Source organism: Dipodomys merriami, unplaced genomic scaffold, assembly GCF_024711535.1.
Source record: "Dipodomys merriami isolate MVZ:Mamm:240054 unplaced genomic scaffold, mDipMer1.0.p SCAF_12, whole genome shotgun sequence".
Taxonomy (NCBI): Eukaryota; Metazoa; Chordata; class Mammalia; order Rodentia; family Heteromyidae; genus Dipodomys; species Dipodomys merriami.
Genome location: NW_027202493.1, coordinates 14718394 through 14790482, shown reverse-complemented (window position 1 = coordinate 14790482; position 72089 = coordinate 14718394). Strand labels below are relative to the sequence as shown.

At 40.3% G+C, this 72089-nt stretch overlaps 1 protein-coding gene across 4 annotated transcripts; it reads right to left on the bottom strand.

Annotated features, from left to right (window-relative positions):
* Positions 1-13684: 13684 nt before the first annotated feature.
* Trmt9b (tRNA methyltransferase 9B (putative)) lies at positions 13685-62303 on the bottom strand. 4 transcript variants are annotated; one of them, XM_070016279.1, is made up of 5 exons: positions 62230-62303; positions 42117-42309; positions 34370-34524; positions 25998-26171; positions 13685-21558 (listed from the first exon to the last, which is right to left on the bottom strand). In XM_070016279.1, exons 3-5 carry the CDS (start codon positions 34521-34523, stop codon positions 20537-20539), a joined length of 1350 nt encoding a protein of 449 aa, XP_069872380.1. In that variant the 5' UTR covers position 34524; positions 42117-42309; positions 62230-62303; the 3' UTR covers positions 13685-20536. The 4 variants fall into 4 exon arrangements, with proteins under 4 accessions (XP_069872380.1, XP_069872379.1, XP_069872381.1 ...); XM_070016278.1 differs by lacking the exon at positions 62230-62303 and adding an exon at positions 61325-61631; XM_070016280.1 differs by lacking the exons at positions 34370-34524; positions 62230-62303 and adding an exon at positions 61325-61631.
* Positions 62304-72089: the final 9786 nt, after the last annotated feature.

Below are 72089 nucleotides of genomic sequence, written 5' to 3'. Positions count from 1 at the left end.
ATGACTCAAGTAGTAGAGTGCTAGTCATGAGCAAAATACTAGCACACACATACAAAGAGAAATATTAATAGAGAGGTGACTATAAGTACATTGTATGCATGTTCGGAAATGTCATAATGAAACCTTTCATTTTGTAAAATTAACATATGGCAAACTTTTTTTAAAAGAGGTCTATTAAGAATTTCTATGCTGAAAAACATTTACTTAGGAAATCCTATTTCCTGATTTACTGATTCCTACCATTTTTGTAACATTTTTATATGTCCAGTACTACCCTAACTCAATTAATTTTTCCCAGAAATCCTATAAAAACAGGTGCATGTGGCAGCTTCATTTTATATGTGAAGATCTTAGCTAGTAGTTTAGCAAGCCTCTTTTCTATAGTGCAAATTCCAGAGTCTTCTGAGATCTCATGTTTCCTCTCAGTAAACGGTGATTGCCTGCAGGAGAACTGTTTCTCAGAGCTTCAGCTGATCCTGACTCAGCCAGCTGGCTGACCCAGAATCCTTCTTTTTATTGGTAATCTTGCATCACCACCCCAAGCATCTCTCCCTGGATTAGGTGCTTGTGTCAGATCCTAAGAGGGCCATAGTAAGACATAAAGGAGCTGGGTGCTGGTAGCTCACGCCTGTAATCCTAGCTACTGTGGAGGCTGAGATCTGAGGATTGCAGTTCAAAGCCAGCCCAGCCAGAAAAGTCTGTGAGACTCTTTTCTCCAATCAACCACCAGAAAACCACAAGTGGAACTGTGGCTTAAAGTGGTAGAGTGCTAGCCTTAAATAAAAGAGCTCAGGGACAACAACCAGGCCCTGAGTTCAAGCCCATGAGGGAAAGGACAACTTCTGTGTACACTTGGACTTATAAGCCATGCATAGAAAAGAAGGCTAGAAGGAAAGGTAGAGGGTGAGGAGATTACATTGGAGTTGTAGGATCACATGTTTTTCTTCAGTTTTCTACTTGTTTGCTTTTCTGTGATATGATTATATTAGTTTTCAAAAGAGGTAGATTTTCCTTTTTAAATATTAAAAGTTCTTTTCCCAAATGGAAATATGCCAATCTACTCAGCATTATCCTCAATCTCACTACCTTTTCAATGGTTATCACTTATCAGTTGTTTTATAATTGAATCACAGATGGTGAAGCAGGACTGTAATCCAGATACTGGGATGATAGGGACAGGAGGTCAGAAATTGGAGGACAATCTAGGCAAAGGTAGCCAGACCCTATCACATAAACAAAATTTTAAGAAAGGGAGTGAGCTAGGGACAGCACTCAAGTGGTACAGCTCTGGCTTAGCAAGAGGTCTCACACACACACATTCGAAAATAAACTGCATGTTGGAAATGAACTTGGGGGGTTGGGAGGAAGGGATGTGGGAGGAAAATGAGGACAGGTAACAAGTTGGACAAGAAACGTACTCACTACCTTACATACTTAACTGTAACCCTTCTGTATATCACCTTCACAACTGAAAAAAGAAAAAAAAATAAATGGTACTGCTGGGTAGTTTTCTCTCGCTTCATCTTCATTTTAGTACCAGTCCTGGGGCTTGGTCTCAGGGCCTTATCTTCATGGGTAGCTTTTTTGCTCATGGCTGGAGCTCTATTGCTTGAGCCACACCTCTACTTCCAGCTTTTATTTTTATTTTTTTGCTGGTAAGAGATAAGAGTCTCTTCGATTTCAACTAGGATCCTCAGATCTTAGCCTCCTGAATAGCCAAGATTTATAGGCATGAACATCTGGAGCCCGGCTAGGTACATCTTGTACATAAATACGAACACATAAATAAAAATATACATGTATTTATACATTATATAGCATGTCTTATAAGCAGTATCTATATGTATTTACAGTTGAATCGCCATAAACACTACAGCAGCTATTCTTATGCTGTTTTCAAAGTTGAGGAACCCAAGGCTTAGAGAAACCTAGTGATTTATCCAAGACCATATTGAGTGGGGAACGCATGTGATTTCACATTGCCCTCTCTGTTCAATTGATAATGCCTTAATTTCTGTGGAATGCTTTCACCAAAATCCTGTCAGTTTATCAACTGACTACGATCATTCAATCATCACACCTCCATTTCTATTTTTGGGATACTCAGAAATTTTGCTGCTCTAGGAAGAGCCTACAAAGAATGGCAGAAATAGCTGACTGAATCTACAGTCTCTGCTGCTGCTCCTGGGACCGTCTTCTAACCTGAGTTAATTAGCACACTCTCAGATGGCCTGTACTGAGTGCTGACTCCTGGATTTGAGCCCTTGAATTCCACCTTGTAATATGTGACCCATAGAAAACAGCAAAGATGATAACATTCATTTCTGAGCCTAGCACTTGAAAAGCTTCATGGTTCCCATCCTGCCTGCTGGCTTTTGGATGACCTTCTCTGAAGGAAACCAACTACTTTGTCATCAGAACCTTTCAGCTGTTGCATACGGAGATCAGCACAAGGAACCAAGGCCATCAGTCTTGCTGATGAATCAATTTTAGAAGCAGATCCTCTAGCCCCAGTCAGGCCCTCAGATGACAGGAGTCTCATGACATGTTGACTGCACCCTCATGGAGACAGTGAGTCAGATTCACCCAGCAGAACCGCAGCATTCCTAACCCAAAGAAACACAAAGAACAAAGAGGTGAGCCTGTTTAAAAAAGAAATGTATATATTACCTGACTAACAGAACTGCAGTCCCTCTGTACATTACCTTTACAAGAAAAATTTTTTTAAAAGTAAAAAATAAATTTAAGTAGAGTTTAAGTAAATTTTAAGTAATAGAAACTGAAATGACAAATGCTTGCTTCTTTAGCCATAGGTTTGTGGGAGTAGTTACACGGTGACAGAAAACCTGAGGACCATTTTAGATAACTAGTTCACAGGACTTCAGACAGACAGGAATTCAGCTTGCTGGTCTACCTGAAGAACGACATGAGAGAAGGTTCATCTGCATTGGGTTTATCTTAGATTATGACCTGCCAGACTTGACATTGATACTTCAGGGGGTTGAAACATGGGGAGACTTTGAGAAGGATGAGAGAATTTTACATGTGGTAGGAATGTATAAGTACTTGTGGCTAGAAGTAGAGATTGTAATGGTTTAAAATATCCACAGATAAACTAGGATTTGGTGGCTTCTGCCTGCAATCCTAGTTACTCAGGAGACTGAGATCTGAGGATCCCAGTTTGAAGCCTGCCCCAGCAGGTAAGTTCATGAGACTCATAGCCAGAAGTGGAGCTGTGGCTCACATGGTAGAGTTCTGGCCTTGAGCAAAAGAAGCTCAGGGACCATGCCCAGGCTCTGAGTTCAAGCCCCAGGAATGGCATGCACACACACACACACACACACACACACACACACACACACACACACACATATGTATGCATGTGTGTGTATACATATCCATAGATGAATAACATTCTTGTCAAAAGATGGAGTCTAAATCTCCTCCTCTTGAGTGTGGGTTGGACTTTGTGGCTTACTTCTAATGAACAGAATAAAGAAGGGACAGGGTGGGTGAGTTTGGGGCTTGCTCTTCTCCTTAAATTGCTGCTGTAGGAGCATCATGAGCTGTCTCATGCCTCTCAAAGAGACTCATATGGTGAGGAACTGAGGCCTTCTAACAGTGACCAAGCGCCAGGCTCAACCAGCCTTCAGAGGATCTAAGCCCCAACAACTTGACTAACCCTCCCCCACCCCCAGGCCTAGAGCGAGAAGCTCCCAGCTAAACTACTTTCAGATGGGTGATTCTCAGAAACTGTCAGAAAATAAATATTTTTGGTAGCAATAGATTATGAACATGGCACTGCAGAAAAATTACCTGGTAATATTGTTATATTTGGATTTGCCTTTATTTTTCCTCCTATATATCCAACATTAGCCCAGAAATTCCTTTTCTCTTATTCATTCAAATAACAAGTTTCTGGATAGCCATTCTATGACTTAGACTGTTCTGGGTGTTCAGATAATGTAAATATGGATGAAGTGCATATAGCTCTTGTCATGTGAGGTTTGTTTATGGAGTATAAAATAACCCGAAAATAGTAATATTCTATATATTACAATACCAACTAATTAATGTCCATGTAAATTAAACTGTTATTCTTTTGCTTTTGTCTTTTCAATTTAACCCTTTCCCCTGGATGTTTTTCTAAGTTTTAAGTACATTTCACCAAAGTGTACACAAAAGTAGATGCATGAAGTTGACTCCTGAACTCACAATGGTATGCCTACATGACCATCATCAGTTTGAGAGGTAGTACAATTTTCAAGAAGCCAATATTCTGACTTTTATCACTGTCTGCTATATTTGCCACTTTCTAAAATTTGTGAATGTGAAGGCTGGGATGTAGCTTAGTGGCAAAGCACTTGCCTAGCAAGTGCAACATCATAGATTTGATTCCTAGTACCAAAAAAAAAAATGACAAAAAGAAAACACAGTAAAGCATTTGAATGTGAACATAATTCAATGAGCTTAGGCTGGCTACTTTCACCCAAAGAATGTTTGTGAGTTTATTTTTTAAAAAATTATCTTTAAGTAGTTGTACAAAGGAGTTGCTGTTTAACAAAGCACTATGAATACAATATATTTTGATCAATGTCACTCCCCCCTTTTTTTCGGTCGGTTGTGGGGCTTGAACTCTGGGCCTGGGCGCTGTCCCTCAGCTCTTTAGCTCAGGGTGAGCACTCTACCACTTGAGCCACAGCGCCACTTCTGGTTTTCTGGTAGTTATTGAAGAGAAGAGTTTCATGGACTTTCCTGCCTGGACTGGCTTTGAACCCCAATCCTCAGATCTCAGCCTCCTGAGTAGCTGGGATTACAAGCGTCACCACTTCTGGTTTTCTGGTAGTTAATTGGAGAGAAGAGTTTCATGGACTTTCCTGCCTGGACCGGCTTTGAACTATGATCCTCAGATCTTAGCCTCCTGAGTAGCTGGGATTACAAGCGTGAGCCACCAGCGCCCAACAATGTCACCCTTTCAACATTCTTGCCCGTCCCTCCTCTATTCGTGCCTTTCCTCACTCTTCTTAGTATTCAGTGTGACAGTAAATTATTGAAGCTCTTCTACATTAAACTATATGAATAGACTTAAGTTCTTTGTCCTTGCAACTACTGATAGCTAACGTCGATTATTTCCAGGCATGGGCTGGCTATAATAACAGTGCCACTGAGAACACTCACGTCCATATCTTCTGGTCACATGACTCTCTTTATCTGTTCCAGCACCTGGTAGTGGAATTCCCCGTTATAGGTGCTGTTGGGGGAGTAATTGAGCCAGAGCACTTTGTCCTTTTCTGTGTCTTTTGCCAGGTGCCTACAGTACATCCTATGAAAGCTTGTCACCTCTGCGACATTTGATATGCTTTTACTTGACAATCCTGAGTATTTCAGATTTAATGTTTACCTCAGCTTTCTCTGTGTTTACAAACCCTCGAAAGAGAGAGATGTGAAGGATGAAATCAGTGACAAAGTAGCCAAGCTGGCTTATGAATAGACCATGCTCACACAACATAAATGTTTGTATTGACATTGGGAGGGGGGCACATACAAATGATAAAACTCCAAGTACACACTCCAGATGGACAAAATACTCCTCAGCTTTCAGTTCAAGTTTTACACTCCTTCCTCAAAATGTCATGGGTCATCCGCATTTAAACATGGGTCCTCTGTACAATCAAGTCCTTTGTCTTTAGCTCCTTGGGGGAGAAGGAAGTAGAGAAAGAGTGGAGGGAGGGGTGGGAGCTGTCTTCTGTACTGGATTGTTTTTCTCCTTATGATGGAAACGGACTCCCCTAAAGCCCATTCTTCCTTGTCCACCACTCCCTGGACCTTCCTGTTTTCACTGTGTTTCCCCTCTCCTCTTGCCTCCAGCTCCAGTTTCATTCTTTGAGTTCTGTTGTTTGGGTGATCTGTGTGGGAGTCTATGCCATGTATTTGGGGTTGGGCGGTGATGGTGTTTGGGGCCATGTTGAACCCTGCAGAAGGAGGGAAAGAATATAAAACAGATGTTTTTCCTTGATGTGGCCTTAGTGGGGACCTATGACAAGACAGTTGCTTGCTTCTTCCTCCTGATATTTACCAAGCTTTTATGATACAGGCTACAAAGATGCCTTCTCATGCAGATTACTTTCTGAAGTGTCCCTTATATTGTAAGGGACAAGGCACGATGTGGATACATGGTTGTGGATGTGTGTGTTTGTTTGTATATGTGTGTGTGTATGTGTGTGTGTGTGTGTGTGTGTGTGAGAGAGAGAGAGAGAGAGAGAGAGAGAGAGAGAGAGAGAGAAAGAGAGAGAGGAAGAGGGGAGAGGGACAAATGGTAGTGAATAATCACAATATTCTCTGTTGAGTTTGACTGTGTACTGCCTAAGAATTGTGTTATTTGAATGAAGCTGAATTTATTGATTTTCTGTAACCAGAAGGAGACCATAACTTCTAAGTAGTGTCTCAAAAATAATAGCTTGGCTGAGTGCAATCAGAGTCTCAATATTACCCTGGATGCAAGTGATAAGTCTTGATGACTGTTTCTTTGGTTCATGGTTGGCTTTTCCTTAGGATCATGTATTTCCTGGAGCTGGCAATCGGGTTATTTTTGTTTAGTTCTATTATTACTTAACAAAGGCACAGGGAAGTACATTGGCTGCAATTGTCAAGCAAAAGAGAAAGAATTCATTCCTTCAAGGAAAAGGTTATGTGGAAGTTGTCAAGTAAATGACAAAAAATATATGCATGATGCCAGGAATTTGTGAAGGAAGAGCTAGTTAGAGTAAGCAAGTAGCCAAATAATAGCGTCAAAGGGAGTGGGTCTCCACTGTCTATATCGGATATACTCCAAATGGAACAAGCATTCTCTGATTATTATTAACAAATGCCCTCCCAAAGAGGCCCCAACCGATTACCATGTGCACATGTCCTGGTCCATTCTGGCACCATCAGATTCCCCTTATCCGTAGAAGACCTGAAAGATGGTAACGCAGGGGGATGGGTCAACTCTCTACTCAAGGTAACTGGGGGCCTTTAGTTTAGACATCAAGGTCTCCAAATTTCCAAGGAATTACTTCAGGGGAAGATGGTCACTTCTAATAAAAGCCTCTTTCTTTTTACAATAAAAATCTCTTTTTTCCTTTACTATACTTGCCTGTTTATTTTCCTTTTTCCCATCATTAAGACAGTAGTCTAGGTTTAGCCAATGTGCCGAAGGGACTGAAGTCATTGCTGCACCATACCACCTGCACCCCACTACAACCAGTAATAGATTCTTCCACATGATGGCCAGATAATAACTGTCCCAAAAGACTCTGCCACAAACACAGTCTCATACAAAGGCCCTTAGGATCTTGACAAAAACACTTCTATCAAGATATAAGCAGTTTTCAGTGGTTCAACCACACCACCACCGTGGTTGTTTTTAATCATTGTGGCCAAGGATATTTGTAAATGTGTGTGTGTGTGTGTGTGTGTGTGTGTGTGTGTGTGTGTGTGTGTGTGTAGGTGTGTGTGTGTGTGTGTGTGTGTGTGTGTTGGTTCTGAGGCCTTAACTCAGGGCCCGGGCTGTTTAGCTTGAGGTTAGCACTATACCACTTGAGCCACAGCTCCACCACTGTGTATGTTTGGTGGCTCTTTGGAGATAAGAATCTCAGGGACCTTCCTGTCCCAGCTGGCTTTGAATCATGGTCCTCAGTCCTCAGATCTCATTCTCCTGCATAGTCAGGATTACAGGTGAACCACTGACAGTTCAGCTGTTTCAAAATAATTTTTTTTGTAAGCTTTCTCATTTCACCTTTAAGAACTTCTCATTCAACCTCTTAAAAAATTTAAAAATCAAATAGCTTACTAGGGCCTGTATATTTCTACTTCAGTGCTATTCTATTCTGAAGTAAACTTAATTATTTAATTCCAGAATCTGTTGTTTTGTGTTGATAAAGTACTGAGAGTGAGGATGACAAAGTTTTGCAAAAGATTAAGTTGCCCTGAGTCTGAGATCCGAGCCTGAAAGTGAATCTCCAGAGACATAAACTGGAAAAGTCTATGGGTCAATCCCAAACATAGATTCTGATTCTGGGGTTCTGGATTCTGGGCATGAGGTTGATATGATGGATCCAGAGACCATATATGGAAGTATAAGACCAATAAGATTGTGCAAAAACTTCCAGAAATGAAATGATCAAGTCTATTCAGGGACCGTTAAGGTGGTTTATGCATACATTGTCAAGTATGTGTTAAGAGTTTGGTGCAGTGAAGAATGAGGAGGAGATCATCTCTACCAAGGGACCTGAGGTGCCCAGACAAGAGGTGAGACTAGGCTTGGAAAGCCAGAGCTCCCAGTATGACTGGACATTGGAATGGCCTGACTCACCAGACCTGAACCAGCAGCTTCTGAGAGGATCCTGTTCATCGATCCTGTTCATTAAAAGTTCTGAGAATATGTCTTTTTCTTGTTCATGTATTTCATCTTTATTTTTGATCACATGATCACTCTTCATATATAAATTTGGGATGCAATGTGATGTGTAATGCCTAGGGGGCATACCTGCAATCCTCGCTGAAATCTAAAGATCATTCTTCAAAACTAGCTTGGGTGGAAAACGTCCATGAGACTTTTATCTCCAGTTAACCAGCAAAAAGCCAGAAATGGAGGTGTGGCTCCTGGAGTAAAGCACCAACCTCTAGCAAAAAAGCTAAAAGAAAGGGCCAGGTTTTGAATCCAAGCCTCAGTACTTTTGAATTCAAACGAAACAAAACAATGTGCATGCATTAAACAATGATATGTGCATCATATAACGATCAAATGAGGATAATAGGCCTTATCTTGGTGGTGAGAACATACAAAATCCTCTCTTCTAAATGGTTTTGAAATATACATTGTTATTTCTCATTGTAGCTAGGGCCAAGAACCATTTCTACATGGAAAAGGGAGTCTCAGAATGGTTTTCAAAACAGGCAACTCTGTCAGCCATACAAAGCTGCAGTGGATACTGTTGCATAAGAGGCAACCAGAGTTCAACTGAGAGGAGGATTCTGGGAAATTCTTTTGCAGTGGAATGAACATAGATCTAGGCTTCAGGGAAGAAGAACAGAGAGCAGTATTCTCAAGACCTTGGACTTCTGGGAGCAGCATGGGACCACAGATGGCGAATCCCCAGGACAACCTGGATAAGCACCGGGAAGGGATAAGGGCTGACAATCAGTGGGCATTTTCTCAGGTTGCCTAGACCGACCTCTGACCCAGCCCTAATCTAGACCTAACATTGTTAATGTAGTTCCCACTTGGATATGCTACTGGAAGAATGCTTTTGTGTCATTTAGAGTTCAGAGAATGGAAGGTGTGGCTCAATGGCAGAGCACCAGCCTTGAACAGAAAAGCTAAGGGAGAGCTTGAAACTCTGAGTTCAAGTCTCAGTACCAGGATTAAATAAACAAATAAATAAATAACTTGTGAATCTGAATTCATTTTATTTAAATTTTGTTTTAAGTCATGGGGATTGAACTCAGGTCCTGAGTGTGTCTCTGAACTCTTTTGCTCAAGGCTAGCACTCTACCACTTCAAGCTACAGCTCTGCTTCCAGTTTTCTGTGGCTAACTGGATGTAAGAAGTCTCAGGGACTTCCCTGCCCTGACTGACTTTGAACTATGATCCTCAGATCTCAGCTTCTTGAGTGGCTAAGACTACAGGTAGGAGCTACCAACCCCTGGCCAGCATTTGACACTTTAATGGGAACTTCTATAGTCTTTCAATTTGAAGTTTGTTTTTCCTAGCTAACTTAGAAGTAAAATATTTTTTTCTTTTGCCACCTAGAAAGGAAAAGAACAAATGCTACAAAGCTGGGAGGGTTTTTTTTTTTTTTTTGCCAATACTTCTTGTCCTGTTTGCTTCTGAAAGTGTACCTTCTGAGCCATACATCTGGATAGGGATCACATTTAAGGACTGGCAGGGACACTTGACAGCTGTTTCTTTCCTTAAGGCTTTGAATGACCAGCACAGGATGTGTCATATTTGATTAACTCGACTGTGATTATTAATCTGATTTTCAGGTGAAGAAATTGTACAGAAGAGAAGATGGAGGTTCTGGAGGGCTGGAGGGTTCAAGCAATTTAGTTAAGCTAGTAAATATTCTATTTATAGGAGTTAGAAACAGATGCTGGGAGTTGGGAAGAGGTAGTATCAGTTCAGGATTTCTCACCCAAAGTGCTTTGAAACAAAACTGCTTCATATTTTAGAATTTGGAATATTGCATATGCACAATGAGATATTTCAGGATAGGACCCAAGCCTTGAAATTTATTCACATTTTTTACACACCTTATACTATTATATATTTTTATATGAAGATAATTTTATATGCTATGCTGTATATCTTAAATGTATTTTATAACTTCTATATATTTAAAATAATTCGGAGCATAAAACAAAGTTTCTTGATGTGAAGTTTTCCACTTATGGTATCATGCCAATACTCAAGAGGTTTCAGATTTGGGCTGGGAAGGTGGCTCAGTAGTAGAGTGCTTGCTTAGCATGCATGAAGCTCTGGGTTCAATTCCTCAGAACCACATAAACAAGAAAAGCTGGAAGTGGTACTGTGGCTCAAGTGGTAGAGTGCTAACCCTGAGCACAGAGAAGCTCAGGTACAAAACCCAGGCCCTGAGTTCAAACCCCAGGATCGCCAAAAAAAAAAAAAAAAAAAAAAAAAAAAAAAAAATTAGGAAGTTTCAGATTTAATGGACTTTCAGGTTTTGGATTTTAGGGTTCAGTACTCAATCTGGATTCTAAATAAAGTGAGTCATTTGTTTTCGTTGTCTGTCTCCTGGTCTGAGTTCACCACAGCCTGAGGGCTTTGTCCTCAGGCCAAATGGACCAAAAAGCCTGGGGGGAATCCCTCTCACCTGTTAGAAAGGAGTACCTTTAAAACCAGACAGTGAAGACAAAACAGTGCTTGGTTTTTCCTTTCCAAAACTCCTGTCCATGTGGAAGCCAAAGTGTGGTTCTTTTTGCACCCCGACTTGCTAAGTGTGGGAAAGGGGAAGGTACAGTGCCAGATCAGTCACTTCTGGTGATCTCAGGAGGTGGTTTGGGACTGCAAGCATACTACTTGCCCCTCCCAAGGCTAGATGTGGGCCAACACGGAACATTGCCCGAGCTGAGAACTGACTTTCACCCATCAACTACTTAGTGAGAGAATACCATGGGCCAAACATCATTCCGTGTGTGGAGCATGGAACTGTGAACTAGAAAGAAAAAATCCTTGTCCTCAGGAAGCCCTTTCTCTTTAAGGAAAGCAGAAAGTAACAGAGACAGGCAAATCTATAGTGCTTACACAGAAAAATACAGGGAATGAGAATAGGAATGTGGGCAAGGTAGAACGCAACATGCAATTTTGAAAGACTTGATCAGGAAGACCACTTTGAGAAGGAGACATTTAGGAAAAGAGGAGAATAATGCTTTTATTTTAAGGAGAAAGCAATTCTAATAAGGGATCAGAAAATGCAGTTTCTGGAGTGTAAGATGTTTGAGGAGCAGTGGAGAGACTAGAGCTGAGAAACAAAGAAGCAAGAGACAAGATTAACGGGCCAGAGCTGTAGGCTTTGGAAGGCCATGGCCAATTGTTTTCTCACGGCAGGCGTGTGAGAGAGGTCACCCTGTCCAAGATCTAGGGATGACATACCCACCATCTGACACTTCCTGTACAGACTACGCCTTCCTATGGACCAGAATGTAGATTCCACAGGAAGGTACCATGACAGGACAATTGGCCAGTATTGGGCGGTGGGAGCGAAGATCCTTGGCGATCTGCTAGTTAGCCAGGGCCCACTAATTCAGTCCATAATTCCTTTTCTGTTTGCCACACTGCACATGTAATATATTAACTTGTTCAAACCCTCCATATTTCAATAACTGATATCTTTAAATAGTAAATTAGCAATCAAATGTTCTGCTCAATCAGTCTTTTATTGTCTCTGAATATATCAATCCTCCCAAATGATTTGTCTTCATGGGTTCCTCCACAAGTAACTTTCTTTCCTACTTTCCCTTAAGTGGCATTCTACTACTAATGGAATTCTGAGTCTGCTAGTGCGAATGAGAACCTATATCAAGTTGATTGGAAAGACTCTTGTGTTGTTTGCACAGCTGTGTTTGTCTGAATCATCTCCTGTTTACTCATGGGTTGGTCAGCAAGTGCTTGAAAACCTATGAATATGGGGCTCTGCTTCACTAGTAGGTTCTGAAACAGCATTTAATTGGACTTCTAAGAAATTCTGCAGCTGGCTTTCATTGTCCGGAAGAGGGCGATGTTGCTCCATACTGCATTGGGCATCTCCTGACGACAGCTTCTCTTCTAAGAACAAACAGCTCAGCCTTTTCTACAGCCAGGGGGAAACTGAGAATCCATTCCCCCCTTCTCTCCTTTTCTTTTCGCTGGATCTCTATCCGTATTCCAGCTAATTCCATCTTCATTTTGGGCTTATTTCTATTTCTAAACCCATTGTCCCAGCTCCTCCTTTATCTCCTGGCCTCTACTGCCAATACTTTGAAATCTCAGACCTGCCCTTTCCTTCCCTCCGTAGGTCAGATTCTCTTCTAGCCAGAAGGATAGTTTTGGAGCATCTGCTCAGTAATCTTCAAAGGCTCTCTAGAAATCAAGAAATAAACACATAAGACTAGGATAGAACCTAAACCATTCCCTTTGTTCATGTGGCATTCAAGACCCACGAAAATCAAACTATAACCTGTCCCCTTGCTTTTTCATTGGAGACTGGAGCCTACCACTTGAGCCACAGCTCAAGCTGCTTAAGTGGAGATAAGAATCCCACAGCTTCTCCTGCCTGAGCCGGCTTCAAACTGCAATCCCTAGAGCTCAGCTTCCTGAGTAGCTAGGCTTACAGGTGTGAGCCACCAGCACCAGGCAAGTTCAATTGCTACTTAAATATTTCAAAATGGAAGATGAGTGCAAAGGGCAGCTACTACAGACCACAACTGTAATGGGGGGGGTTGTTTTAAAACTGGGAAACTTCTGTGAAAGACCACAAGGTCCAAAATTAAAGGTATCCCCGATCCTTCCTTCCTCCCTCCCTCCCTTCCTTCATCTCTTCCTTCCTCCCTCCCGCCCTCCCTCCCTCCCTCCCTCCCTTGTTCCCTTCCTTCCTTCCTTCCTTCCTTCCTTCCTTCCTTCCTTCCTTCCTTCCTTCTTCTCTCTTCTCTTTCTTACCTCCCCCTCTTTTCTGAGGCACAGTCTCTGTGTAGCCTATGCTGGCCTTGAACTTCTCATCCTTCAGTTTCAGCCTCCAAAGAACTGAAATTACATGTGCAGCTGATTGGCTCTTGATGAAATGGCAGTACGCCGTGTATTTTTCATTTGTGATCATTTTTTGGTGGTGCAAATAGTGGGAGGCCAAACCAATGCTTTGAGAGACAGAGTTGCTTCTGACATGGCAAGTGAGGGGCTGTCGGCTGCAGCGTGGCAGGGCATCCTGTGTTACTAGATGGCATCCCTTTGGAGCTGGCACAGCAGAGCTGGCTCATGGCCTCTCACCACACCACATCCCTATGTTGAGAGCAATCTGACAATCTGCAGATGGGGGTAGGTCAAAGGTGATTATATTCCTAGCAACGTGAAAGAAGGGTGGTCTTCCAACATTAAACATCACGTTTTCAAACACACCCACTTTGGGATAGTCTATACATCTTTATTTGTCATAAAGCATGTCTTTTTAAAAGTCAATAAAATCCTTTAACTCACTAAAGAGACACTGCTATTAAATGGTTAATTTGGTTTTCTTTGGAAAAACACAAGTCAAATTCAAACCAGTCCAGTTCTGTTGAAGTGTAAGGAAAGTTGGCCTTTGTGAACTGAATTAACACTTGTTCTGTAACACTCAGCATGAAGGAAAGCACGCAGTTCTGTTCATCCAAGACCATTTTTAGAAAGTACATCACTATATAACCTAAGCAGAAACATATCACAAGCAAACAGATTGTACCAGTTTTAATAATACTTACTACAAAAAAGGATTCTGTTACTGGTTCACTCAAATAAAAGATCTTCAAGTTATTCCAAGAGTCAAGACATTTTACATGCTTTTGAGAGTATTGCTAGATTCCACTAGGAAAAACTATAATAACTGTATATTATAGAAAAGAGGAATTTTTTTTACATTTTTGACACAAATACATGTCACCACCAAAAAGAGACATTACAAAATCTGACAATCACCTTTAAATGACCCTGAAAAAAGTCTCTTCAATGAAACATATTTCTATGGTAATTGTTAATTTTATGTTTTCTTGAGTGCACAAGAAAGCTACTTTTTCTTGGTTGGTAATGACAGCAAACACCAGATGTCTGGGAATATATATTTAAATACATACATATTTAAAAGTATCTTATAAAAATGGGACAATTTCACATACATATTCAGAATGTCTCACAAATTCCACTCCTGTGGATATTAAGTTCTGCCAGTATTTTGTAGAAATAAGCAGAGTAGAACCACAAGTCTTTACTAATGGAGTGTTACTCTATACATTAATAGAAATCAAAGTGGAATGACATAAAACTCATATTTAAAAAGGCTTATCCTTCATTCAGACTCCCTCCTGAGTGAACATAAATTATTTTCAGTTTGTTCAGCCAATTCATCATTCAGTTACACTGGGGACAGATGAACTTCAATATTTTCCTTTTATATTATGGTAATATCTATAGACAGTAGATATCCCATGTGGAGAAAATATATTGTTTCATGTGAATTAGTTGATTAGGCTGGACTTAGATCTATCTCCCCAGCTCTAATTGAAAGAAAGATCAAGTATGTACTTATTTTTCCAGCTGAGAATCCAATTGGCCACTTGGCTTTCATAGTGGTCCCTCAGATTGGCCAGAGTGATGCCATTAGAGCTCAGATTTCTTCCAGATAAGGCAATTCATTATCCATGTACTATCAATTTCAAAAGACCATCATCAAGAAATGAGAACATCGACTACAACCAAAATGATTCACAGTCCTATTAGTGAGTCCCAAACTATGGGTGCCCTGATTAATTAAAAAAATACAACTTACAGTATTTCCTCTTTGATTAGTTTTCTTATGTTTTTGTCTAGTTCTCTTGCCAAATACATTTTCTGTATTGTCATTTCAACCCTAGGCTGTGAGAGTTCTTTGAAACATTCTCAAGTAACATGGGCTACAGATATTGAGTTTATTGCAATTTCAAAGCAGCAATCATAATTCTGCTGTAAGTCAGGGCTAGAAAGAAGGGAGCATTCTATTTTGGGGTCCACTAATGGTCTTTCTGAGGCTGTCATCAGATGGAACAGGCTTATATGAATATAATAAGCCTTCTATGGAAAAGGCTTATACACTTCGCATTTTTATATCCAAGTATATATCCATGAGGTGGGTTAATTACTTGACATTATATAAGTTCTCATAACACTGTTTAAAATAGCAGATTGCAGAACAGGAAACACTGATGCAATCTCAGAAAATGAGGCTGAGGGAAATGTGTCTATTTATGAAGGGTGTGAATGCCATTCACTTGATAGGGCAGGACACATTATTTTCTGAAATTCTACAGAGCACTTGTACTAGAGGATGCCAATAGGTCTAGGACAAGTTCGGTGAAACCTAGATTTGCACTGGGTGTCAGTGGTTCATGCCTGTAATCCTAGTTACTCAGGAGGCTGAGATCTGAGGATTGCAGTTCAAAGACAGCCCAGGTGAGGAAGTCTGTGAGACTCTTATCTTCAATAAACCACTAGAAAACTGGAAGTGGCACTGTGGCTCAAGCAGTAAAGTACTCGCCTTGAGCTGAAGAGTGCAGGGACAGTGCCCAAGCCCAGAGTTCAAGCCTCATGACCGACCCCTTCCCACCTCAAAATAAGATTTGCTTAAGACAGACCATGAATATGTGAATATGCACTGGTTACTCTTAGAGGATATTTTATATATTGGATTTCTCAAACTCAACAATATGATATGGTAACAAGCATATAAATATGAAAAATACCCCAAACTGATATGTCATTTAATTCTAGTATTCAGTGTACAGTGAAGACTTCAGACAATTCATGGTCTTCTCTCCTCTGTATCTAGCACACCACTGGGCTCTATGGACAAATAGAATGAACTATCTGAATAGTGTTTAATTCTCTCAGTTACAAAATGAGAAAACAGCTACTCAATTTTTAAAAGGTTTAAAGCGTTGAAGAAAAGTGATTATAGGGTATTTTGCCTCTAAGAGCTATTTTGTACTCAAATCAAATAGAGATAGATTTATAGATATAAAAAATAAAAAGGTAGGGGAAATAGGCAAGGGACTACTATCTATTGTCTCGTAGTGTGATTTTTACTTAATCTGTGCAAGTTCTGTGCAAAAGGAACAACCAGACCGAACCTTGAAAGAATCTTAAAACCTGCTAAGCACAGTGACAGGGTCCCAGTGGGGGAAAAAATATGGTATTATGGTTATAGACTCAGGCTTGTCTGAATCTCAGCTCTGCCTCTGACTAATGTGTGATGTGTACTAAGGCAATTTATTTCTACCTCGATTTTCCTCATCAGTAGAATGGGAACACAAGTATATTTCTCTCTGAGGGTGTGTGAAGGATTACAAATAAAATAATAAATGTTGGATTTTTTTTCTTTTTTTTTTTTTTTTGGGGGTCCGGTCGTGGGGCCTGAACTCTGGGCCTGGGCGCTGTCCCTCAGCTCTTCAGCTCAAGGCTAGCACTCTACCACTTGAGCCACAGCGCCACTTCTGGCTTTTTTCTTATGTGGTGCTGAGGAATCAAACCCAGGGCCTCATGCATGCAAGGCAAGTGCTCTACCACTGAGCCACCTTCCCAGCCCCATAAATGTTGGATTTTATATAGTAGAAAAATGAAAGGCAGGGTTTGTGTTCATTTATTTTCTAAGCTGCAGTTTCATAGCTGTGGTTGGACTCTATTTTAACCTTCTTCCCTAACTGGTGCTCACAGTTATTAGAAAATTTATTTTTTGTGTGCCAGTTCTATGGCATGAACTCAGGGCCTGGGAGCTGACCCTGAGTTATTTTTGCTCAAGGCTATCACTTTATCACTTGAACCACAGCTCTACTTCCTGTTTTTTTTTTGTTGGTTAATTGGAGATAAGAGTTTCATGGACTTTTCTGCCTGGGCTGGCTTTGATTCGTGAATCTCAAATCTCAGTCTCCTGAGTAGCTAGGATTATAAATGTGAGCCACCCGAGCCCAGCTCCACAACTCAGTTTTAAGGAGTATCCTCTTCTACCCAGGTCAACTACTCAGCTAAACTTACTATTCTCTCAATCCATATATTAAAAAAGAATTGTCCGGTGCTAATTCTTTTATAACCAATAACTCGCAAATGCATGAACGTTCCTGGCTGATTTATATCTGGGTTATTTTCTGTCTTTACCTCCAATTTTCACCAGTTCAATTGAAGGTCAGTTAAAATACACATGGATTCTTGGCATTTAGAATTCGGAAGATACATAAACATGAGCTAGAAACAAGAATGAATGCTATACTGCAAGCTCATAGGAATGAGTGATGTAAAAGGAGGGGCAACCAATATGGCAGTCTAGATATAATATTTTAAGATACTTCAGCAACTAGCTTGTTAGGTCCTATGATGTGCTGATGTATTTCATCACTGCTGATACTGAAGATGAACCTATCATTGGGCTTTTAGTACATTTTTAGTACGTTTTGATTGCATTCTTTGTCCTGTTTTTTTTTTGTTGGCTGGTGGGTTGGTTTTGTTTTGTGTGTGTTAGGGATTGAACTAAGGGCCTTGTGCCTGTTGGATAAGCACTCTACCACTTGCACGAAGCCCAGCCCTTTTAGTTTAGCTTCCCTCCCCTACCCCTTGCCCACAGATAGTAGCTCACATTTTTTTTTTCTCAGCCTTGGCCTGTAATCTTCCTGTCTCTGCCACCTGAGTAGCTGGGGCTATAGGTAAATGCCACTATAATCAGCCTCTTTATCCATGGTAGTGCATTTCTCCCCAAATTGTTCTTCACATAAGCCAGTGAAACATTGGGATATCAGCAAACGTTTTTTAAGGATTCTCCAACAATCCCCCAAACCCTTCCCTTTGCCTTCCACATCAGACTATAGGACTCGAACTACAAAGATGATATTTGACACCATATTAACAATGAAGTAAAATTTAAATTACTTCCAATAGATCAGTAAAATCTGTAAACAAGCCAATTAAGGCTAATGGAACCTTCACAAATAGTCTATATATATACTCATTTATGACTTACATTTTCCTTTGAGGACAACTCTAAAAATGAGTAAGCTTTTTAAGTGATCAAGATGTCTACATTAGTTCAGCTGTTCAAAGGCTTTGTTTTTAATCCAAAGGCAAAAGTTAAATGAAAGAGTGCTTTTCACAAAGCTATCCCTCAGAGGATAGTGACCATAGGGTTTAATGTTTGTTATACAAAATAAGATCTAATGTGTATAATTTTATGCTGTACACTTAAAGATCAAAAGACTGCTATTACTAGTGGTATTTTGGTTACAGCTCTGTCAAAATTACATGAAACTATCTCCCACGTCTTTTACAAAGTGGGGTGTGTGTGGTGTGGTATGGTGTGTGTGTGTGTGTGTGTGTGTGTGTGTGTGTGTGTGTGTGTGTGTGTGTGTGTGTGTGTGTGTGTGTTGCTCATACATATGAGCTCCAGAACTATTCTGGCATGACTTATGAACTGAATTCCATGTCATGACCTTTACATTGTAGGCTACTATCAGGCACAGATGACCTCAAGCACATAATTCTAGCAGAAAGCCTAGAATTAAAGAGTGAAAACAAATTTCAGAGAGAAGTAAAACAGTCTATCCATAATAAAAAAAAGGCCATTAGAGATTTTTTTTCACAAGGACAAAAATCACTTACACTCATGACTTAATGTCCTAATTTGATAAATCGATGACAAACTAAATTAAAATTTATTTTAAACTCTAGGTCTACTTGTGTTTCCATTGTTTCTCTAATGCAAAATGTGCATTGAACAACACAAATCTTAATGTAGCATTTCCACCAGACAACTTGGTCTACCAAACCAGGAATGACCCAATCTTAGGTCGAAGCCAAATGAATTTTAAATGCCAGCATTTTCCAGTTATACTTTGATATAGAAGACTTCAAGTTCTTCAAAACAACACCATGAATTTAAGTACACAGTACAATCAATGAAGAAAAGAATACCCCCTTTTAATATCCATTACTCCATTATTTTTGTTGTGCTGTTGAAAAACAAAACAAAAATCAGGCTTCTTTTTGGATTGCAGGGGTCCATAAACTAAAGTCTTTAAAAAAAATTCTACTCATTAAGGAACTGTCTTGGACCATATTCTTAGTCAACTCATTTATCTTCTTAAATCTCTCATTTTATCTTAATTTATGTCTTAGGATTCAAGCTATAGATTTAAGCAGATGCATGAGTAAATTGAAATACAGTAATTACACAATGCCTAAGCTCTTCATTTTTCTATAAAGTGATAGCAGTTAATTTTGTACACAGAAAAGTAATGCCTAGATACTAGTTTTAAAATGAATTTTAAAACAAGAAATCTCACTCATATATCTCCAACAAATATCTACCTGGCATTTTGCCAACATATTAATCCCCAGAGCAAAAGAAAACAGTGCTCCAATTAGACTCTTCAACATATTCTTTCAATTCATATGAAAAGCACAATTCTAGATGATCGTATTTAATCTTGATGTTACCTTAACTGGCCACTCGCTTTATTTCCTCAGATATTTGAAAAATGCCACCAGAATACTAACAATAACTTCCCATACCTGTGGACTGCGCTCTCTACCTGCTATATGGTGTTTTTATTCTAAGTAACTAATGGTGCTGGGGAATCAAAGTCTAGGCCTTAAGCATGCTAAGCATGTGCTCTGCCTCTCAGTTACACCACCAGATCCTGCTAATAGTTCCTTTAAAAATCTCTTGAGCAACACTGGGTATAACTCATGCAGAACTCAGCATGAAGGAAGTTTATTTGGAATTTTGGCAAGTGCCATAACACTTTCTGTATCTCTCCATTGTCTTCCATTTGTTGGAAGACTTAAGTAGAAGCAAAACCTTCATGATAAAATAGGCCATCATGTGATCCAACATTTTATACATCTGAGCATCAGGATATGTTTCCTTGTTATCTCTCATGTAGATGTAGAACATTACCCTTTTACTTTATATAAAAATACTACTTGAAAGGTCTATTAACAGCAGAATCCTAAAGGGTTAAAGTGTAATACTGAAAAAAACTATATATATATATATATATATATATATATATATGTATGTATTCTTATAAGAGTTTCATCCTTGGGGCTGGGAATAAAACTTAAATTACTAAAGGGTATTTTCTATTGCCTTTTCAGATCTCTGTATTGACAATATCTTGCACTAAATGCTTTATGTGCTATACAGGGATTTAAATATTATAAAATTCAGGTAACCATACCAATGCTACAGGGTTGATGGTTGATCTTTTGAAAAAGTTGCCCGAAATGGTCCATTTAATCACAACTTTCCTTTTTCTCTGCGATGATACACCAGTTGCCATGATCATTCCCAGAGCTCAGAATACTGAGCTCCCTTGCGTTCTCCAGCAGCAGGTCAGAAAGCTCACCCTCTCGAAACACATGGTAGTAGCGCATAAAGGCCTTGGAATCCAACAGGTCAGGCTGTTCATCAATGGGTACTGGGCCATCTGGGTTGGAATCTGTGGAGCTGACTGCAGAAATCCTTTTCAATATTTGACTGGCAGAAGGGACACTTTCTTCTAAGTTCCCTGCATCCATACAATTCTCACTGTAAGTGTTGGTTAGAAAATCCCCCCCTCCATTTCGCTTACTTTCTCCTCCATGGTCTCCCTGGAAGTGCTTCGGAGTGCTTGGTGCTCTCGGCCACGCCACCAGTTTTTGAGAAGAATTCTCCACAAACACTTCCTCATCCAAGTTTGGCCCTTTGGCTGGAAATGACTCTCGGGGATCCAAATCTAAACTTGAGTGTCTAGAAGGCTGGATAGATACAGTATTCCTGGTCCACTCATCTGCTGTTCTCAATGGTCTCCCTCTTTCAATCTGCTTCCTCAGACTGGATTCATCCAAAGACCTGGAGAAAAACCAGGAACGGAAAGACTTTCCTAATGTGTTATAGAAGCCATTTTCCTGCTCCCCTTCCTTTGATGTATTTCCACAGCAGGCTCTGGAGATGACAGACCCATAGTCCATGCTGTGGGATCGTTTGGAGTCACAGCGCTCCTTGAAACAAACAGAACATGTACCCTCAGGATGGCAGGCCTGGCTGCTTTCTGGATGTCCACACTGCTGATTTTTTCCAGACGGTCTGGATTCTGAGAAGAGCCGGGAACAGAAGGCCCTATTCCATGGAACAAGCACATCTTGCTTTTCAAAGTGGCGATTCTTTTGTTCCATTGCCCAGACATAAATCATCAACTGACCTCCTGGGACTAAGACCCTGGCCATTTCTTTGATTGCTCTGATTCTTCTTTGCTTTGTGGAAAAATGATGTATGACTGCAAAAAAAAAAAAAAAAAGAAAGAAACTAGATCTCAATGTGTATACACATACAGAAACACACACATTAATATACTAGTGTTTCATGGATCAATGATGAATTTTATTTTATTTTATTTTATTTTTTTTGTCCATTGTGGGGCCTGAACTCTGGGCCTGGGTGCTGTACCTCAGCTCTTCAGCTCAAGGTTAGCACTCTACCATTTGAACCACAGCACCACTTCTAGCCTTTTCTGCTTGTGTGGTGCTGAGGAATTGATCCTAGGGCCTCATGCGAGGTTAGTACTCTACCACTGAACTATTTTCCCAGCCCAACAATGATGAAATTTTGACAGAGCAAAACCTCCTTCTATACTGCCAGGCAGGTGGGAGGAACAACATAGGTCAACTTTTAGGAAAGAATATGATTTTGGCTTCATTTTCCTTACTTATTAGACAGCTGTTCTTGGATAAATTATTTAAGTTATATAAACTTTAAGTTTCTTGGTTATAGTAAGAAGCCTAGAATAAGTAATCTGTGAGGGCTTGCCCCATTCCAAACTCCTGTGAATCCTGTTAAGCAAAAGGAAGACAAGCATGAATCACTAAAACTTGAAGGGCTACTAAGGTCAGTATGTGTTCCCCGGTAGGATTTTATGAAAGAATTCAGTTTATGCACACCTATGTAAATATCACAATGGAACCCTTATGTATCATTAAATTATGCTAATATAAAATTATGCTAATATAAAACCCACCAATTGGTGGGGTTTTGGGGGCAGTTATAGGACTTGAGCTCAGGGCCTGGATACTGTTTATAAGCTCTTTTGCTCAAGGTTAGTGTCCTATGAGTTTGAGCTATAGCTCTACTTACAGTTTTTGAGTGGCAAATTGGAGATAAGAGTCTCACAGGACTTTTCTGCCCAGGCTGGCTTCAAACCAAGATCCTCAGATCTCAGCCTCCTGAGTACCTAGAAGCTAGGATTGTAAGCCTGAGCCATTAATGCCTGGCATAATTGGTGCTTTTTATAGAAACTAAAGATGAGCATCACCAATCATTAGTATTAATAAAGCAAATAGAAGCAGAGGTAATGTTAAAAATGTTTTTTTTCTGATTAGATAATTAAAGAATGAGTCTGCAGAAGTTCAAATGATAATTTGTTTAAATGTTAATATAATTGTGGTATGTGTGTGTGTGTGTGTGTGTGTGTGTGTGTGTGTGTGTGTGTGTGTGTGTGCGTGCGTGCGCGCATGTATATGCTGGTCCTGGGACTTGAACTAAAGATGAAGGTGCTGTCCTTCATCTTTTTTGCTTAAGACTAGTGCTCTACCACTTGAGTTTTACTTCAGGTTTTTCTTTTTATGGTTAATTGGATAAGAGTCTCAAGGACTTTTCTTGAACCATGATTCTAAGATCTCAGGCCCTTGCATAACGAGGATTACAGATCTGAGCCACCAGTGCCCAACTGTAATTGTGTATATTAAAAAATATATTTATAGGTCATCATTTTACTTCAAATGTCTATAAAGTTGCAGTGAGGTTCAAGTAAGACTGCTTTTACCTAGTTGTGTGTTTTTAGGTATGTATATAATTAAACATATATAATACTATATGATATATATTTATATAATTTTATTGATTTATTGCTCTGGGAATCAAACCTAGGGTCTTGTGCCTGCTAAGCAAATTCTCTACTACTGATCTACATCCCCTGCCTTGTTGGATATATTATTAATCCAACAGTGTATAGAAATGGCTAGTCTATTAGTTCCTAGAAGTTTAATTCCAGTACTGTGTCAAGAGAAAACATGAAATTGTTTGTCCAAACATAGGCTACTACATATTTCAGGGAAGAAACTGGTCCCATGCAAAACGGAGCAAATCTGGCTGTTTAAGAACAAGTGAAGAAGAGAATTCAACAGGAACGCTTTACATTACTATATATTAGGTTTGCATTCCTATCAACATTGTACAAACCATGCTATCTTTATTATGCAGCAGTGTAGGAAAGCTAGAGACAGGAAGGTAAGCAGGGATTGAAGAACAAGCCACCACTGGCATATTTAACCTCTGATTTATCAGGAATTAACCTTGTGATCTTTGACCAATCACTCCATCTTCCTAGGAAGATTGCAACCCCCATTCATAGAACTCATGCATCGGTCACTGATCTAGATTAGGCATGAGGTGAGGATTGAGACAGAACCAACACAATGCTGATGTTCTATTATCAAGTGCTTTGAGGGTCATTAACTTGTTCTTAAACCACTCTAGAACAACATCTTTCTTTTTCTCCTCCTGCTCTTCCTCTTCCCCTTCTCCTTCCTCCTCCTCCTCCTCCTCCTCCTCCTCCTCCTCCTCCCCCTTCTTCTTCTTCTTCTTCTTCTTCTTCTTCTTCTTCTTCTTCTTCTTCTTCTTCTTCTTCTTCTTCTTCTTCTTCTCCTCCTCCTCCTCCTCCTCCTCCTCCTCCTCCTCCTCCTCCTCCTCCTCCTCCTCCTCCTCCTCCTCCTCCTCCTTCTCTTTCTCCTCCTCTTCTTCCTTCTCCTTCTCTCCTTCCTCCTTTTCCCCATTTCTTCATCTGAGACAGAGACAATGTTATGCAGTCCAAACTAGTCTTGAACTCTCAACCATCTTGCCTGTTTCCTGCACATTAGACTTACATTCCTACCTTTCTTCAAAATCTAAGGACTATAAGCACACAACCCCAGGTCTGACTCTAGTTATATACTTTTCTGACTTTACCAGATTTCAACTTCTTTAGGTGGGATAAGCAAATCCAAATATCTTTCAATGGAGACTGAAAGCACTATGCAATGTTGTCTAGTTCAACAACAACCCTTCTTTGTTATGGTTGAGTGCCCCTAAAATATAGACCCAAGCTTTATCTCCAAACAAGGGGGGTAATGATTTTAGGAGGCAGGAACAGATTTTCTACTGCACAAAGACACAGCAACAGGGGAGAAAGTAGCAGATGTCTGCAAGCCTTCTCAAGCATCTCACCCTCTTGATAAACTCAATCTTAGACTTTCCAGCCTCTAGAACCATGAGAAATAAATGTCTACTGCCCAATTCCCCCAGTCTGTGATTTTTGTTATAGCGGCCTGAAGAGATTAAGAATGCCTCTTACCATGCTTACAATGAAAACAGATGCCCTAGTTTAAAGTGCACAGAACTAAGATGTCATAAGGCAGGTTTCCATGAACATCAGTTCTTGCCAGTCCTAACCAATTCAAGGTTATGGCATCCAGGCCTGCACCTCTTCAAGAAGGCAAATATATAATTCCCATCTCATTGAAAAAAATGTTTTCTCACCTATTTCACAAAAAACAATTCATATTATATATGAATAATAGTTTTATGTAAGATAACTTTGCTTTGGTAAAGCTTTGTATACTCAGAGTAGCTTCTTAAAGTAATTTGCTTTGCAAAAGTTTTTCTTCTGCTCAAGTATTTACCATAGGATTCCCTTAAATACAAATTTCCTACCTAACTTAAATAAGACTAACATAATAGGTATCCAGAATACATATATTGGGTAAAATAAGCCATAGGTGCATGGGTTTTTAGGAGGATACATGTGTGTTTTCCAGGCATAGTTTTTTGAGAAATATGAGGAACATATTTCCTATACTCATGAACAGTCTCTGACAAAAAAAAAGACAGCATAGCATTATAAGAAAAAGCACTCTTGTGTGGAACTGGTGGCTCATACCTGTAATCCTAGCCACTCAGGAGACTGATACCTGAGGATTGTGGTTCAAGGCCAGCCAGGCAGGAAAGTCGATGAGACTCATAGCTCCAAATAATTACCACAAAGTCAGAAATAGAGCTCTGGCTCCAAGTGGTGGCACACTAGCCTTAAACACAAAAGCTCAGGAACAGTTCTCAGGCCTTGAGTTTAAGCCCTAAGAAAAGTATACATAAAAACGAACAGAAAACCAAAAACCCACACTGCACTCTAAAACTAGGTGTGATCCAAAGTGTTCCAGGAACTTGAGTGCCAGTGAGCGGCACACTGATCCAGGTGACAAGTTCATTACTTCTCGAATTCTCTGTTAGTATAGGGTACGATAGTGTCCTAGAAAGTTAATATAACAGCTAAAACCTTCATGTTGAAAGAATCAGATTTATTTAGTCTAACCAAGTACTATCTTCAGTGAGTAAGATTACTCTAGCACCGTTTTTCCCCCTTATAAATAAAAGGAATAGGAATGAATCATCAAAAAGAATACAATAACAGTTTGAAGGCTTAAATAAATTAAACAATCATTTACATCAAAAGAGCATTTGAGATTAGTCAAGTAACTCAAACAGCTGAAGTATTTTCTTTTTCTAGCATTAGATAAAACAAATCACATAGACCTGTTTACAACAGAATGGATGTTGAGTTATGAGAGTGGTTTGAACCATGTAAGTTATTCTCGTATTAAAGTGTGAATGTGTGACTAACTGTCTTACCTCCTATGGAGATGACAGCATCGAAGCCCTGGTCCCTAAAGGGGAGATTAAGGTTGTCACATACCATGACTTCACTTCCTCCATTCCGGGCAATCTCTACCAAGGGCTTACAGTAGTCACAGCCCAGGATATGTACCTGGCTGTTTACTTTAAGATATTTTCCAGTTCCACAGCCTATAAGAGAAAAACCTGTGTTACATGTTATTCTTTATTATTTTTATTTTTGCCAAGTCCTGGGGCTTGAAGTCAGGGCCTGGGCACTGCCCCTGAGCTTTTTTTGCTAAAGGCTATCAGTCTACTATTTGAGCCACAGCTCCCTTTTCAGCTTTTTGGTGGTTCATTGGAGATAAGAGTCTCAGTCTTTTTTGCCCAGTCTGGCTTTGATCTATGATCTGCAGATCTCAGTTTCCTGAGTAGCAAGCATTTCAGAATCTAGAACATGATATTCTTTTTTTAAAATTTAATTTTATTTTATTTGTGAACATACTGTACAGAGGAGTTACAATTACATGGGCAGGATAATGCATACATTTCTTACCAAGCATTGCAGCCTCCTCCTTTGTTTACCCTTCACATCCCTTCCCAGCCTCCCCCGTCCCCCCCATCCCAATCCTTCTCCTCCCCCCCCCCCATAGAACATGATATTCTTAATGGAAGACAGAAAATAGTTTTGTCTTACAACAATCAATCTAAGTCTTATATTAAATAACCAAGACAGTATACAACTGTGAAGGTATTCACAAAAGCAGAGGAAAGGCCTTTAGAAAATTCTATAGACTTTTGTATATAAGGGAACAGAGAATGAGAAAAAGAATGTGATATAGTCTATTTCAGTGCTGGGGTTTGAACCTGGACCCTTCCATTTGAGTTACAACTCCTGCCTGAGATTACGTAGTGAATCCTCGCATACTTGCACAACTAAAACACACTAGCTAGTGCACTGAGAAGAATGACCTGGAACGAGGCACAGACATGTGACCACTTTGCTGTCACAGATGTATTTCCTTGTATATGACTGTGTGTTAAGCCTGCTGCTCTCCTGACATCTTCAAAGGTTCTGACCACTTGCTGACAAACTTCTGCCAATGACATTCCACTACTATAACTAATTGGTGCAATAAAATCTTGTGTTTGTCCTAAAAGTTGATGCCTTTTAAGTTTTTTAAAAAACTTGAATGTGAATGAAAATACAAAATCTAACATCTTTTAACCTTATCTACTGTGAGTGCTAAATTGTAAATGACATCTACTGACTCTGTTCTAATGAAGAACTTAAAAAAAGACTTTTTTTTTCAAGCTTCACAACTGACAAAAAAGACTATTTTTGACATTGTTGTCTAGTGGCAAAGAGCAAATCATTCAGGATTTGTACAACCCAAAGATTTAAATCAATAGATATAACTAAAAATGTGCTAAAGAGTTCGTAACCTGATAAATAACCATCTTGAAACATCTAGCATCCCTATCTATGTCTTTCTCTGTCTGTCTATCTATCTGTCTGTCTGTCTATCTATCTATCTATCTATCTATCTATCTATCTATCTATCTATCTATCTATCTATCTATCTGTCTATCTATCTGTCTATCTATCTATCATCATCATCATAATACCATGTGTGATGGCATGTTCCTGGAGTCACAACTACTTAGAGGCTAAAGCAGAAAGTTCACTTGAGCCCATGAATTTAAGACTAGCCTTGGCACCATGTTGATACCTCTCTCAAAAGAATATATATATGCATATATACATATATTCTATGATAGATATGGAATCTGATTCACTTCTACAATGTTTAAAAATCATTAGCACTAAAAAAAAATCATGAGCACTGATATCTGTATTTACTAGCATGACTAACCTATAGATTTTTCTGAGAAAAATATCTACCAATATCCAAAGGCAATTGTTGCTTCTAAAAGACATATGACAGCCTTTAACAACTCATTCTTAATAGGTGTTTTTCAGAATTACGAGACACAAAACCAAAATGCCAGCTGAGACGATGAAGAGTTTATGGTGCAAGTCACTAATATGAATGTTCTCCCCAAAGTCTGTAGAAACAGCTGCATTTGGGGGTGAGGGTCGGTCATGGGGCTGGAACTCTGGGCCTGAGCACTGTCCCTGAGCTCTTCAGCTCAAAGCAAGCAATCTACCACTTGAGCCACAGTGCCACTTCCAGTTTTGGGGTGGTTAATTGGAGATAAGAGTCTCACAGGGACTTTTCTGCAGGGGTTGGCTTTGAACCGGGATCCTCAGATCTCAGCCAGGATTACAGGTGTGAGCCACCGGAGCCCGGCAACAACTGCATTTTCAAAATTAGGAGAGCTTTGCTAAGATAAAACCTTTCTTGAAAGAGCATTCTCTGTTTCTATGGGGAAAGATAAATATCATATATTTTATATACACTTCTTGACTACAAAGATGAGGAAATATATTTTAATCTGCAGACATGATGCTTGCTCTCTGCCTTCCTCCCCTCCCCCTCTAGTGGGTGCTCTAATTTTATTTCCAAATTGAAGGAATGATCACTACCAAATGATTTAGTCAATTAAAAATACACACTGAAAACAAACACACTGAGCCTTAAAAAGTGGAATCTTAGTTATTGAGAAATTAATTTGCTGTATTATGTACACAAAGATAATGTTTTCAGCACATTTGAACATTCTGTCTGGGATCAGATGCATAGAGAATCTTAGCAAATAACATTCTAGGTCTGTACATTCTCTTAATTAATAAACTGATTCCAAAGAAAGGCTTCAAAGCATCCAATGCCCTCCTTGTGACACCTAATGGATTTAAAATTGACAATCCCATTTCAGGTAAAGGTGGTGTTGTAATTGTACAGGTCACTGTTAACATCATTTTTCCTCTTTGAATCACTGTAGTTCTTTCCTGCTACTTTTCCTGTTCCCTTAGTCCCTCTTAAGGATTGGTTTCCATCCTAAAGCCATTATCACATACTTCGGCAAATAAACGTGATTGAAGCATGGCTGATATGTTTCATAGCATTTCAGACCACTGTAAGTTTCCTTACTAAATTAGTAAAACTGCCTAGAGAAGTCCTGTCTGGGTAACTAGAACCTGGTTACTTCTTGATATTTTTTACTCACTAGCATGTTTTATTAGTAGTTAGCCATAATTCATTATAGCAGTCAAATGAAAAGTACAACTGTGATTTTAACTAAGCAGGCCACCTAGAAACATTTCCTTAGGGAGGTATCATACTGGACTTACCTGACCAGTTTAGAAAAGCAAAACAACTACTCTCCAACAAATGTCCTCTAGGGAGAAAAGCTGTTTTTTTTTTGTTGTTTGTTTGTTTGTTTTGGGTCCGGTTGTGGGGCCTGAACTCTGGGCCTGAGCGCTGTCCCTCAGCTCTTCAGCTCAAGGCTAGCGCTCTACCACTTGAGCCACAGCGCCACTTCCGGCTTTTTCCTTTTTGCTTATGTGGTGCTGAGGAATCGAACCCAGGGCCTCATGCATGCAAGGCATGTGCTCTACCACTGAGCCACCTTTCCAGCCCAGAAAAGCTGTTTTTTTCTCTTTTTCCTCTTGTTCTAGACTGGAAAGAAGCCTTTTAACTTTCTTACTCTGTTCTCCCTGAAAACGACACCTTTTGTACCTCAATTACCTATAGTGTTAGCTACTCCTGGGAAAAGGAACCGAAAAGATCAGTTTCTAACCAGGAAGTTTTCTTTAGCCCAATATCCAGTGGCCTACAGATGTCACCCAGTTAAAAGGAGACCACTGGAATATTAAAACTTCCCCAGCATCTTCCTACCTCATATGCTTTCTCTAACATCCTAATAAAATACGGCGCCTGCAACCCCTAGAGAGATGACTTTTTTTGTGACAAAAGTCCCCATTTTCCAACTTGCTGGCATGTTGCCAATAAGCTTCTTCCTTTTCTAATAAATCTGTCTCTATTTATTGGTTTTGTCACATGGTAGTGGAAATAGGCTAGGTACAATATTACTAATATATCTTTTTCTCTACCCATTCTTTTGGACTTCTTTCCTTTTCATTTATTTTTAAATTTTAATCTTATTTTTAAAAAAGTATCCTGCCTTGGGCAGGAGTCAAGCATTGTTAGATTATTTTTAAATACTGTTGAGTTGTTTCTAGTATTAATGGTAAATCTATACTGCAATCTTTGGTTATTTTGTTGTTGTTACTGTTGTTGTTCAGTACTGGGACTTGAACTCAGGGCCTGGGTGGTGTCCCTTAGCTTTCTGGAGCAAGGCTAGTGCTCTACCTCTTGAGCCACTGCAGTTCTTCCAGCTTTTTGGTGGTTATTTAGAGAAAAGAATCTCACAGACTTTCCTGCTTAGGCTGGCTTTCAGTCAGGATCCTCAGTCTCAGCCTTCTAAGTAGCTAGGATAACAGGTGTGAGACCAGCACTCAGCCTATTACACCCTTTGGATATAATGAGATATAGGAGCTGAGGGAAGATCTGACTCCCTGATTGACACCTAGTTAGATTCTTCCTAGAGGCCCTAAGGGCCTTGATCAAAGGACTGTCAGATAGGCGGCTGGACTGTCCTCATTCTAGTACAGGCTGCTTGAACACCTTGAGGACACTAAACACAACCACAGCTTGCTACTGAAATACAACTTCAGCTGGCTGCTGAAGGTGCTGCCCCAGCAAACAGCTTACACTGTTCTTGTTGCCAGCACAAGCCTCAGTGAAGTTTAGAAGACTGAGACCACTTAAATCCAGGTCATAGGGAAGGCATTTCCTCTGATGGCCCAGCAGAAGGCCAGTGACTGATGCAAACACAGTCCTCATTTATATATTGACATAGCTACTGATGTAAGGGAGTGTGATCTGATTGGTGGCAACACAACTATTCATTTGCATAAACGACCCTGATTGGTGCAGAGACCCTCATCATACCCCCTTTCTATATAGACAAGCTGTTTTGCTTATTTTGAGGATCAGCCAAGAGACATCCATCTCTTTGGTGTTGCCACATTAGGCCTAATAAGGCTTCTCCCTACTGGTTTTCTTGTCTACTTTTGATTTTCCTCATTGAGCTGGTAATGCAAGGGGGAGGGGGTGGGCAGCAATGGTGGCAGGAGCAGCAAGAGCACCCAGACAGGAGCAGAGGAGCTGGCATCAGCAGCTGATAGGTGCTGGCAGTGTCAGGAGAAGCAGCAGAACTGGCAGCAGAAGCTGAGACCATGGAGCTGGTGGTGGTGGGAACTGGAATGTGTTTGCTGTTGTCAAGTTCCATGGATCCCTTGACACCTAAGACATGGGAGTTGTAGAACTTGTTCCTGCAGGGCTAACACCAGAGGGTTTGAGGTACTGCCACTGGCTGTCATCTGCAGCACTGTTAAGGGTTAAAAAATAAAAATAAAAAAGACAACAAATGGGCCAAGAACTTAGGATCACTGGAAGTTTCTTCTTACCTATTCACCACTTCTTTCCAGGTAGAGGGGAGTTCCCAGTAGACCTACTGGGGCTGCATGTCTCAGATTGAGCCCCAATTCCTGGGAGCAACTTCTCTGCTTCTGTGAGTTCAAATCTTTTTAGAGCTCACATATAAATGAATCACATAGTATTTATGTTTTAACAGGCTGCTGGTATCTTGATTTTTTTAAGTACCATTATATATTTAGCTAGGTTTCCGTTTTACAGAACTTTCTCCATTTTATTGAGCCAAAGTTATCAATACAGTCTATCCTCATTGTGTATTTGCTATCAACCCTAAGTCGAAGTGACCCATGTCTCAGTATTTGCATCTCATTCTGAGATGCCTGCACGTAGCATTCTGTTCTCAGCTCTCATGAATGTCAAGAAAAATGATCAAAGTGAAGCATTTGCTTCTGGGCAATGAACTGAGTTGAGACCTTCTTATGGCAGATGTCAGGCTCATCACAGATGAACTTTTTTTTTTTTTGGTCAGTCTCAGGGCTTGAACTCTGGGTCTGGGTGCTGTCCCTGAGCTCTTCAGCTTAAGGCAACACTCTACCACTTGAACCACAGCACCACTTCTGGTTTTCCAGTTGTTAATTGGAGGTAAGAGTCTCACGGGCTTTCTGATCTCAGCCTCCTGAGTAGCTAGGATTACAGGCATGGGCCAACAGATGAACTTTGAGCTGAATTGTCTGAGCACCAACCCAGATATATGATGACTTGGTGACCAGAGTCAATTGCAGTTTTCTGGAACTGAGACTTAATCAGCCTTTGTAACAGTTTGTGGAAATGTCCTCCCCCTTTGCCTCTCTAAACTGCCCAGAGATTGAGACTGAGCCCAATTCTTTTCTTACAAATCCCTGAAACATCAGTCATAATCCTGACAAACAAGTAGTGTAGTCAACACCCTCACTGTAGTTAAGCTATCAAAATAGCCATTGTTTTATGAAACAGAGCACATTCTCAAAGCTACTTAAATGTACTGTCTCCTGGATTTCAAACCCAGTAAGCATCCCAAAATACAGGTTTTTATTCTCAACTAGGTTGGTTATAATCTCAGTCAACACTGTAAAAAAACAAGTATTCTTTTCACAATATATTTGGTGTCACTCTTTTTCTTTGTTGTTGTTGGTGGTGGTGGTGGTCGTGGGTGCTGAACTCTGGGCCTGGGTGCGGTTCCTCAGCTCTTCAGCTCAAGGCTAGTACCCTACCATTTGAGCCACAGCACTAGTTCTGGCTTTTTTCTGCTTCTGTGGTACTGAGGAATCGAACCCAGGGCCTCATGCATGCGAGGCAAGCACTCTACCACTAGGCCACCTTCCCATCCCTCTTTTTTTTGTTTGCATTTTTAATGGTGATTTTGCTTTTTAAAATGGTCCTTAAGCATTTTGGCACCTGAACTAAAGGCTGTAGCATTGCTAGGACAAAATACATGAACGATGAGCTTTGTTCTAGCATGAGTTACAGTGTGTTGGCCATGAGTTTAACACTGACAGTCAACAATACATAGCAAATAAGAGGTCTTTAAGCAGAAGCACAATGAGACAGGTTACATATTGATAGGTTAACAAAGACATATGACCAAACACAGAAACCTGTCCTATAATTCTCACCAGGATAATTACCTCATATATTGTTAATTCAATGTTTACTACCATTTTATAAATCACAGGTCCAATGAGTGATGACAATAAGTTCTAGATTCTCTTAGGAGTCTGTGTGGGTTTGTGCACTAAATAAAGAGACCCTTGTTCTTAAGAATGTTTTAGAAATAACCAAATTTTCACATAGTCCTTCACTAATGTCATGTTCTTACAATTCAATCTTTGCTTCATTTGGAAGTTCTTTCTGTGTAAGATGTGACAAAAACTAGCTCTGTTATTCTATGTGCTTTTGTCCCCTAGCTATGTACTGAGTTCTTTTTCTCTTTACTAGTTTAAGATACTGCTGCCTTATATAGGTTATGAGGAGAACGAGTTCATTGCACCTTCTTAAAGTCAGCTGCTGCCCCCTCCTAATTTTGTGGTGATAGGGACCAAACTGACAGCTCCTCTGAAGTATGTGCTTCGCCACTAAACCACACCTCCAAAGCCTAAAGCCAAGCTTATTTTTAGAATCTGGCATGATAAAGATATTTCTCAGACTCCTAATTTCAATGTGACATATATCACTCCAAACTTCCTCCCTGTTCATACCATTCCGAACAAATTAAAAGCTCTGGACTTCTCTTGACCTTTCTCTCTTTCTCTCTTTCTCTTCTTCCCCTTCTTCTCCCCCCCACAAACACACCAGTATTAAGAGTGATGTCACACTAGGTTAGTTTTTACCTACAGACTTTTGATTCTTATGGGCACGGTCAAAATATAATTTGATGCAAAGCAGTTTTAGGGTAGGCATGCCTGAAGGGCAATCCAAATTTCCCCTAAATCTGAGTCTCAGATCTACTGAGCTAAAGTCTTCCAGATGAATGAATTATTATAAAATTTTTTAAATCTAATTATGTTAAGGTTCTAATAGTGCAATGTGTATATATATAAGGGATGGAACCCATGGGATTAGTAAGAGGAGGATATAGGACTTCTTCCACAATCCCAAATTATGGCTCCCATTTAGATTGCATGAGGACCATTCAAAGTGACCCACCGGTACAAAACCATCAGTGTCACGGTCATTTCTATCCTGACTTAATCAATGTTAGATCAGCTTTGGTGGAAGATGTGCACAAAAATCTAGAAGAGATCCTCACTGTCTGAATGTAGGTGTGAGGATGTTCTTGGCCAAGTGATTTGAGACTATACATTTCTGCTATAAAGTGAATATTCTAAAGACTGTTGTGCCAAGGACACAATTTCAGACTTCTTGTTGAGAGGGGGGGGGGAGAGAGAGAGGTGTAGAAAGAGGATATTTCATTTCATTTTTGCCACCTATGGCAAAAGCTTGGCTTACCAATGTCAGCGACGAGGCTGCCTGGCTTCTGGTCTTGGAGAAACTGGCGGACTCGTGGCCAGGCTTTGCTCTGCAGATCACTAAAATACGGGGCTGTGCTCTCATATACATCATGTACATGCTGCTTCTCCAGCCTAGCAGCTTCAGGATCCATCCTGGGGAAGGTAGACCAACCCAAGGCAAGTAGGTCACAGAATGCACCAGATCTGACTGCAAGGGGGCACAGATGTCTTGAAGTTGGCCCTACAGCTTGTGTTATTCTTACGTGTTTTTTTAAGTCCACAACAGAACCTCACTGTTAGCCCACTGACTGCCAAAAGACTTATAAATACAGAGTTGTTATCTGCTAATCTTCAGCAAAGATTATGGTTTAAGAATAGCCCTAAATCATCTTAACTTTCTAGACAAGATCAATTCTTTATTTTGGAAGCACAGCCATTATTCTTACCAAATGTCTCTCCTTGGAGAAAACTGTTCTATCTGATCAGTACAGTCTGACATATTTCTACTTAAGTTGAAACAGTTTATTCGATACTCTCAACTGGAACTTACAAAGCAGACACATGGTTAGCTGTCCATTTTAAACAGTCAAACACTGCATGCTCTTCTTTTAAGCCAAAATCTCAGTAGACTGAAGTCTTTAAATATCCTTCCCAAGGAATCAGTCAGGCAATATAATTCAGAGAACCCTACAACAAATACATTTTTACTTTAATGTACTTGCAGTATGACATTTTGAAACTCTGTAGGTTTAAATTTCCTACAACATGGGCTGGGAAGGTGGCTCAGTGGTAGAGGGCTTGCCTTGCATGCATGAGGCCCTGGGTTCAATTCCTCAGCATCACATAAGCAGAAAAAGCCACAAGTGATGCTGTGGCTCAAGTGGTAGAACGCTAACCTTGAGCTGAGGGACAGTCCCCAGGCCCAGAGTTCTGGCCCCATGTCTGGAGAAAAAAAAATTAAAAAAATTCCTATAACATTTCATGCGTCCTATAGAAACAAATTCCTTATGTGTTCGGTAGCCTGATTAATCTTATAAGACTGCTACTAACAAAATGGCGACACAAAGCGAGAGGGAAATGATCCAGGCTGCTATCAAAGTATAGGCTTGTAAAATACTCTGGATTTTTTAAAAAGGTCAGCAGTCAAAGCCTCATATTGTGTTTCTCCCTTGACATCCAAAACGCACACAACATACCACTGTTTTGAGAAATTCTACAGAAGTCTCATATGACTTTGTTTTTGAGACAGGATGTCATTGTATAGATTAGGCTGGCCTTGTAGTATCCAAGGACTCTTGATCTTCCAGTCTCTAAGTAGAATTATAGGCATGCACCACCCTTCTTGTTTGTTTATTTTCTCCTTCCTTCCTGTTCCTTTCCTTTCCTTTTCTTCCTTTCTCCCTTCCTCTTCTTTTCATTTTCCTTTCTTCCTGCTCCTTTTCTTTTCTTCTTCCTTCCTTCCTTCCTTCCTTCCTTCCTTCCTTCCTTCCTTCCTTCCTTCCTTCCTTCTTTCCTATTCTGGGGCTTGAACTCAAGGCCTGGGCACTCTCCCTGAACTATTTGCACAAGGCTAGCACTTTACCACTTGAGCCACAGCTCTACTTCCAGTTTTGGGGGGGAGTTAATTGGAAATAAGAGTCTCATGGACTTTCCTGCCAGGGATAGCTTTGAACCATGATCCTCAAATCTTAGACTCCTGGGTAGATGGAATTATAGGTATGAGCCACCAATACCAACTAATTTTCTAAGTTTGTTTTTCCTAAAAGTCATTGGGCCTATGACAATCTTTTCTTTCTTTAATACATTTGCTTTCCCAGAAAATACTATTCTACATTAGACATATTTGAAATTTTTACTTTAATGATCTCTACTCAAGAAACTCTCCAACAAAAGAGTATTTTCTCTGAGTATCCTGTTGATGCAAATGAAAAGTACAAGATGACTAGAAAGATGGAAACATAACAGAGTTGCTCGTTGCTGATTATCTGAAAGGAGCTGCTTTGGGGCCCCCTGCTTACATCCCAGCAACCCTGGTTGAACCCAGGGTGAAACCAGTCCACAGCTAGCCCTTATAACCTTGAACATCTCAACCAAGTGACTTAAAGCACGGATAACTGCAGGTAGCTGGGTGCAGTCACTTGGAGTTTGTGCTTGGGAGCCCATTTTAGGCTATGCACATATAGGTGAAGCAAGAGAAAATAGTTCTGCAAGATGAAAATAGCAATTGGGGAGAAAAGCATGAAAGGCTGTGTTGTTCCATAAAACCATGAAAGTGGGAAAGACAGAGGGTGCTTGTTTCTCTGTGTGGATTAGACAGAGCATCAGACTCAGTCAACTCTAAGAAATCCACTCATTTGACAGTACTGGCCTTAGTTATGATATACTTCATTTTCTAACCTTGAATCTCAGTTGCATTTTTTTTAGCTTTAACATATTCTTTACTTGAACTCTTTCTGTTTCTCAAAACCACATCCTTCTAGAGGCAGGCAAATTGCTTCTTTCAGAAAAGAACATTTTGAAACAATTATTTTACACTCCAATTAATTAGTGCTCAAGAGTGCAGACATACAGCATTTTTACCTTTATTGCTACTAGTCAAGCAGTCTATAACACTTAAGATGTAACCTTGAAACAAGTAAGAATTAAATGCTACCAATCCAAAGCAATTGTAAATACAAACAAAATTAAGCAGAGAAAAAAGCAACTAACTTTTCAGGAGAGACTGTGCTCATGAAAGGGAGACCCACGACATTAAATTATCTGTTTGCTTTCTGCTCACAAGCATGAAGCCAGGCATTGGTGGCTCATGTCCCTAATCCAAGCTACCTAGGAGGACTGCAGTTCAAAGCCAGTCCAGGCAGAAAAGTCTGTGAGATTCCATCACCAATTATCCATCCAAATATCAGAAAACAGACATGGTTCAAGTGGTAGAGTGCCAGATGCAAAAAAGAAGTCTTAGCAAGAGTGCAAGGTTTAGCTCCATTAGCATCATAAAGAAAAGAATGGAAAAAAAGAGAGAAAAAGAAAAAGAAAGAAAACCAGGCATGTGAAAAATGAGAGAGAATAGCTAGTTTAAATGCACCAAGGCATAAATTTGCTTGAGGAATGATAGCCCAGGCATGCCTTACTAGTGAGTCATGGGAGAAGGAAAAATAATGTGTAAGGTATGAGAGAGAGGGGGGAGAAAGGGGGAGAGGGAGAAAGAGATAGGGAACACGAAAGAGAGAGAGAAGTCATGTCAGGTATGCATTAAAAATCAGAAAAGCTAGTCTGGATTTTATACTAAGTGCCAGGGGAAGGTGGTTTTAAGTTGGTGGGCATGGGGCAGGCAACATGATTGAATTTACAATAAAAATTGTTGATCTAGGCATAGAGAGCTCTAAGTAGATAATGTATATATTGTTTTAATTTGTACAACTCAGTTCAAGGCTCACCATCCCTGCCCCCTCCCCCCAGTGAACATTTACATCTTAGGTTCCCCAAATGGGCATGTGACTCAAGCTCGCTGTTCATGCATGGTATAGCCCTCATTGCTGGACAGTCATCTGTCAAGGATGGGCAGGTGATGGAAGTTGAGCTCAGCAGAGTCCTCTGAGACATCTCAGTGTGATAAACAAGACATGGCAACACAGAGCTGGAAAGCGGTAAAGGCCAACTGTTGGCAGCATCATGCCTACCAGATGGAAAGGACCTGAGTCCAGGTACACAGAATGCGACCTGGCAAAGCCAGCAGGGGTGAGCGAGAAAAGGAGAGAAAAATGAGCAGCTAGGATACTTGTATACAACCTTTTAGACACAGAACAATAAATGAATAATCAAACAACAAACTCCATCTCATTGAGCAATAGTTCTTTTTGAATTCTATTTTCAACAGTTTAGTGTAATTATGATCAACATGTTACAACCTACTCATAATTGAAGTGCAGATGTTTGGACATATGTAGACACCCAAGAAATCACCAATTCCATAAAAACAACGAACATATTCATCACCCCAGACCTTCCTCCTGTCCCCATCTGTCTTCACCCTGAGCAATTTTTCCTAATGCGACACTTCTGGTCAAAGACAGAAAGGTGGGTGTATAGGCTGGGAAGGTGGCTTAGTGGTAGAATGCTTGCCTAGCATACATGGAGCCCTGGGTTTGATTCCTTCGTACCACATAAACAGAAAAAGCCAAAAGTGGTACTGTGGCCCAAGCAATAGAGTGCTAGCCTTGAGCAAAAAAAGAAGCTCAAGGACAGTGCTCAAGCCTTGAGTTCAAGCCCCAGGTCTAACAAAAAGAAAAAAGAAGGAAAGAAAGGAAGGAAAGAAGGAAGGAAGGAAGGAAGGAAGGAAGGAAGGAAGGAAGGAAGGAAGGAAGGAAGGAAGGGTGTACATTGTGACCATTCAGACATTCAACAGTTATAATTTTACGGGCAACTTTGAATGTATGGCGTGCCTACAAATTAAATAAAATGAAAAAAGAGGTCTTTTTCCAGGTCTATAATGCCCTAATGATTGTTGTGAAGTACACACATACTCACATACGTGTGTGAGGAGTAAGGATATTCAGAGGAGCTATAAAAGCTCCCAGGGAAAGTTTTGCTACTGTGTCATCAAGTTGAGGAGAGACACTGCATTTGATCCACAGAGATATAAGGAACTCCAAGAAGGCTTTGATTTGTCCCCAAGGGTAGCCTCTGTCCTCCAGAAATAATATAGCATTTACTTCATTCCTGGTTTGCTGATGATAATTTGTCATTTTCCCTCCATAAATCCATTAACAGCAGCTAAGAACCTCTAGTTCTTGCTAGTGCATAAATATACTTTTAATAGTTCCTCTCCCTGTAGGAAAGTTTTAGCAGGTCTTCTGTTGCCTAAAGGATAAACTTAGGTTCTTCAAAGGTCTTAGATTCTTCCAAAGGTCAGCTTGACCCCAGTCTACTTTTCCAGCTTTATACACTGTGGTCTCCATGACTGTAAGAATCTCAGAGACACTCAAAGAAATCTCTGCTCTGGTCTGGATGTGGTTTGAGTGTGCCACCCAAGGCTCATAGGCTGGAAATTTGGTCTCAGTGTGGTGAGCAATGTTAAGGTGGTGAGGCAGGAACTTTATGTACCTAGCTTGGTAGTTAGTTCACGGATATCACCCTTGAGAGAAATAAATGCTAGTCTCCTGAGTGAGTTAGTTCTTGCAAAAGTTGTTATAAAAAGAATAAGCATGACCCTTCTCTTCCTCTGGCTTCCTGCCTCCCATGTGACTGTGACTGTCTTCCCCTCATGTGCAGGCTCCTGTCATAGGCCATTTGCTATGTGGTGATTCATCCAGGCAGGCTGACAGCAGGGGCCAAACTAATAGAGCTACTCAATCCAAAAATACGACCTAAATAAATTCTCCCTTATACACTTCTAGCCTCTGGTACTTTTTGTTTTGTTTTGTTTTTCAATCAGTCATGGGGCTTGAACTCAGGGCCTGGGCACTGTTCCTCAGCTCTCTCTCTCTCTCTCTCTCTCTCTCTCTCTCTGTCTCTGTCTCTCTCTCTCTCTCTCTCTCTCTCTCTCTCTCTCTCTCTCTCTCTCTCTCTCTCTCTCTCTCTCTCTCTCTCTCTCTCTCTCTCTTTGTCAGTCATGGGGCCTGAACTCTGGGCCTGGGCAATGTCCCTCAGCTCTTCAGTTCAAGGCAAGTGCTCTACCACTTGAGCTACAGTACCATTTCCAGCTTTTTCTGCTTATGTGGTAGTAAGGAATTGGACCTAGGGCCTCATACATGCAAGACAAGCACTCTACCACTGAGCCACCTTCCCAGCCCCCACTGAGCTCTTTTTACTCAAGGCTAGTGCTCTACCACTTAAAGCCACAGCTTTGCTTTTGGTTTTTGAGTGGTTAATTGGAGATTAACAGGGACTTTCCTTCCCCAGGCTGGTTTTGAACCATGATCCTCGAATCTTAGCCTTTTGAGTAGCTAGGATTACAGTTGTGAATTACCAACACCAGGATCACATGGAAGAAAGAGGGAGAGAGAGAGAGAGAGAGAGAGAGAGAGAGAGAGAGAGAGAGAGAGAGAGAGAGAGAGAGAGAGAGAGAGAGAGAGAGAGAGAGAGAGAGAGAGAGAGTGTGTATGTGTGTGTGTGTGTGTACCGGGACTTGAACTCAGGGCCTTGAATTCTTGCTTGCTTTTTCACTCAAAGCTATTCCTCGCTTCTGGCTTTTTGGTGATTAACTGGAGAGATTGAGTCTCTTTGCCAGACACTGGTGGCTCATGCCTGTAATCCTAGCTACTCAGGAGGCTAAGATCTGTGGATCACGGTTCAAAGCCAGCCTGGGCAGGAAACTCCATGAGACTCTTATCTTCAGTAAACCACTAGAAAACCCGAAGTGGTGCTGTGGCTCAAGCAGTAGAACACTCACCTTGAGCTGAAGAGAGCAGGGAAAGCGCCCAGGCCCAGAGTTCAAGCCCCATGACCAACAGAAAAAAAAAAAAGTCTCTTCAATTTGTCTATTGGTCTGGTTTTAGATTGTGATCCTCATATCTTAGCTTCCTAAGTAGCTAGGATTTCAGGTATGAGCCACCAGTGCCAGTCTCTGGCCCCAGGTATTTTGTAGAGCAACAGAAAATAGAATAACATGTTTACTCATTTCTTTCCTGTGGATATTGGACAAAGTTCTTTAGTTCTTTGGCAAAGGCAGCAATCTGTTCTTTGTCATCTGCAATGTCCTCTTATTGTCCTCTCGCAAAATCTTATGTGGCCTTCATAGGTTAGCACTGCATTGTCCTCCTCCAAAAAGGCTTCATGAATAACTATAGCTAGAAGTAACTATTCCCAGTGTGTCCATACATTGAAAATTGCTCATCTCCAGCACTCTTAGGTCATTTCTCCAAATATCATTGTGAACTCCCACCTCTGTGTACACTCTCAACTAGAGTATAAGCCCTTTGAGAAGAGGTAGTGAAATCTGATATATGTATAATCTGTCTGTGTATATATATATCTCTCTCTTCTCTCTCTCTATCTTATCTACCTATCTATGTGATCCATATGCACATGTGATATATCTTATACTGCTGAAGACTGAGCATCATTCAGTGGTTAACTGAGTAAGCAAAGGTATCAATGAGCTATTTCTTTAACTCCTTCTTGAAGACAGCAGTATTTTACTAGACAAGCTGGTCCTCAGCTCTTCAGTCATAGATTGTGAACAATGCTATGAAACCAGTTGGCACTCAGAGAAATGCAAGGCTATGACTGAGTTCCCCTGGTATTGTCTTATGTTTATGCTCCCCTTTCCTAGTAGAGGCCTATTTTATAGACATACCCTAGGCAATAAATGTCACATTTATACAATAGAACACACATATTGTTTAAAGTATTGTTACATCACATATCAAAATGTCATAATGAAAGCTCATTATTTATACAATTATCATACACTAATTTTAAAGACTAGCTAGCTTTGTGCTTCTTAGAACCTGGCACTTCAAACTTATCTACACATTATTCTGAAAACCCATTGTTTAAAAATGAGTTTATACCTTAGAAAAGCATCTTAAAATACTAAATGCAATTGTATGTTTTTTACTTATCCTGTGCAATGATTTGCAAATAATTTATCTACCTGGTGCAAAGAAAACAAATTCCAACTTTATATTACACTGTCATAAATGACAAATTTTAGGAATTGGGACTAATTAAGTTTAGTAGATCATATTATATTGCCAAAAACTCTTCGTGTATTTAGATTGCAGAAATAGCTGAAAGCTACTAACCTGAGTCATCTTGTGATTACATGAAAATTACTTCTTGTCTTTGTAAATCATGGCAGCTTCCACCCTCAGAGAGTGACAGTTATTTCTCACGACTCCTAGTGTGTACTGTCAATGAGAAGTAGGAGTGAAATCAAATAGCACCATCCTTCACATGACGAACACTCTGTAGGAATCTTTGAAGGGAATTCAGGCTCTAGAAGGAAATAAAAACAAATACTAAATGTCATGTTATATAAAAAAAGAAATACTGAATCTGCCACAGCCAGGGTGACCTCCTGAACTACACATAAATTACCCAAAAAGGAAGGACTAGAAGAACAGTTAAGATGTGGAATGGATCACAATTCCAATAGTGATTTATAAATCAATTCTTACGATTTCAGTAAAACACACAATTCCTTCTCCTCAAATTACATTGAATGATTTCACCTTGTTCCTGGAAAAATTATAAGCATGGCTTAATTAAGTGTATATGATTGAAGACAGTATTACTAAATTAAATTAATGCATGTGATATAGGTGGACTCTTCAATATTCAGATTATCAGCTACATGTTACTCACATTTTTTTTCTTTTTCATTTTATCATGAAATGAATTTTTTTAAAAAAATGTACCTCCAACTTCTAGAGGCTCACGCCTATAATCCTGGCTACTCAGGAAGCTGAGATCTGAGGATTGCAGTTTGAAGCCAGCCCAGGCAGGAAAGTCAGTTGAGACTCTGATCTCCAATTAACCACCAGAAAATCGGAAGTAGCACTGTGGCTCAAGTGGTAGAGCGCTAGCCTTGAGCTGAAGAGCTCAGGGACAGCACCCAGGCCCAGAGTTCAAGCCCCACGACTGTCAAAACAAAACAAAACACACAAAAAACCTTCTAGAGCAGCGTATGGAAGGAAAAGCGTTCTCAAAGGGGTTCACAACTAAACGGAAGCTCAGAAAATGAGTAAGATCACTGCTAAAGATGATGATCATAGGCACAGGAATCAGCATATACCAAAGCAAGAAATGGAATCAATGATAACCTCTGATGAGCTTCAAGTGAACTAATAATCATAATTACTTACTATGGGCCAGGCCCTGTTGGAAGCCTTTACCATATATTAAGTAGCTGAATTTTTCCAAAAACTATATTTCTCCCATTTTGCAGAAAGGGAAGCAGAAGCCCAGAGAACATAGTGACCAATGAACACAGCTAGTGAATGGCAGAGTCTGGATCTGAGCACCTTGACTCCAGAGTTCCCAGCCCTCTTCCTCTCTAACTGGTGGGGAGGAACGGAGGGAGATAGCAAAAGAAAGTCTGTAATACTAGTGGTAGTCAGATAATGCAGTCTTGGTTTGCCATTCTAAGGTGCCCAGTTCTTCTTTTGAATACAGTGGGGATCTATTGAATTGTTTTAACAATGAGCAATGGCAAAGTATGACTTGGGTTTTAGAAATTTCCTCTGGCAATAGGATAGCTGAGCATTGCCTGGATGGGTCCAGATGGAAACAGAGAAACACATTAGACAAAGAATGGAATCCAGGATCCTAAGGAAGGGGCAAATACCAGGGACACTGAGGAGACACCCAAATTGATAGGATATGGTAACCAACAATGAAGAATTTAGGAAACCAACAGGCTGAAGATGAAGCTGTGGTAATAATAGGGCTGACAGTAACTGCTACCACCACCATACTAAAGTAAGGTAGAAGACAGAATGTGCAAGATAAACAGATGAAAAGTTTGGTAGGCATCATATCAAAACTGTCGGGTGCTGGTGACTCATGCCTGTAATCCTAGCTACCCAGGAGGCTGAGATCTGAGGATCAAGGTTCAAAGTTTGGGCAGGAAAGTCTGTGAGAATCTTATGTCCAATTAGTCACCAAAGAGCCAGAAAGTAGAGCTGTCCCTCAAGTGATAGAGCACTAGCCTTGAGCACAGAAACTCAAGGACAGTGCCCAGGACTTGAGTTCAAGCTGTAGAACCAACATACACACACACACACACACACACACACACACACACACACACACACACACACACACACACATACATACACACACACACACAAAAGAAACAAAACAAAACAGATAAGCCCTTATTTCAAAATACCTGTGAACATATAAAAAACCTGTATTTACAGATTTCTGCCACTGCAGGAGATAGGATAAAAAGGAAATACAAGTTAACAGGTTTTCAGATGCTTAGGTGATTGGCAACACATTATGCTTTATATTAGGATATAGGTTATTTGAAAATATTTTTATGTTTTGTGATTGACTGCAACACCTTTCAGATAGGAACAATGTCTCTTATGAGCGCCACCATCTTTATTTGGTATTGTAACATATATATTCAATGAACATCTATCAGATAGTTAGGTTGAAGAAAAGAAAGGGAAGATGAAAGCAATGATAATGGGACTGATCATCAGGGAGAACTCAGAGGAGGTGAGGGCTCAGGTTTGGATATGTTTGTGTAGTATTTGAAGGACACATAAATAAGAGCACCCTGAGAACAGACTGGATCAGAGATCACACAAAAATCATCACCCTAGCACTTGATGGTTATGCTATCATAATTAAATTGGATTCAAATATTGACTGTGGCACCCTACAATATCCTTTCATTGGAAACTGTAAGGAGAGCACAAGAAGGGGGAAATGGGATTCCCCACTATCTAGACTCCAGCCTAATAGAGAGTAATACAGAATAAAGTCAGAGAGATAATAGGAGAGAGCAAGCATGTAACCAATGGACAGAAAAGGGCAAACAGCAAGCAATATTCCCTTTGGCAGTCTGAAGTCACACTTTGTGATTCCTAAATAATGAGACAAGTAAAACAGGCCCATTAATATTCTCCATTCTACACAGAACTCCTCAATGATCTGCCAGGGAGATCACAGTGGAAATGAACAGGAAGAGAACAACTGGCATTCTTAATTGAAATCCTATGAGCAAAACAAACTCAGGACTTCAAAGCAACAGAGCACTGAGCGAATGGCTCTGAGAATTCCATGGCTCTAGAGAGACTGTAAGTAAACAATATTGTAAGCAATTGTGTGAACAAAAGTAGACAACAAGAGGGAGCAGCTTTTTAAGAGAGAGAGACTTAATACAGCCTAAGATCAGTTTGCTTTTCTTGAAAAATTTCACAAATGTATTTCATGCTGGAGAAGGATATGATCCCCAAAATTGAAATGGATCTGATACTGTGTGGATGGGAAACTGACTGACTGTGTGTGTGTGTGTGTGTGTGTGTGTGTGTGTGTGTGTGTGTGTGTGTGTCTGCACATGCCCGTATGTGCATGTGCATGTGCATGTCTGTTTTTAAAGAAGAATGATATAAAAAAAAAACCCGCAACATAATATTGATCACCAGTTCACTACCAGAATCCTCCACAGGCAATCACTAGGCTGTTTTTGTTGTAACTGTATGTCATGTTGATTCGGTAGTAGAGAGGATGTTAAAAAAAAAAACCATGAAAATCAAATATGAGATTTAAGGAAATGAAAATACAGCACCTGGCTTCCCCTAGGCATTCACTGCTGGTGTCAATTTAACAAAACTAGTTCTAAGTCTGTGATGAGATAAAAGGAATAGGATATCTGAGCAGCTGCTAGCAAGGAGAACACTCTGACATTCTAAAAGGCAGTATCAGAGGAGGAGCAAAACATTCATTATCCCTCCACTTTCCTCTCAGGAAGGACAGCGAAGGATAGGGGGAGGAATCCCCTAGTCATTGTGCCAGCAAACAGCTGTTCCAGAAAGGGCTTTTCAGAAAAGGTCACTGAGCTCAACGAAACTATAAACGGAGTAATGATTTACTAAGGAAGAAATTAAGGAGGAAATATGAAGATGGATGATACATTAGTGTCTTTCATAAAATATATTTGTATGCTGAGTGTTGGTGGCTCACACCTGTAATCCTAGCTACTTAGGAGGCTGAAATCTGAGGTTTAAGATTTTAAGCCAGCCTGGCTGGACAAATCCAAGAGACTCTTATCTCAAATTAACCAGAAAAAAAACCAGAAGTAGAGTATTGCTCAAGTGGTAGAACAAAAAAAAATCCAAGTGAGAGCCCGAGGCTCTGAGTAGTATTGGCATGAAATATATAAATAAATATAAATACGTAATACGTATACATTTACATTTATGTTTACTTATCCCAAGATAGGCACTGCAGAGATGTGTTGCTGAAAGAAATAGCCTGATGATGTATTTGAGATTCAGGAAGAGGCCACATGTGTACATAGTATAAATGTGGACAGTCTGGTATATCATCCAATGGTGTTATAGTATGATTTGTTCCTCTTCTGTGTCTCTCCTTCTTCTATTTACTTCCTCAGCCTGGGGTCTTGTTCTTATTTTTGTGGGTTTTACAATACAGAAAGAAAAACACCAAAGTTGTAGAATAAGAAAGAATAGCTCTCTTCATCTTCATTTGAAAGCTAGGATAGATAGATGGTCATAGATGACAGATAGATAGATAGATAGATAGATAGATAGATAGATAGATAGATAGATAGATAGATAGAATCAGATTAGATGAATGTAGGTGGTTTAAAGCCTGTCAGAATTGCACAGACAAAGGGACAAGTTGGAAGGCCATGATTTCAAAGGAGAACCCTTTAAAACTGATTAAAATTTAGCTTTATGAAAACTGATCACACTATAAATTGATGAAAGCATTGTCACAAAACAATACAAGAATAAAGAAGTGAGTCTGAGGAAGAATCTTACTATTGTGATCTTCAAATACCCTAGGCTTTCTGCCTTCTTCAAAGCTCCAGGTCCCGATGTTCATCTTCTGCCTCACCATCTTTAAGATCCTCCCCTCGCTTTCAAGAATCTCCCAAGTATCTTGGTACGCCATATAAACACCCCTATGATCTGACACCAACCAGCCTCAGACTGTGGGAGTCACGGCCTAACAGGAGACAATGCTGTTACCAAATAACTGTCTCTCCACTTCAGCCTCTCCCTTCTGCCCACAGCTTTGGTGTGAGGGTGGGGACTCTACAAACATTTCTTCCCTGCCAGGTGACTCTGTCACAATCAAAGCCATATGGAGCCTAGAGGGCAAAAGGCACAGAAGCAACCAGCCCCTGTTGGTTTCTTGTTCCTGCCAGTTGCCCAGCAACAGCCCTTCCTTGTAGCAGTGTTTGATTCTAAAGTAGTGGATGAGTTCCAGCTTTTTGCATTTGCTCCCCCAGAATCAACCTCTTTGCTCTCATAGGAGGGCTGGCACCAGCCAACCAGGATCCCTCCTAAGAGATCTATGTCTTAGGCCACAGGCTCCTCATTCTAAGATCTGCAAGTACAGCACCAGCAGGCCCAGGCTCCTCCCTGGAGAGGTCTCATGACTCATGATGTCCCTCCAACATCCCAAAGTCTGACTTTCCTCAGAGCCTCTGGGTGCTGATCAGTCCAGCTGCTTCCTGCAGTTACTCTTGCTTCCCAACCTATTTATGTTGCTTTGTCCTAATCTAAGCCTCAAATAGCTATTTAACCAATTCCTTGTATCAAATTCTCTCTGCTTACATAACTGGCACAAATTCCATCTCCCTGAATAAGCTCTGGATACTACTGCATGAAAAATGAAAGCAAAGAGGAATTTTGCTTCAATATTATATATTCATCTACAGCATAATGAGTCCTACCAAAACCCCTTTAATAATGGGGAAAAGAGAAAGCAGGAAATAGGAAGGAGTGGGTGAAATTGTCCAAAGTTCATTGCATGCATATGTGGAGTTAACACAATGAACTCCCTCATGCTATCAAAATAAAAATAAAGGAAAAGAAGTCTCCCCTTCAGCATGCTGAAACAGTTACTTACTTCCTGTATCTTTCAACCATAAGCACTATAAGCACCATGACATTTAGTATCCTGCTATTTTGTTGGTGCATATATATATATATATATATATATATATATATACACATCTATATAGAGAGATATAGATATATCTACATTTTTACCCACCCAGCATATGGAACAGAGTTTGGCCATAGCAAATGCTCAATCATATTCACCAATAAATGAATAGGACATGTTTAGTTTAAAGCTTTAAAAGAATTATTATGAAACTATACATCGCATGAAGGTAAGTAGCTGAACTGCACAAAATTTTTCAAAATGTCTTAGCAAAAGCCATTTTCTGATCTTTATTTTTCCATTTTTTGTTCAATAACTTTTGTCAGTGGGAATTTCTTTGTATTTTTCTTTTTCATTAAGGTCTATTATTAATACTACCAATCAATAGTAAATCTCAACCACATACTGATGATTATGCTAGATGCTCTAATAAATAAGTTCGTCGTAAATTTAGCCAATAAACAATTTGAAAATAAACACATACATACATACAAACACACACAATCACACAATTTCCAAAGTATAACTCACAACATTTCAGTACGATGGAAAGCAGCTATGCTAGGCAGAGCCAGAGGTGGTAAGGCCAGGTTTGTGGCTCACCTGCAGTGTGATGTTGGGAAAGTCATCGAACCTCCCTAGGTTATCTGCTACTTCACCTTCTTACAAATAAAGAAGTACAGGTAATTTCTTAAGGGCCCATCCTCTTCTGTGTCTGTGTGTCTGTGTGCGCGTGCGAGTTACTAGGCTCGAATTTCGAGCCACTTACTCTCAGTCATTTCTCTTATTTACTTTGCTCAAAGCTAGAATTCAACCACTTGAATCACACCTCCACTTCTGGTATGGAACATAAGAGACTCTTGGATTTGCCTGCCTAGGTTGTCCTTGAACCACAATCCTCAGATCTCAGCCTAGTAGTTTGGATTACAGGTGTGAGCTACCAGTGCCTGCCTTCTTTCTCATTGTAAACTTGGATTTTTCATGTTCTTTAACATCCCATGTGTACAAAACAACTTATAAATATTGATAGCCAATACACAGACTCCAATTTCTTTACCTCACAACCCACTTCTCCACAAAGACCTAGGGACTGAGAACAGGCAAAGCAAAGTGACTGACAGTATGTAAGCAGTCCAATAAAAAAGCCTACATGCAAATTCTGATTTCCACTGGTAAAAGATACTATAATTTTCTGCATCAAAAAATTTAAACCTGTCTGGATATTTGTAAGATCATAGTCTGTAGAGTGGTATCAATAGTGACAGCTGCATTAACCATCAAACACAATGGAGTACATGAAAAGCTCAGTCCCGGACAGCCAGTCATCTCATTGACACATAAAAGGATCAGACAGGCAGGAGGCAGCTGCACAAGATCGGAGCGCATGCTCCCTAAGGGGAGCTCTGAAGCCAAGGCCAGGCTGTGAACGTGAACTGAAAGCATGGGACAGTAAGAGGTGGACTGTAATTGCCAGAAAGGTATTCTCATTATCATCACGTTGCCAATGGAGAATAAACTGTAAAATAAAGTCTGCCAAGGCTTGAGGATATAGCCCAGTAGAAGAAAGCCACAGGATCAATTCCTAGCAAGAAAGGAAGAAAGGAAGAAGAGGAAGGAAGGGGAGGAAGGAAAAGGAAGGAAGGAAGGTAACCTCATTCTTACCAAAGGCCAAATCCCAGAGAAGTCATGGACTTGAACAAACATTTACAGTCCCTTGCTATGAACGTCTTTCACAATATGATTCATATTTTATTTTGAACTTAAATAGTATATATTACCTTTTGAGCAGCTATGTAATAGGGCAATTCAGTCTATGCACAAACAATAACAACATTACAACAACACTACAGGCATAGGCTCATTACTACACTAATATTGGCAATTACATTATGTGATCCCTAATGTTCTGAAAATATATTTAATGATTTCTTGTGAAAAAAAATAAATTTTTTGTTGGTCGTGGGGCTTCAACTCTGGGCCAGGGTGCTGTGCCTCAGCTCTTCAGCTCAAGACTAGGGCTCTACCACTTAAGCCACAGCACCACTTCCAGTTTCCTGAGTGATTTATTGGAGATAAAAGTCTCACAGACTTTTCCTGCCCGGGCTGGCTTTGAACCATGATCTTCAGATCTCAGCCTCCTGAGCTAGGATTACAGATGTGAGCCATTGGCACCTGATGTGAAAAATATTTTTTAATAATTCTGGAAATTCCAGTAGGAAAGTGAATAGCTAGTTAAAAAGAAACATGGAAAATGAAGGAGGTTTGCCATTTTCAAGGAGCAGCTTTAATTAGAAAGGATGTCGATAGTTATAGTACAGTGATGAGGAAAAGTTCCAAACAATCTGAATGGAGAGAAAGGGAGCTGATCAAATGCTAATAGGAATAAATAACTCTTTTTAATGGCAACTTTAACATACACAATGCACATACATGTAAACACATGTGCTCCCACACATAAACTCCAGGTAAAACAACAGTTGTCACCTTCCCTCTGACTCCACTGAGGTCTAATGGGTTGGGACTCTATGTGGAAACTATATAGTAGAATTAAGAATAGGAGACTCAAGGTTCCAGACTGATAAACATTCCTACAATGTTCAGTGATTAGTTATTTATTTATTTATGTTTAATTTTATTGTCAAGGTGATGTGCAGCAGGGTTACAGCTACATATGTAAGGTAGTGAGTACATTTCTTATCCAACTTGTTATCCCTTCCCTCATTTTTCTCTCAGTTTCCCTTTCCTCTAGAACCTCTCCTCCCCCGAAAGTTGTACAGTTCATGTCCAACATATTGTCTTTTGAATATCGCTGTTCCCTTGGTTCACATTTTGTCCTTTGTTTCACCATTTTGTTGTTCCTGTTCCCTACCCTAATTCAGATAAATGTATCTGCAATACCCAGGGTACCAAAATCAAATACACTGGCCACAGGGTATAAACCATAGGGGGAAAAAGCACAAAAGAAAAAAAGAAATCACATAGTACATTAAAAACAAAAATCACAAAGAAAAAACATGTTGTTCCATGTCTTGGAGTTCATTTAGCTTAACAGCATCTTATATAGTCATGTATAAAGCTATTGAGCTATTCTGCTTTCTGCTAAGATTATCCTAGGCATACACTAATTATTACAAGTGAGGGAAACCATGGGATCTATGTTTCTTTAGGTCTGACTTCCTTCACTTAATATGATTTTTCCCAAGTCTTTCCATTCCCTTATGAATGGGGCAATGTCATTCTTTCTGATGGAGGCATAGAATTCCATTGTGTATATATACCACAGTTTCTTGATCCATTCATCTACTGAGGGACATCTGGGTTGGATCCATATCTTAGGTATGGTAAATAATGCTGCAATAAACATGGTTGTGCTGGTAGCTTTAGTATGGCCCTGTTTGTGGTCATTTGGGTAAATGCCCAGGAGTAGGATTTCTGGGTGGGTCAATGGGAGCTCTATGTGTAGTCTTTTAAGGAACCTCCTTAACACTGCTTAACCTGCTTTCCAGAATGATTGAACACATTGACACTCCCACCAACAGTGTAATAGAATTCCCTTTTGGCCACATCCCCACCAGCATCTGTTGTTATTAAATTTCTTGATAATGGCCATCCTAATTGGGGTGAGGTAGAATCTCAATGTTGTTTGATTTGCATTTCTTTTATGGCCATAGATATTGAGTATTTCTTCATGTAGCTATTGGCCATTCTTATTTCCTCTTCAGAGAAGTCTTTAGCCCACTTATTAATAGGGTGGTTGTTTCTTTGAGGATTTATTTTGGGGGGTTTAATTTTTTGAGTTCTACATATATTTTAGATATGAGGCCCTTTCTCTGTTGTATGGCTAGTGAAGATCTTCTCCCAAGGTGTAGGCTTTCTATTGATCTTGCTAACTATGTCCTTTGCCATGCAGAAGCTCTGTAGTTTCATGCAATCCCATTTGTCCAATCTTTTTTTGATTTGTTGTGTTTCTGGGTCTTTATTAAGAAAATTTTGACATTTCGCAAGGTAACCTCATGTTTCTTCTCTTCCTTCCTGTAATGTTTTCAGGGTGTCTGCTTTACCTTGAGGACTTTTATCCATTTGGAATCGATTCTGGTGCAGCTGATATATAAGGATCTAACTTTAGTTTTCTATGGGCATTTAGCCAGTTTTGCCATCCTATTCTTCCATCCTATTTTTTTGGCTCCCTTATCGAAGATAAGGTGGCCATAGGTCTGCAAGTTCATATCTAGGTCTTCAGTACTATTCTATCGGTCCTCAAGCCTGTTCTAGTGCCAGTATCAAGCTGTTTTCATTACTATAGCTTTGTAATGGAGTTTGAAGTTTGGTATTGATATTCCTTCAGCATTGTTCTTTCTGCTAAGGATTGGTTTTGCTAGTCAGGGTCTTTTATTATTCCATATGAATCTTTGGTTTGCTTCCTTCATTAAAGAAAGATGTTGGGATAATGACAGGCTGAATTTGTCTATAGCCTTTGGTAGTATTGCCATTTTCATGATGTTAATTCTCTCAATCCAGGAGCATGGGAGGTTTTTCCACTTCCTTAGTTCTGCTTTAATTTCCTTTTACAGGTTTTTAAAGTTTCCATCATAGAGGTCCTTCACTTCTTTGGTTAAGTTACTTCCTAGGTATTTTATTGGGCTATTACAAAAGAAGTTGCTTTCTTGATTTGCACTCTTCTCATTATTGGCATGCAGAAAAGCCATTGATTTTTGAGGGTTAATTTCATATCCTGATTCTTTGCCAAACTTTCTGATCAGCTTGAGTAGCTTGGGAATGGAGTCCGTGTGTTTCTTTAAATATAGGATCATGTCATCTGCAAAGAGGGAGAGTTTTACTTCATCTTTCCCTATTTGGATCCCCTTTATGTTTGCATTTTGCCTTATTGCTCTAGCAAGGCATTCTAATACTATATCAAAAAGGAGTGGAGAGAGCAGACATCCTTGTCTCATTCCTGAATTTAGAGAAAATGGCTTTAGCTTTTCATCATTAAGTAAAGCCATTAAATGGCTTTAGCTTTTTGCCATTGTTTGCCGGTCGTGGGGCTTGAACTCAGGACCTGGGCACTATCCTTGAGTCTGTCTGTGCCACTTCCAGCTTTTTATGAGTTCTTGGAGATAGGAGTTTCACAGACTTTTCTACCTGGGCTGGCTTCAAACCACAATCCTCAGATCTCAGCCTACTGTGTAGCTAGGATTATAGGCATGAGCCACCAGTGCCTGGCTCAATGACTTTTCACTTTGCCTTCATCTGTTTTAAGGGTAGTATCTTGGTATCTGCACAGGGTTCACTCTAACACCCCACCCCATGTTTGGATATCAAAATCTACAGGATGCTCAAATCTTTTATATAATGTGTATGACCTCCTATACACTTTAATCATCACCAGAATATTTATAATGCCTAATAACAATGAATGCCACGTCAATAGTTGTTATACTGTATTGTTTAAGGAATATTTGTACCATAATTAAACTGCCTGTGTTGAAAAGTACTAACTACAAGTCGCCCCTTGAATTAAATAAAAGCAAGAATGGTTGGCATCCTCACTTCCAGTTTTATCTCTGTGCTGAGCCTTTCACCTTGTATCCAGGGAAGATGGGATTTATTGATGACAGGTTTCAAAAAGAAATGGAGAAAACTCCCCCAAATTGGTGGGACAGACCACCCACAACACAACAATGACCTGTTTAACCTGCGCAGATTGGTTTCCTTAGTGAAGACAAGTATAATAATTTCTTCAGAAGTCCTCCCCAAACTAGGACTGAGATAAAGACCAACTAGGCCAAACCCATGGCTGGGACTATTTACACATACCTTTTATCTCCTGCCCTATTTCTTTGTCTGTTTAAACTGAAAGCTCATGCCTGTATCATGAAAATGGCTGAAGACGGGCTGAAATGCTTTCTTCCTTCAGCTGCCCTTATTTCATAATAAATCTTTCTCTGCTTTTATCACTACTCAGCTCTTTATTTGTCATGTTGGAACAAACAGAAAAACCTACCAGGTGAACCCCTGGGAGTCTGGGCCTGGGACCTAAAACTCTGGTTTTGTAATGATCCATACATGTCTTGGATAGACAATATTTTTTTCATCTACTTTTGGTACTTGACTGGTTGTATCTATGGATGCAGGAGCCTTGGATACTGAAAAACAATTGTACTTCTCAATCTTCATTCAGTCCTGCCTTGTCAGCACTTCTTGCTTTTTATGTTGTCCCTCGTGAGCTCCTTCACTCTCTAGCTTGTTGCCTTTTGTCTACTTTGGGCTCTACATAACGGCATCTGTTGGGATCCTATCTAAAATATAAAGAAAAAGACTTTTAGGTGAGCAGAGATGTCACCTTTGGTGGCATCTGTATTGACTGCTCACAAGCTGCCTTGACTCTGGATTGTCATAGGGATGCTGTGACAGGCTGGCTGGACCTATGACCTGTGTCAAGTCCTTGGGTGCTGGCCCTCTGACGGCCAGCCTTCCAGGCTGATTCCAGTATTCTTCACTTCCATGTTACTTCTCACCTTCATACCCAGCCCTTCCAAAGCTGGTCTTTTACTTTGCTCCACTGTCTGCAGCAATCTACACCTACTTCGTACCTGCGGAAACCAATGTGAGGCACGCGCTGAATGTTTACATCACACAGAGAGACTTTCAGTTCTGAGTAAATGCTGCAATTATGCAAGCTGCACAGACTAGGAAAGACGCCAGTTAAAAGAATGGGTCTCATTTGCAGGCAGCTTGCATTGTGTTTTATAAGAATGTGTTTGACATTTTAAGCTTTCCTGTGACTGTAAATTGCACTTCTCCTAGCAGCAGGAGTTATTAAGTCTGTGCTCAGAATAAACCAGACTGTTTTGGAAAGTTTAATATTTTTTTTCTTTTTCTATGTTCCATTTTATGATTGTATTTTTTTCCTCAAAGAGAAACCCATGTATTAGAATACACAGTTTATTATTTCAAATTTATAATGACAAATTATTTTATTTTTTTAAACCCTCAATGGGTTCCGTCATAGCCTACTTTAAAAACTAAAAACAAATTAAACAAGAAGATAGAATCTGGCTCTAAATTAATTTTTTTAATGAATAAACATTCAACCTGAAATTCTTGGGGCGTACAAAAAATCATTTGGAACATAGATACATTCACAGCAGCTAGAATACCATCTGTTTTGTTACTTGCACAATTGTTTAATTTACTGCTGAGAGAGTGGCATCTAAGGCTTTCAAATTTGAGCTCCTCCACCCCCATGCCAATAATGTGGAGATGTGAAGCAATATTTTTAATAACAGAATAAATTATTGTAAAACTAGCTTTAAGCTAACAGAAATAATATAATAATGATGAGTCTTTCAAAGTTTGTTTAGAAATGCCTTATAGTCTTTCTACAGCCTCATAGTCTTTTATATTGTTAGAAAATGAGTCATTGTTAGCTGACACATGAAAAAAGAAAATCAGACCTGAAAATAAGAAAATGGAACCAGATTGGTGGCTCATGCTATTCAGGAGGTTGAGATTTGATGAGGATCATGGCTCAAAGCCAGCTTGGGCAAGAAACTCTAACTTCCAATTAATCACTAAAAAGCTGGAAATGGAGGTGTGCCTCAAGTAATATAGTGAGCAAAAAAATCTCAGGGGTAGCACGCAGGCTCTGAACATAAACTTCAGTACCAGCACCAAAAAAAGCCAAAAATAAACAAAAAAAGGCAAATGAATGTAAAATCAAAGTGCATATAATTGACATTACTTATAAATTATATAGATTCAATAAGAATCAATGAGTATGAGAATCAGTCAAAACCAATGAGAATTAATCAATATATGAAAGTTAAGTGACTAATTTCTTTAGGACAAAGGACTGTAATCCATGTTTTTTTGTTTTTGTTTTTTTACTCCATAAGACTATATCTACTTATCCAACTGAAAAAGGGGTGGTCTTCAGGCACATTCTTAACTAAAATAGATGTTACACAAAGAACCCAGTAATTGGTATAAATGTTTCAGTGATTCGTATTTACATGCAGTAAAAGTTTCCAAGTCAAATTTCAATTTTTTATTATTCAACAAGTCTTCCATTTCCTGCTTTAATGGATGGATCATAATTCATCAAGCAGTGGGAATAATTCAAAGCTCAAACTACGGTGTTGGTAACTTGACAATATAGTTGGCAAGGTGAGTTTTGCTGATGGCAAAACACAGCCACAGTATGAAATAGTATGCTTCAGCACTATCAGTATTAGATTTCTAGGACCTTCGTGTTTCGAAGATTACTTTTGTCCTTGCAGAATATACTACACTTAAAGCCAATACAACATCTCACTAAGAATAAAAGCTTCTGTGAGCTCTGCCAATATAATTTTAACAGCCCATATTTTAACTTGTTAAAAATAGTTTGTAAAATGGATGGACAAACTCCCAGACAAGAGATCATCAATTGCTTTGGCTGAGAAAAAGATCTTTGTAAGTACCTACTTCAACATTCTGCTCACAAGTTTCAACATGAGAGTTTATACAACTTTTTTTTTAACAGAATGTACATGTATGATCTAGCCTCTTTCTATGCTTATGTAGCAATAATAATATTCTTTCTTAGGAAAATAGGGCAGAAATAGGGCTATAGTTCAGCCAGATAGATGCAGAACCTAAAGAGCTTCCTGCAGAAGAATATAATCCAGTTCTGCAGTAGGTAAAGTAGTAGGTTTAGAGGGGACATGACACCAGATAGTTTTGAAGCTTCAGGACTGGTATTTCCTCCCATTTGGGGGCCTTTACTTCCATAAAGGGATAGGCTAAATGAGACCAGACGAAGTAATGTGTTTGACATTGGCATTGTAATATCCACACCTATAGCCAAAGGTAGAATACTTTTCTCTACCCAGAAGGTCCACCTTCTTTCATCTATCTTCTTTCTTTCTTTTGTCTATCTTCTTTCATTTCAATACCAATTTCAGTAAAGAGTTCTGTTCTGCTTTTCTGAGGAATTTCATAGTTCCCTATGAAGACTTTAAAGATCCTGGCCATATCGATTATTCTGTCATTCAGTCTTCCATTCCCCTCCCCATCCCCCCCCCCCGTTTTCCCCTCACCCACCGCAGCTGCTCTGCTGATTCTTTGTATTGCTAAAGTCTGCATTCAGATCTGAAATTCTCAGTAACATTCCCTATCCCCAGAAGCATCTATGATTAGTAAATCATGGTATTTGTGACAGAAAAATATCTGTGTGTGTGTGTGTGTGTGTGTGTGTGTGTGTATAACATTTGAAAGCATGGGGTACTCTTTTCAGTGGGTACTTTCTTTAGATTAGCTGCATCAACTGCTTTGCTGTTGTTCTGTTTTGTTTTCTGATGAATTCTACAAAGGAAGAGCTGGACTCCAGCTACCTTGAAGCATTAATATTAAAGATTATGATCAGAAAGATCTCATAGAAGAGAATGTTTCCTTTTCCCTCTATTTTTAATCTCTCCATATAAAAATTATTGCTGTGAGTATATATCAAAATAATTAAAAGCCCTGAGAAGCTCAGACAGGAAATCTATAAGTTTGAGGCCCTGAGTTCAAACTCACTAAAAACAAGGGAACAAAAACACCACATGAATTGAAATCAGAGACTTAAAGAGCTATTTGTATACCCAATTTCATGAATTCGTACTACAGCCAAAAGATGGAAATCAATGGTGTGTACAACCCCAGAGGAATGTACATACAAAAATATGGCATATTCATACAATAGAGTGTTAGTCACCTTATGCAGGCATTAATGTGGTATCTGGAACATCATAAATGAATTGTGAAGACATTATGCTGAATAAATTATGTCACAATATGGCATCACAATATGAAATCACATAAGATTCAATCATATAAGATTCTTTGAAGAGTTAAATTCTTTTATCAAGACGCTACAATAGTGGTTGTCAGATACCTCAAAAGTGGTTAAAATTTCCTACTTTATATTTTACCACATTTTTTAAAAGGAAAAATCAATGATTAAGCTCAGAATTCAGTGCTGACTATAATGATAGCCCGATGACTGGCTGGTTTGTTTACTAGCTAAGTTATCTGTGCACTTATATTTTTGCTGAAACTTTCCTTGCTCTGTAACTTCCAAAGTGCTCTTTTTAAAGACTGTAAAATTAGAGTACACTTGAACTTATACCACTGATTTTAGACCCTAGCACTTAACCAGACTCCTTTTTTTTGCAAACCAGGAAAGCAGATATGATTGGATTTCCTCTATTACTAAGTAATAAATTATGGGTTTATTTGTACTTAGGAACTACATGAATATATCTAGGAGTAGTCCATTATGGAATAAAATCCTCTTGGTTTTGCCTCTGGCACTTGAAGTTAGAAAAAGGGAGGAATGAAGGCGAAACAAAAGGCAAAACAGTAGATTTGTTTTCATCTACACACATCAAAGGCTGTAGGTAGGAAGACTGAGTCTAAGACCTCAGGCAAAAAATGTGAGACCTTACCTAAAAAGTAACTAAAGCCCAAAAGGGTGATGTTGTGACTCAAGTGGTACAGTACCAAGCACAAGGCTCTGAAGTCAGCTTAAGAAAACATATGCAATAGATTGACAAATTAGAAACCTATAAACTACATTTCCCAGAATGTCCAGTGTCTAATTATCTGGGCTGGAGAGCACTTTGTAGCAGCAACTCTGATCACTAGGACACAGTCAGATGGTGAGTTCTTGATGTTAGCAGCATTCCTATAGTGCTGGCTCTGTTTTCTCTGATCCACCTCTAGCCTGTGGCAGTGATGGCATCAATCTGTTGCCAGTTCTATCTATGGAGCTGCTTGGGGTCATCTCCCTGGGCTCAAAAGAGACAAATTCCTCCCCTTGCAGGGTAACTTTCCTTCCTAACCTTCTGGTGAACATCTAACCTAAGTTTCTTTCTTCTCAGAGCTACGAGACCAGTTTTCTGGGTGACATATGAAAGAGAAGGGAGAGATGAAAGCATCTGACATGCCAAGATGATAAAGAAGGCCTTGGGAACACTGTGAATGGGAAAGACTGTGTCCTTCTGACATAGAGTTACACACAGGAGAACCAAGTCACAGGCTCAATCATCAAGGAGACTTAAACCTAATTATAAAGGCTGACAATGGCTTATGAGAGAAGGGACAGAGAGAAACAAAATGCATAAAGGCACATGTGTGGGGGAAAAACACCATTTAAGATGCATTTACTCAAATGGTCAACTGAGAGTCAACTAGGCAGCAACATCTCTAGAGATCTGGCCAATCAACATACTTCTTTCCACCTCCCATTGGACCCATCTTTCATGACTGAGGCAGTATATAGCTTTACACACATTGCTCCAGTTGCTCCTCACACTCACCTGGGGGGAATCATGGTCCCCATTCCACAGATGAAAAAGTGGCTTTGAGGTGGGCATCACTCCAAGTGATCTTGTTCAAGCTCAAAATGACTTTTCTCCATGTAAGAGATACCCAAAATGAATGACATTAAGGCCTCTAGCAAGTTCCTTGGCAATGTCTTCTATTAGGCCAAGGACATTCAACTGGCCATGTTAGCATCACTATTCTTTGAACCAGAATCAGGCTCAATAATGAACTTCTTAAGTCTTTAGTCCATCCTCCAGTCATATCCATATTTTTATGTCTCTCTTTACAGAGCATTGTCCAATTTATTTATGAGGTTTAAAAAAGTTCTCATGGACAAGGACTGACAGTCTAGTTTCAACAATTCATTATACCATGGGGCTCTCTGGGGGATGGCTTCCACTCAACTCCCATTAAAAAATGTAAACGGGACCATCCACATGAAGCAAAAACAAGGATCTAGTTGCATTTTTTTTTCTCTCAATGTTAAGATCTGGTGCCTTGCCAAGCGTGTCTAGCATGTACTTCAAAGGTCAGAGCTTGGTTCTTTTAAGGAATACATATATATGCGTATATATGTGTGTATATATGTATATATACATATATGTATATATAATACATTCTTTCATGAGAAATAAAATGCATTTTAAGTATTTTCATATCTATCAATAATAACACTTATAATAACAACCTATTCTTATGGTCCTTTCAATCCCAAATAAAATATGGCTTTCGAAAACACATGAAAACAGATTTAAGATTTCTGGGGAATTCACTCTTCAATTGAAGGCACTGTTAGGTCACTTAACTATACAGACAAAGCATTGTCCATCCTCCTGGTAAGGAAAATGTTATTAATACCATGGTGCATTAGCTATGTTAAGATACATGCTAAAGGGCAAACTAGATCCAAAGCACACCATTACAGTAATTGAATATTTCTAGCAATATTACTGGTTTTGAGTTAGGAAAAGCTTCCTTAGAGTGCTTGCTTTTCAAAACTAACCAGGACGGAGCAGTTTCCTCAGTGACCAGATACTTCCCAAAGGTCTTCTTTAAAGTTCCATGCCAACAAAGGCATCAGAGGGCTGACTGGCTTCCTCTCCAGCCGCCCTCCCCAGGGAGCATCTCCAAGGCACCCCAAGGCACCCGCACAACACCACTGTTGTTTACATTGCAGGCATCACAAACAGAAAACCTAGAATTCTCCTTTCACTAAACCTCCAAACAGATGAACCATGCATGACATTGGAGGATGGAGGATTCGATTTGCCCACAAGTCACAGGAATAGAGGTGGTTTTTAGCTGCTGAACCGAAGGGTTAAATACCAACCGCTACCTGCCATAATGCCAATAACTTTAACCTCAAAATGACATAGATTATCTCCCAACTCCTTTCCCCTACAAAATTCCCAATGTACATTTAAATGCATGCACGCCCATCGACCCAAAGCTTTGCACGCAGATGTCTGACCATCTTTCTATATAAAAGCACCATGTGTTTATATACTCACAAACAACTCAATTCCTATAAAGAATTGTTTTTTAAAAACCCACAGATCTCAAATAAAATAAAATACAATTAAAAAAAACCCCACAGAGCATGTCCTCTGCAAATCCTGCTAGGCTGTTTTAGCTTCCCTTCCTAAAATTTTATATTCTCATCATCAGCTTTGAAAACTTTTATGGCTTCAAGTTATCTTAGGACTCCGCCTCCCGCTAGTTAAAAAAAAAAAAAATCATTTCCCAAGCGATGTCTGTTAAGGGGAAAGCCACACGTGCACGCTACCCGAATACAAATCCGCGGCACCTCTGCGCCGCAGCACGCTAAGCCTCCATCCAGCCCGGAGCTAGGATGTCCGGGCTCGCCCCCCAAGCCCGTCCCGCAGCCCCCAGCCCATCTCAGGATGGGCTCCCCAGCTTTGATCTGAAGTTTGCAAGGTAAACAAGTCACCCAGAGCGACGAGAATATTCCGCCGACCGGGGAAGGACGGGCACTCACCCAGGCAGCAGCACCCCCCACCGGCCGCGGGCCCGGAGCGCGCGCCGGGCGACCTGTCGCGCCCGGTCCTCGCTGCCGGTGCAGAGCCAGCAGAACTAGGGCGGGCACGACGCTGGCCGCCGCCGCTCCCCGCTGCAGCCCATCCTCGGCGCTCGGGTCGCCGCGCTTTCCTCCGGGAACCCGGGCGGGAGACTGTGCACAGCCTTGGAGTTGCGGTGCTGCGTGGAACTGGAGGTGGAAGAAGCTCTTTGGCATCAGAGCCCGGGGGTTGGGGACGTGGGCTGTACGAGGTGGAACTTCCACCCTTTCGACCTATTTTGGAACGTGAGAGTGGAAGGGGGGGGCGGCGGGGGGGCTGGTAGACAGAGCGCGCGCGGGGTGCGGGGGCGCGCGCGGCCTTGGGGAGCGCGCGCGCACGCGGCCGGGCGGGAGTGCGGCTAGCGGCCGAGAAGTTGGAGCGCGGCCCCAAGGCCTCCGGCGCCGATCCTCGCCGGCGTACCCACCTCCCGCCACCTCCCGGCCCCTGCCACCACCCGAGTCCGGGCTCCGACAGAGCCTAGACGCCGCGCGCCCTGCGCTGGCAGTGCCACAATGGGGGCTCCCGACCCGCCCCCGATCCCGGTCCCAGAGGCCACCCTCGCCTCCTGGACACGCCCTCACCTCTCCCGAAACCGAGGCCCCGAGGGCGGGTAGACTCAGCGGGGTGGCGCAGGGTGCGGAGGAGATCGCTTCCCGGGCCTCCTCCTCCTGGATCGCCCCTCCCGTACGTGCCGGAGAAGTGGAGCGTGGGGATGGAGGTGACCTTCCTGCCTCCTCCCCTCTCCTTCTCCCCCGTCCTGCGCACCTGGTCGGCAACACCATTGATGCCCTCGCTCGTCCTTTGATCCTGGCAGCCAGCCACCTACCTATAGCATCAGCCAGCGGAACTGACTCCATTGGGGTACCTGAGTGCTTGGGATACCCCAAGATCTCATCCTGGGGCCACCTCAAGATCTCACTCCAGGATCCAGGATGTCTGCTGGCTGGGGATCTTCACCAAATTAACAGCATGGTTCACTCTCAAGAGTTTTGTGAGAACGAGCCCCCCTCATGGGTAGGTAGCAAGTAGCAAGAGGATAGGATGGGACTTAGACGTTTTTGCCTAACATGAGACTCACCCCAGTCATGACAAGTAATAAATAGGATTAGCTGCTTTCTCTCAGGTCCTTAGCTAATAATCTTAACCTTTATCAGTAAACAGCGTCAAGAATCTACATGCTTTTTTAAAATGCATATTCTCAACAGAGAAAAGACAGCCCGTGCTGTAGCTGTTCCAGTGCCCTTTGTCTACTGTTCCTAGGACAGGGGTCATTACCTCTGACTTCTTACTTTTGCAGCCAGGGTCTTGTGCGTCTCGCATAGACACTGGTCTAGTTAGGGTGTTAATGAAAAAGGCTGAAGAAAATCAGCTTGTGGAATCATGTTCTAGTAATGCTTTGTAGATTAGGATGGAGTCAGGAGGAATTTTGGCTGGAGCCTCTATCACTGTGCCAAACATAAGCAAATAAGCATTTCCTTATTTCTTTACTCTGTAAATGTGTTAAAAAAAAGTCATAAGCCAGATTGTCTATATTCTTCAGCTGAATGCCATTTCACAGAAAGACCACTGACTGCTAGTTTGGGTCTCCATTCAAGAGACCTACAAGTGTAACTGTCCAGATAGTATTAGGTATTGTAGTGTTCCTTGTCTCCTCTAACAGTCCCAGACAAAGCACACCTAAATAGCACAGTGCCTGGCACAATGCCTAATAAATAGCTGTCGAGTGAATGAGATCTAAACAATGTGACAGGAAAGTGGCCTGATCTAAATTTTGCAGGTAAATATGAAAAAACTCAGTGACAGGTGACTTAAGCAGGGAAAGCATCCTAAAGTTGAGGCGGCAGGGACAGGGCTAGGGTATGAATAATTAGCAAAAGGATGGGAGTGAGAGAGTGTGTCTGATGTGATTTTGAGATTCATAGTTGCTAGGTACTTAATCTGGTATAAGGAATAGGTCCCTAAAATAATGCAAAAGAAGCTGGGCACAGTGGTTCATGCCTGAACCCTAGCTACTTGAGAGGACTATGGTTCAAGGCTAGCTTCCACAAAATGTTTGAAAGACCCTATCTCAGCTAATAAATGCTGGGTGAGGTGACCTGTTAAGCAGAAAACATACATAGGAGGCTCACAGGCTATATAAGTGAGACCCTATTCAAAGGAAACTAAAGCAAAAAGGGATGAAGGTGTAACTCAAGTGGTAGACAAGTGCTCTGCATTCAAACCTCAGTACTGCATAAATACATAAATAAATAACCAACAAATGTGATGATATTTTCATGTGTTTTCTGGCAGTTCACAAACTGGTTGAAACAAGTCTATGGAATACAGAGCATGGGTTTAAGTGACCAATGCCTTGTTCCGGAGTAGGAAGGAAAGGCGGTTATTCTGGTTGATAAGAAGCAAGTACTTTCTGGCCATCAGCAGAATTTGTGCAATGGCTGTAGAAATGGAAAGAAGAGTGTGCTAAAAAGAAAATTTTTCAAGCAGATAAATACAGCTGTACTTAAAAAAAAAAACCAATTTATGTTCTTTCTGTGCTAGAGGATCACAGCCACAGAGAGAAGAGACAGACAAAATAGGAATGCTTAAATGTTAACAGTTACCAAAGATGGATGAGGGTCCATGGAAGGCTAATGTATCATTGTGTCATTGCTTGTGATGATGGACACATTTTTATGAAAAAGATTTTAAAGAATTTTTACTCGGGTAACTGTAAACAATCCTGCAGAATTTCCTAGCTTGGATTGCTAGAGTATGTGTATAAAAAAGGAAGGAAAAAGAAAATGATATAAAGATGCCAGTGGATCCTACACATAACATTGTTATTAATAAGTAAAGACTATATAAAAAGATAGATTTTCTCTTAGAATGAATTATGATGTGTGTTGGCCATAATGTTTCCTATTTCTTTCTAGACTTGAACTTGACTTCATGTTATATTGCTTAGTCAACCAAATTCTTTTATTATGACACTATATAATTGTATACGATATACTATATATAATATAATAACTCGTGTTTATGATACATTATTATATTCGTTATTATTACATTGCTTAATTAGCTCATTTTTATTTGGATTAATTGACTCTTTGGGTCTGCCACCTACCTCATGGTAGCAGATAGCAGTGCCAGGATCCTCTAAGCCTTGCTGGCTTCTCTTTACTGAGAAGTCAGCCACAGTGAACTGGGACTATCCATTACATGACTAATTCAATCAAGGGTTGGTATTTACCAAAAGGAACCATCTAGCTTGCCCTGTGGCACAGGAGGCAATCACCCTGGAAGTTTGCCACAAAGGTGTGCGCTATATTGGAATATGACAATGAAAATGGTCAGGCTTCTTTTCTATGGTAACCTCCAAAACAAGACCTAGATTTAGACTTCATCATGGAATGGGCCAGAGCCTGTGCTCTTAACCATTTTGTTCTCTGCCTCAGGAAGAGCAGAGGCAAAGTTAAACTGAGACTTGTGTGTGACTAGGTCACACTGCAGTGAGCCATGGGTGCCTTGGCAATGGAGGGGCTAGCCCTCTTGTGCTTGGGGGAAAGCTGCTTCCTCCTAGATGGCTGTTCACCTTGTGGAGCTATTGCTTGTTCTTCCTTCCTTCCTCATGTGGCTTAATAATGAAGTAATATCAGCGCAGATAGCCTGTTTCTATTCTTTATGACTTGCGCTGACCCAACCATATAATCTGTTGATTGCCCATAATACGGTCAGAACAGGAAATAGAGCTATGATTGTGGCTTCATGGATTTATTCTTTGTAGTAGTTGATCTCTCTCTTTCTCCCTCTCTCCCTCTCTCTTCTTCTCCCTCTCCCGCTCTTTCTCTTCCTCCTTTTTCTCCCTCTCTTTCTCCTTCCCCTCTTTCTCTCTCTCTCTCCCTCTCTCCTTTCCTTTCCTTTCTTTTTCTTTTGATGGGGGACTATATTAGAGATGAAGTTTCCCCATTGCTAGACAAATGCTGTGCCATTTAATCCATAACTTCAGTCCATTTTTTTGCTTGAGTCTATTTTTCTTTTTTTTTTTAATTTAATTTTATTTTATTTGAGAATATACTGTACAGAGGGGCTACAATTACATGGGCAGGATAATGCATACATTTCTTACCAAGCATTGCAGCCTCCTCCTTTGTTTACCCTTCACCTCCCTTCCCAGCCTCCCCCCTCCCCCCACCCAATTATACCCCCCTCCCCCCCCACACCGACATTGTAAAGTTGGTTTTGACATGACATTTTGTACTTCTCATTGTTGCAACAGGTCCACCTGAATCCTTAAACGACTTGTTTGTCCCCATCTCCTCCACATGTTATACTGACATCAAATATAGTGAAAGCGGGGGTTACACTGTGGGGGAGGGACATACAAAGCAACAAAGAAATAATCTTATAAATGCGTTAGAAACACATGCATGAAAGAAACGAAAACATTAAAATACATATTTAAGGGTTCATTTTCCTAATTGAGTCTATTTTTCAGATAGGATCTCCTTTGTTGTTAGGACTAAGATCCTTCTACCTATAACCACGCCCATTAGCAGATGACATTCATGAACTATCATGTCTGGTATATTAATTGAGATGGGATCTCAATAACTTTTTACCTGGCTTGGAGTTGAACTATAATCTTCCCAATTTCTACCTCCTGATAGCTGTGATTGCAGGTATGCTCTACCATTCCTAACTTCTTTCCTTCATAAAAACAGAAAGCATAGCTTCTTCTTAGAGATGTTATTTTTTTAAAAATCCTGCAAATCAAGTAATGTATTCCAATTGACTTTTTAAAATTAGTAAGCTAAATCTGTATCCACAAACTTTTCTTTCTGAATCATTATGAAAAATGTTATCCAGGATTTAGCAACTATTGCACTGTTACAGTACCTAAACCGCTTTCACTGAGAAGTACTAACTGCTTGCTTGGGCCCTAGAATGAACTAAAGGCAGGAATAAGCTTGGCATCTCCACATCCATTTTCGTATCTTTTTTCGTTTGTGAGTCATTTTCTGTGTAGCCACCTGGGAATCCAGGAAGGACAAGACTAATCAATAACATCTCTACAAAGAATAATGGAGGAAACTGCTAGGAAGGACAGGAATAGCAAAGCGTCCCAAGACAGACAACTGACCAAGCCACAAGGACTAACTTAACCTGACCACATTTCTCCAATTCTCCCTTTAAATGTTAGAAGGGACAACAACTTCTCTGGAACACCTCCAGGGAAGAATCTGAGAATAAAGGCCAACCAGGTTACATCAGTGATTGGAACTGGTTAACTATGTATATTCTCCCTCTCCGCCTAATTCTTGGCCTATTTAAACCTAAAGCTCCTGTCTGCATCCCCAGAAGATGGTTGAAGGTAGGCTTCTTGTGGCTGCCCATACTATCTGATAAACCTCCTTTCTCTGCCTCATAGCTTTGTCATTTGGGGGTGAATGGTTAGGCCTGACAGATGGATGTACTGGGATTGGGCTCATAACCATTATTTTAAAGCATTGATATAATGAAAACATGGAATACAAAAATAATCAATAAACATTAAAGCTAACTTATTTTATTGCCTTTCTGCATCAGATTCATGACCACCTCTTCAGAGATGGCGAATTCCATCTAGAGAAGCAGCACCCCACATGCCTGAGTCCAGTAAAGATCTTGAAATTTCTGCATTCCTTGGAGCTGTAAGTGCCACACCTCCAGCCTCTTGAAGTATAGCATTTGTGCAAGGAATTTATGCAAGTTCTTGTCCTAAAGCTCTCCACCATTACTAATGTGTTTCTTCCTCACTACCTGTTTGCCTAGATTGCCATAAGCCCTAAACATGGGCTAAGCCTACTATATTCAAGGCCCTGGTCTAATAACTAGCTACTAGCCTCTTTGGATGCTTTTCTATTATTAATATGATGGAGACTTAAAAAAAACTAATGTTACATTATTTAGACACAATCTTTGCCTTTCAGAGCTACTGCCCATTCTTGAGTAAATTTAGCTAGATACCGTAATGGTACATGAGGAAGCGGAACCTCTCACTAGGTGGAATGGCAGGAAGAAACTGGGGTGTCCTAAACCTGACCCTCCCCCCACTGTTCTCCCTCCCCAGAGCAGATAGACAAAGCTCAACCTTCAGGGCCTCCTACTTTTAAAGGGTTCCTCACAACAGAACTGGTCGAACCAGTCTGTGGATCAAAGCGTTCTCTTCTGTTTATAATGTGAATCAGCACAAGTTAGAAATCCAAGCGCTGACCAGACATGACCTTGGCATTTGGGAGTGTGCCCTCTACCTGAGCCCTTCACTTCTTTCATTTCCAGACAGTCTGTGGCTGCTGTTTTGACCCAAAGGAACTAGTGTTCTCCACACCTTGGAAAGCTGGGAGGCCTCCTGCCGTGAGCAGTGTGGGTTTTCCAGTGTGGAGGTTAAATAAACGGATTTCTTATCTGACAAGGTTTTGTAAGCCAAGAAGGTTAAATAAACGGATTTCTTATCTGACAAGGTTTTGTAAGCCAAGAAGCCTCTCTGCCTTCCTGAATTATATGAAACAGAGACCCATCAAGCCTCAGCATCTCTGAGGCACCTGTCCTGATCCCCTGCTTTTTCCTCTCACAGTCTTTCCCTGGATAACCTCATCCACTGCAAAGTGAGATTGTGCAAATGCCTCAAAACTCTGTATCTTGGAAGTAGACCAACAAACCTACAGACCCACAGTGCCAAAGCCTTGTGAGACATCTCCATCAGAGCGACTCAGTGCATTGGACACTGACCTCCAGTGCTCTCTGTGGACCGAACCCAGAGAACAGCCGTTGCCTCTCTTCTATGAATCTGTGTTCTCCAAGTTACCAGCACATTGCTTCTCTTTGCTCTTTATATTCCACTGGTAGCCACTGAGATAGGACAGATGGATAAGGGGACAGGGAATTAAAAATTAAAACAAATAATACCAAAAGGGGTAAAGTCAGGAATGAAACCAGATCCAGGAAGTCAAACTGAAAACTCAGGGCAGCAAGCTATCCTCCCAATTATCTCCCTGCAAATAGATAGAGGGACAGAAAATAAAGGGCATGTCTGATGTCTGGAAGTAAGTTCTAAAACTCACACAATTATTGTCCGTGTGTTTGGTTAAGCCTACACCATTTTTCTCCATGCTTCTCAATAGTGAACAGGACCACTGTTGACTATGCTTTGGGTACCATTCTAACCCATTGTGTTGGTTTGGAAACAGCAAAATGTCTAGGGGTTATGGGATACTGGGATCAGGATCTAGCCAAGAAATTCAAGAATTACAACAGATAACCACTCTTCTGAATGTCCATCACCTCCTGTATGAAAAGAGAGAGCTGTTTTTCTTTGTTGTTTCTCCCTACATTATCCTGATGACATACTAAAATAAGTCTTTGCTAAACTACTTTGTGAGACTCTCCTTTTGTGAAACACCTATTGGTCTGTGATCTTTGTATATATACTTTCTGCTGTAACTGGGACAACAGACAGATGCACATTACCACACCCAACCTTTTTCAGTTGAGATAGACTCTTGAAAACTCTTTTGTTCCTGTGCTGGTTTGAAACTGCTGTGATTTTTCTGATCTCCTCCTCTCATAAGGTTGGAATAACAGTATCAGGATACCACGTAGTTGAGATGAGTCTTACAAATGTTTTGCCAGGGCTAGCTTCGAACCACTGTCTTCCCAAACTCTACCTCCCAAATAGCTAGGTTTACAAGTGTGACAAGTGGTTTACTGGTTCCTGGCGCAAAATAGTTTTTTTTTTGTAGTGGATTTCTTTTTCTTTCTTTCATTTCTTTTCTCCTTTTTTTAATATATGCATCCTAATTCAGGAAGAGAGAAGCAAGAAAACGAGCAAGACGGGTAAATAAATCCTTCTACAGATGTTTGGATTTTTTTTTTTAATTTGGAGTCTGCATATACATAAGGAGATATGTTGGGGTTGGAACCCAAGTCTAATCATTAAACTCATTTATATTTGAAACTCACCTTGTATACATAGCCTGAAGTTAATTTTACACAGTATCTTCAGTGCACCTGTGCGGTTCTTTGTGTTTTACTTTACTGTTATTATTAAGGTGATGTACAGAGAGGTTACAATTACAAGAGTCAGGTAATGAGTACATTTCCCTTCCTATAGTGTCTCCCTACCATTACTCTCTCCTAGGCTTTCCCTCACACCTCCACCCATAGTTCACTTTCACCAGTGTCCAGTGAGTTCACTGGAGCATTTTTTTACCTTTTTTCCCTCAAGTGGATACCAAGTCTGTAATTTGCCCGGCAACTGAGATTCTAAGGAATTCCTCTCTTCCTGCCCTTTCCTTTTCTCTGCCAATTTTATCTCTGATGATTTTATTTACCTTCTTTACCCACTTCTTGTTTCTACCTCATTTGTGTATGTTCCATTACTTCTCAGCTAAGTGATTATAGCATTTGCTTACTATTTTTAATATATAGTTTATTGTAAAGATACTGTACAGAGGGGTTACAGTTACATGAGTAAGATAATGAGTACATTTTCTATGCTTAATCTTACATCTCAATTTTTAAAGCTATTTTTCCCCACAAAACCTTTTAGTCTTTATTTTCTTGATTTCATCTCTGTCTTGAGAATCTAGTTGTTCTTTATTTTTATCCATTTTTAAATCACCCACAAAAGCATTCATTCATACCTAAAAGCATTCATTCACTTATTTATTCTTTCCTTGAACAAATAATCATTGGGCATCTATGTGCCAGGGACTGTCATAGGAAAACAATGGAGAGCAAAATATATAAAATCCTTCTGGCTATGGTGCTCATAGAGCATTGGAATAATAAACAAGAACACACAGATCCCATTGGAAATGTGTGGCGTTAAGCTGAAGCAAATACCTTGAAGGGGAGATTGGCCTGTCATCTAATGAGGGGACTGCTGATGCTTCTCTCTGTGTTCTCCAAGTGCAACCTACATCTGTGCCTGTGGAGATATTCAGGAAGTTTGGTTGAAGGAACATATTCCTCTACTCTGATGTAGAAGTGCCTGCCTCACCTTTTTCTATACAGCACAATATTCAATAAAATATATAGCAGGTCAGTTCTCAAATGCAGAGCCCAGCACTCCACCACTGAAGCTGTTAGTTTGTGTTCCCCTCACTACAAATCCACGGAACAACTATCCCCAAATCCACCCTGTTTTCTTTGCCAGCATGACCCCATCGGATGCTCTTTGTCCCAGTTTCATCATTGAGGACAATCTTCATGGTAAAAAGTTCTGTTGTTCCCGTCAATAAATTGTTATCACCAACACCAGCCCATGATCCCTCTTCCTCAAAGTTCACAATGTCTGTTGTTGATGTAGAACAACGTTTTTTTTTTTTTATATGGAAAGTGGGTCAACTTTCAGCTGTCCTCTGTGTCATTCACCCTCTTCCTGTCCATCTCTGAAGCTGTTTGGTAATCACTTTGACATTCTTTCTCTCCTATTTTCTGTCATGCTGCTTTTCCATCATCTACTTTTTTGTGGTCCTGCAATTTCTGGAATAGGCTTTTTGTTAAAATCATGAATGACACATCTCTCTTGCTTTATGTTACCTCTATTTTGTTTCAGGGCCATTGCATAATTCTTTCAAGCAGCACACAGAGAGACAGAATCTTTGGCCTGCTTTTGTATGTGTTTTATTTGTAGCTTAGAAGGAACAAGGCATGGGAAAGGTGACCTTAAGTGACATGATAGGGAAAGAAAGACTGCAGAAAAATAAATTCCTCCAGTAGAGAATGTGCTATATAAATAATGGAGTGTTTACACAGAGAAAAATAGAGAGCCTTGATTGTGCAGATAATTTAGTGACCTGGAAATATACCACAATGTTAAGTGAAAAGGATTTTGGTTCAAGACTTGAAAATATTGTATGTTTCCATGTATATATAAGAAAAATTCTGGACAAGTGCACCAAACTGTTACTAGCAGTTTTCTCTGAGTGATAAAATCATCATTTTTGTATTCTTTCTATATTTTTTGTTGTTGTTGTCAGTTGTGGGGATTGAACTCTGGACTTGGGTGCTGTCCCCAGCTCTTCAGCTCAAGGTGAGTGCTCTACCACTTAAGCCACAGTGCCACTTCTGGTTTTCTGAGTGGTTTATTGGAAATAAGAGTCTCACGGACTTTCCTGACTAGACTGGCTTTGAATGTGATTCTCAGTCTTCTGAGTATCTAGGATTACAGGCATGTGCCACCAGCACCTGTCTTCTCGCTGTATTTTTAAGGGACTATTCATAGTTTTGGAGCAAAACATATTCCAGATTTATAAGCAATAACTCTTTCCTCATGGAGCTGCCTAACACTGCATTCCTTCTGTGACTAGTCAAGCATGTGAGAGACAGTGTCAACATGTCATCTGTTCCTTTTTATTATCTTAGACTCTCAAGGGCCACAGCATTTTTTGAAGTACATCAGTCACAATTACCCCAGCATTCTCTGTGAGGAGCCACTTATGGCAATGCGGATGATATCAACCACATATGTACCAACAGGATTGTAACAGCTTTACATCCTGTTTTCTAAGTAAAGTCACTTCACTTGGAAAACATCCTCTCTAAAGATATTGATTATCTGTTGGTAATGGTAATATTGGATCTATAGCAAAGTCAGACATTTGTGTGTATATGTGTGTGTGTATGCGCACTTGCTTATGTGTTCAAAAGCATATAAGC

Coding starts and splice junctions, on each gene's coding strand:
- Trmt9b (XM_070016279.1), bottom strand. CDS start 34,523: ATGGATCCTGAAGCTGCTAGGCTGGAGAAGCAGCATGTACATGATGTA. Junction 26,172..34,369: donor CAGCCTCGTCGCTGACATTG/GTAAGCCAAGCT, acceptor TTTCTCTTATAG/GCTGTGGAACTGGAAAATAT. Junction 21,559..25,997: donor TGCTGTCATCTCCATAGGAG/GTAAGACAGTTA, acceptor TTTTTTTTGCAG/TCATACATCATTTTTCCACA.